General features: G+C 49.3%; 1 protein-coding gene and 1 long non-coding RNA gene across 3 annotated transcripts; one reads left to right on the top strand and one right to left on the bottom strand.

Moving 5' to 3' along the window:
- Positions 1-5,964: 5,964 nt before the first annotated feature.
- Positions 5,965-34,537, bottom strand: FXYD1 (FXYD domain containing ion transport regulator 1). Of its 2 annotated transcripts, none has more exons than XM_077337034.1 (8): positions 33,934-34,537; positions 19,805-19,869; positions 15,747-15,785; positions 13,501-13,575; positions 12,195-12,231; positions 10,892-10,941; positions 10,267-10,302; positions 5,965-8,295 (listed from the first exon to the last, which is right to left on the bottom strand). In XM_077337034.1, the coding sequence occupies exons 2-7, from the start codon at positions 19,860-19,862 to the stop codon at positions 10,280-10,282; spliced, it is 282 nt and encodes a 93-aa protein (XP_077193149.1). In that variant the 5' UTR covers positions 19,863-19,869; positions 33,934-34,537; the 3' UTR covers positions 5,965-8,295; positions 10,267-10,279. The 2 variants fall into 2 exon arrangements, with proteins under 2 accessions (XP_077193149.1, XP_077193148.1); XM_077337033.1 differs by lacking the exon at positions 33,934-34,537 and adding an exon at positions 30,225-30,350.
- On the top strand, positions 30,362-46,019 carry LOC143837343 (uncharacterized). Its single transcript, XR_013230959.1, has 3 exons — positions 30,362-30,582; positions 44,076-44,198; positions 44,763-46,019. It is a non-coding gene; the product is annotated as an uncharacterized LOC143837343 (long non-coding RNA).
- Positions 46,020-55,409: the final 9,390 nt, after the last annotated feature.

The following is a 55,409-nucleotide window of genomic DNA, read 5'->3' as shown; positions in this document are numbered from 1 at the left end:
GCTTACAATCACCTTCCCTTTCCTCTCCCCACAACAGACACCCTGTGAGGTAGGTAGGGCTGAGAGAGCCCTGATATTGCTGAAGAAGAAGAAGAAGAGTTGGTTCTTATATGCTCCTTTTCTCTACCCGAAAGAGACTCAAAGCGGCTTACAGTCGCTGTCCTTTTCCTCTCCCCACAACAGACACCCTGTGAGAGAGCCCTGATATCCCTGCTTGGTCAGAACAGCTTTATCAGTGCCGTGGCGAGCCCAAGGTCACCCAGCTGGCTGCATGTGTGGGGAGTGCAGAATCGAACCCAGCTCCCCAGATTAGCAGTCCACACTCCTAACCACTACACCAAACTGTAGTGGTGGTTTGCCATTTCCTTTCTCTGGGTAGCCATCTTGGGACTTCCCAGGTGTTCTCCCATCCAAGGGCTAACAAGATGGAGTTACGCTGGACCACCCAGGTCAGCATCCCTTTTAGGTCATCCCTTTTAGGGATGCTCCCCCGAAGGACACAAAGCCACAGGCAAGCTTCAGAGCTCTGCAGAACCCCTCACCAAGCAGGTGTCACAGATGTTTGTGTGGACCAAGGTTACAACTGTGAAACAGGGAGGCAGGACTAGATGAGCCACTGGCCTGATCCAGTGTAGTTTCTGGGATTGCCAAGTCCCACCTAGCCACTGGTGGGGATGGGGGGCAGATGCAGGTTGGGGAACTCCTGGGGATTTGGGGAGGGGAATCTGGGGTGTACGGCCATAGACTCCGCCCTCCAAAGCAGCCATGTTCTCCAGGGGCACTGATCTCTGTTGCCCGGAGAGGAACCGCAATTCCAGGGGATCCCTCTGAGCTCCCCTGGGGTCTAGAATGCCACGGTGGGCAGGAGAAGAGCCATGGAGTTGGATGCCCTTCCAGGCTCTGCAGGGGCACGGCGCTTACAGAGTCCGCATTGTCCCCAGAAACGGGCCAGGAAGGATCAGGAGGGAGGCAGCAGAGGTTACCTTGTGCAGTCCAGGAGGCAATTAGAGGCTCATGATGGACGAGATTGGCACCAGGCAGCCCGGCTGGACCCGAGGCTAATTAAATGAGCGCAGAGGACAGAGAACGGCATGACCCTGCAAGAAACGGCCGGTCCTGAGGCAGCCTTTGAGAGGAGTGGAGACAGCAGCTGTCTCCAAGAGAGGGATGAAGAGCTGGAACCCTTTTCGCTCTGGCCTTGCCAAACTTCAGAGCGGGGCTCAGCAGCCTGGTGGTGATGAAAGAGCCAGACGTCCTCAGGGGTCAGAGCAGGAGATCAACAAAGTCTGAGAAAGCACATGGCCCTGACTGAAAGGGATAACTCAGGGGTCGCCAACACGGCGCCCACGGGAACCGCAGCTCCCCATCAGCTCCTTTTCGGGGGCCATTCAAGTTCGTTTAGAAAGAGGGGGGAGCCATGGGGGATTTCTGATTGGCCATTTGAAATATAGCTGGCTGTGCAGATTCAAAGTTTGGTTGTTCAGTGGTTGGTGTCATCTCAGCGCTGGTCTTGTTTTCACTCTCTTTCCTTTTTCCCTGCGTGTTTTTAAAATTCAGCCTCTTTCCCCCTGCAGTTGGGCTTCTATCGTGCGTTTGGCTCCATCTCCTGCAGTGGCTGCTTTGGTTCCGCTTCCACCACCCACAACAGAGTCTGCGGTGGTGGTGGTGATGGTAGGGCTGAGAAAGCTCTGAGAGAACTGCTCTGCGAGAGTAGCTCTAACAGGACTGTGACTAGCCCAAGGCGACCCAGTTGGTTGCATATAGTGCAGGAAATCAAACCTGGGTCTCCAGATTAGAGGCTGCCACTGTGTTCCATGCTGGCTTGACTGACGTCTGAGTCTTTTACTAACTATAGATGTGTGTATCATTTTATTACTAGGGAAAAAGCCCATTGCATTCTGGAATACAATAGGTGCTAGATTTGGGGTGTGTGTGGAAGAGCTCTGTGGATGGCTTCTCCCTCCTCCCCCCAGGACCTGGAAAGGCTGCAGGCAGCTGTTAGGGAACTCACCAGCAGGGGCAGCTCTCACACAGCAGGGATCTGCAGCCTCCAAGCCTCAGAGGGAAGTGGAAGGAGGAGGGGGTGGTCAGGGGTGGAGGACAGAAGGCGATTGGCTGTCCGCTGGGCAGATTGGCAAGCCAATTGGAGGAGGAAGCACTCAGAGGTGGGACAACTGCCCTGAGTGGGTGTTAAGCGCTGAGTGGCAGTTAAGCCATGAGACTAGCCCCTCCTCCTAACCCTTACCAGAAATAAGTGGAACAGAAGATTACTCCATAAGATTTGCAGTCCAAACACCTTTATCGGGAAGCAGAATGCAGAAAGCCTCACAAGATGGAATATATTGCACTTTGTGGCAATAATATGGGCACGGTTTGCACTTGAGTTCTTGGCAGCGGTTCGCCTCTCTCATTCCCCTTTTTGTAAAAGATTTCTAAGGAGTCCTTTCATCCCGTTCAAAAATAAAAGGTGCCCTTTGTTACACTAGCAACCTGATTATTCCAGTATCCTGCACAAATCCTTCTGTATACTTAAACTTGTAGTTTCTTCTTTAAGAAGCCATATGGGATTCCCTGCTGAGGCCCCTTTGGTACCAGAACCGTCTAATTTGCAAACCTCAGGCATGGGGCTCCCCCTGAAAGGTCTCCTATTGTTGACCCGTTATGGACCCACGTCCTAGTCAAGGATGCTGTCCAAGACCCTTCTCCAGAAGGATTTTAAAAATAAATCCAGGAAACGGTGTAGTCCCTGAATCTTCCTGTAAGGCCTAAACTCAGGAAGCAACATATAAAAATGAAAAGAACAAGACCAAATCCGGATAGGCCAGGGAAGTCCGATCTCATCAGATCTCAGAAGCTAAGCAGGATCAGCCCTGGCTAGTATTTGGATGGGAGACCTCCAAGGGAACTGCAGGGTTGTGGCACGAGGGCAGGCTATGGTGAAGCACCTCTGAACGGCTCTCGGCTATGACTTGCCGGCATCTACCCCTCCTGCCAACAAGGAGAGTGGATCCCATTTAATCTCTAAATCACTTGCACTCTGGTAAAGGCCTGCCTTCTCAAATGCACCCGTTTCAAGCTTTCTAAAATCAATTTTTAAAAAAACCTAACAACAAGCTATATGAACCATTGACAGAAGCTTAAAACATCATACATTTCTTCCGGATCACAATCCCAAGACTACTTCAGCCTTGAATGAAACCATTTCTAGTACATGGTTTCTTGTCTGCAGATATTTCTGTCCTGGCACAGCGTCCCTGTGCTTTCTGCTTTTGAGTAGGGGATGCAGGCTGAAACCCCTGTCCGACATGGGGAAACCTGTCCTCCCCATAGCCAGAGTTGCTTTTGCTGATGCATTTCCCCAACCACAAGTCTTTGCTCTGTGTTGCGGGCTGAAGCCTCCAGAAGTGTGAAGATCAGATTCCCTGCTCCAAAAAGAGAAACTCAGAAGGCCCCCTGCCACAGAACATATATACCGGCCCTGTGGAATTCAGCAGGATCACTGGGCATCAGCTAATAGTTAGGATCCACCGGTGGTTGCACTTGGATTGTAAGGTCATGATGTAAGCCAGGGGTAGTCAAACTGCGGCCCTCCAGATGTCCATGGACTACAATTCCCAGGAGCCCCTGCCAGCATTCGCCGATGGCGTGGATGCATGCGATGATACTCTACAAGGGATGGATTCAAGTCCAGGAGCACCTTAGAGCAGGGATTCCCAACCAGGGGGTCTGTGGACCGCTGGGGGGGGGTCCGCGGGACTTTTGAAGGGGGTCCATGGGAGCTCTGAAATGGCATGGTATGGGGGGGGGATCTTGGCTGTCTTCTCAGCCCCTCTTCTTTCCAGCCTACATGAGACAAAGCTGTCATAGTAGTAGTAAAGGCAGGGGTAGGGAGCGAAAGGAGGGCAAAGGGTGCAGTAGTGATGTCACTTCTGGGGGTGTGGCAGGGGGCGTGGCAAGCTGACATCACTTCCGGGGCTCCTCGAAGTCTGAAAAATTATTTCAGGGGTTGATCCACATTCAAAAGGTTGAAAAAGGCTGCCTTAGAGACTAAGAAAACTAAAGTTTTAAAACTCCTTGGCCAGGTACCTTTGTTTGACTCAAGCCCTGGAATTCCTGTTGGGCTCTCTAGTGCGACTAGACTCAAAAGTTTCGTTCTCCTGCGGTCCAAAAGAATCTCCACTTGAAACTATCTTAGCTTTCATGATGTAGCTGTTTGGCAATGCAAGCGTTGCCAGGGCTGGGTTGGAAAGGGGGGAGGGCACCTGGGGAGGGCAGATGGGGCCAGTTGGAATTCCAAGAGCTCTGCAGGCACCATCTGGAGATTAGAAGAGAAAAACCGTGGAACCAACAAATGTAGAACAGAAAAGGAGGGATGGAAAGAAAGACCTTTGGCAAAAGTCTCAAGTTGGAAATGTCTCTTTACATAATCCTGACGTTGGGGCTATCACAGTTTCTGTGATTTGTGTTCTCTTTTGGTATTGTAGAACCTGACTCGTTTTGAAAGAGTGGATATGTCCTTGTTTGAAGCACGAATTAGGTACACGTGACCTTTTAGACGTGTTGGTATGTATATACTATAATATGTACAAATTATAGCTGTAGGAGCTGTCAGTGATGAGAAACAGTGATTGAAAATGAGAGAAAAATGCCGGACGTCGTTCTGACGAAGCCCCAACTTAGAGAGAGAGACATTTTCAACTTGAGACTTTTGCAAAACTCCTTCATTTACACACCCGTGGTCTTTTCTATTCTGCCATCTGGAGACTGGCATCCGGTCTGGCACCCTTGGCATGAGATCTCCACCGGCGACGGGAGGATTGAGACAAAATGTCATTCACATGTTGAGAAAGCCGTGACGAAGGATCGGGGTCTCTTTTTCAAGGGAGGGGGATGCAAAGCAAATGGCGGAGAAATTTCTGCCTCGTGGAAAGAGATGCTGGCATGAAAAAGCGGGGCACTCTCAGGCCACAGCTGCTATGGCTCTAAGCTTGCAGAGCTGTAAGATCAGCCTTTTCTCAACTTTTTTTTACCATTGAGAAACCCCTGAAACATTCTTCAGGTTTCGAGAAACCGAGGAAGTGGCACGAAGGTGCAGAATTGGGTGGGGAAGCACAGCTGTGGACACGCCCACCCAGGGCCCCTCCTCTTCCCAACTCCTCCAGGCCCATCACTGGCCATTTTGGGAGGGGGAGGGGGGCTGGCATGAGCATATATGGTCACATCTCTCAATAAATGTGTCGCAATTTTTAAAAATCTACAAAAAATTAACTCCCCCCCTCCCATTTGGGAAACACTTCCAGGGCCACCAAGAAGCCCCTGTTAGCCTGTGTTAGATCTTTGTTCAAGAAGGCCAGGAAAGACACACTGGCTGGCCTGATGTTCACACATTAGAGCACACTAGAGCACCCAGTTGGGTCTGGGATCCCCACCCTGTGCCGGAGAAAATATAATGACAAGAGTCGCCAGCCTCCCCCTGGAGGGGTCTGGAAATCTTCCACTCTTACAACTGACCTCCAGACAATAGAAATGGAGGGTAGACTCTATAGCATTGCATCCAACTGAGGTTTGTCCCCTCCCCTCCTCAGCCCTGCCCTCCCCCAGCTTCATCCCCCAAATCTACAGGTATCTCCCAATCTAGAGCCGGCAACCTAAAAATCACACATGAGTTCTGAGTCTGTCTCAACTGTTGCCAGGTTAGCATCAGGGACTTTGCACAGGTAGAAACGGGGCAAGTCCCTCTTCTCCCCATACCCTGCCCTCCCCAGGCCCTGCCCCCCAAATCTCCAGGGATTTCCCAACCTGGAGCCGGCAACTTTCGGCCTCAGTTCTGACTGGGTCTGTGGCCCTCCCTGCTGCGCCCCCAGAGAAGGGCAATCAGGCAACACAGAGACGTGACCATAAAACACAATGTGTTTGCTTAATTCACCTCTAATGGTGCAGCTGTGTCCAAAGCCAGCCAGGACGCTTGGAGAAAGCAGTGTTTTTATTGTCATGAAAGGCACTTGCTAGGCTCATGGGGATCAGAAGAAACACACAACAAAAGCCAGCAGAATGAGGCTGGAGGGGAAGGTTTTCTTGCAGGGATCTGCTTTAAGCAGCGACTGCTACTTCCTGGCAGGTGCCTCCGAATCTTACACCTCCCCATCAGAAAAGGACACTTAGCCGGTGCAGGCCACCATCTCCCTCTGCTGGGGAAAAAGAGAATGGCTCTGTGCCGGAGAACACAACTGCACAGCTATCTACTAGACCAGTGGCTCACAAGAGAGCCACACCGGCACGGACTCTATTAACAAAGAGAGTCACATTTATTTACAATGCTGACATGAGGCCTGCAAAGCTCCTGGTCTCCCTCTTCCATCAGCACACCTGCCTACTACAAGCTCCACCAGACAAGCGTCTTAACCGAAACATGGGGCAGATTCCACGCAGGAGAGCAATGCTCAGAAGAGCCACAGGTGACAGGTCAAAGGACCACGGTCTATCGAGACCCCAGAGAGAGGACACTGTTTTTCAGGGGACTGAAGGTGGTATAAAACAGGCACTGCTGGCCGTATTCTACTCCATCTCACAGCCACAAAGGCTCATGCACAAGGGAGCATACAACCCATGGCTGCTTCCGTTGCATCCTCTGGGGGAAAATCTGCCCCTGGCCTCCCCAGCTGGACCAGAGTCCTGGGCTCCAAAGGACCTTTTGCATCCAGACAGAACAGGTGGCAGGACTAGCTGAAAAGCCCAGGGGAATTCTAGCACCATTCCAACTACAGGGTCACGCTGCCCAGGGCTGGGGGCAGAAGGGGCAAGATGGAGATGCTGCCGCTCTCTGCGATGTCACTTAATTTTTATTATCCTGAAGGGCTCCTTACTCCCGGCAGAACTTTCCCCGCAAGCACTGCGGTGAGAAGACCACTAACGGGATCAAGAAAGCAGACCGGGGACCCTCAGAGCTTGGTGCTGCAGAGGCAACTGCTATGCGAGAATGGGGCATTTTGGGATTCAGAGTCCAACGATCTATTCTCCAGCAATCTCTTCTTGTTGGCTGCCCAACCAGGCTTCCTCGGGAGGTAGTGGGTTCTCCATCTTTGGAAATGTTTAAACAGAGGCTAGATCTTACGGAGAGGCTGATTCTGTGAAGGTTCAAGGGGGTGTCCTGCATAGTGCAGGGGGTTGGACTAGATGACCCATGAGGTCCCTTCCAACTCTATTACTCTATGATTCTATGATCCAAGCTCCAAACCCTGCCGTTGCTCATGCATCGGTTTACACCTACTGGTAAAGGAACAGAGACTGACGTTTTTCTCCGAGGGAAGGGTAGGTTTACTTGGCAAGGAACTCCTGCCCTTCTAAGAGTTTGGCCACAAATGGGCCAGGACCGGGCTAAGGGCTTCTCAGGTGGCACCGAATGGGTCACGTGCCACTCGGTGAGAAGGCTAATGAGAATTATCATATGGCTGAATTTGGAGGTTGTGACACAGTTTACTAATTTACCCTAATTCGCTTTTGCCTTATATCTCCACTGTTATGACGGTTGTCCATTTAGTCTGAGGGAGAGTGCTTGCACTCGAAAGCTCACGCCTTGAATAAATCTTTGTTGGTCTTAAAGGGGCTACTGGACTCTGATTTTGTTGTGCTACTTCAGACCAACACGGCTACCCACTTGAATCTGGCTAATGAGAGAACATCTTATTTTTGCACGGCTGGCCTTCCTTCCTAGGCCAGTCCAAGACAGACACCCTTGAGGGAGCCCCAGTCTCTGACCTTCTCCTTGGGATGAGACCAGGCTATCAGCACTATCCCCTGCCTGCAATGGCCCAGGTTAGCCTGGTCTCTTCTGATCCGGGAAGCTAAGCAGGGTCGGCTCTGGTTAGTACTTGGAAGAGAGACCGCCAAGGGAGTCCAGGGTTGGTACACACAGGCAGCAATGGCGAGCCACTTCTGAAGACGGCACTTTCCACACATAAATCAGCACCATCCCCTGAACAGGATCTGTATTTCCTTTGGGAGGTTCTGGATTGCAGTCTAGGGAAGAAGTGCCTACAGGGCACTGCATTCCCCATTGCCTAGCACTAGGCTTAAAGCGTTGATAGCATCTCTATGAGAGCAGCAGGGACCGAGCAGGAAGCTTAAGGGGGCTCTGAGAGTAAACTGGGGCTCGGCAGGGCCCCGAGGGCATCTGGCCTGGGATCCGCTTGACCAGCTGGGTCTTGGGCTGGGGGGGATTGAGAGTGAGGACTGTGGTGCAGGGGGAGGGCAGCAGCACTGTGTGGTTCCAGCGGACTCTAGCATCTCGGAGACAGCCTAGAAGAAGGGAAGGAACAGGGAGTCAATCAAGGCAATGGGAGCAGGTTCAATAAGAACACAAGAAGAACCAGACCCATGGTCCCTCTAGTCCAGCATCCCGTCTCACGCAGTGGCTGATCAGTTCCCCTGGAAGCCACAGAGCAGAGAGGCCAAGGCCTTCCCCTGATGTTGCCTCCTGGCTCCGGGATTCAGAGACTTTGTGCCTCTAAAAGTAGAGGTTCAATAGGTAAAGCTTCTCCTAGTAGAGCAAGTATCTAAGAAGAGCCCTGCTGGATCAGACCTGTGGTCCATTTAGTTCAGCATCCTGTCTCACGCAGTGGCTGACCAATACCCCTGGAGGGCCAACCATAGAGCAGAGAGGCCAAGGCCTTCCCCTGATGTAGCCTCCGGGCTCTGGGATTCAGAGGTTTAGTGCCTCTGAATGTGGAGGTTTCCCTCGGTCCCCATGGTTAGTGGTCATTGATAAACTTCTCCTCCAGGAATCTCATGCCCTTTGGAAGCTGTTTTTTCTTGGGGCCACCATGACGCCCTCTGACAGCGAATCCTACATTTCAATCACTCTCTGTGTCAAGTAGCATTGCCTTCCGTCCATCCTGAACCTACTTCCACCAGCTTCACTAGATGCCCTCAAGTTCTAGTATTTTGGGAGGGGGAGGAAAAGTTCTCTTGGCCAACCCTCTCCGCCCCATCTGTAATCTGATAAACCTCTCTCAAGTCCCCCCTTAGTTGTCTCTTTTCTGCATGAACTCAGAAAATGCCATTGACAAAAGCGTTTCCCCAATCCCAAGCTGGCCTGCCTCTCCCTACCGCCCTTCTCTGTAAGATGTTTTCCTTTGCAATCACAGCCGAGTTCTCCTTGAGGTGGGCAAGACCTGCCCTTGAAGAACTCAGCTAGGAGTGATGCAAGGAATTCCAGGCTCTGAGGTCTCAACAATATATATTTAGAGACAAGCAATGAAGACCATTGCCTGCTGGAAAGCTACGGGCACTAGGGAGCCTTCTCCCTGCTGCCTGACAGAGCTGGGGAGCGAGGTTTAAGGCATGGCAAGCGTCTTTCCCATGGGGAGAGCTGCTTTCCAGTTCTCCCCACCCCTGCTGCCCTGATGGGGTGGAGGGAACCACATTACAGCTGATCATGACAGCCAAGCAGCTGTCATGATCAGCTGTAATGTGTGTACAGGGGTGATCCCTTTAAACACCCTTTAAACAAAGCAAGACCCCATGCATGCGTTACAGCTTATTATGGCAACCCAGTTATAACATGTATGAGAGGACAGCCCCTTTGAATGCCCCTCCCATGCTTCCGCCACATGCAGACTATTGGAAAGCCTCTTGGTGGGCAGGGCTTGTTCTGGAGGCTTTCAAATGTTCAACGCGTCATCATAAGTACATGCATGCAATTATATTGTATAGATTTTTTCCCAGGTGCATGGCCCTTAATGCTATCTACAATGTATCAATTACCAGTTTAGCAGGGATATGTCAATTACTAAAGATAACCTTTGGTGGCCTAAGGGAGAATGGCAATTGCAGGGATGTGGGGCAAAGAAAATGGTGCTGGGGTTGTTGGGAGCCACAAAAACACACATCCCATCCACACAGTGAGAAGATGTAGTTTGCCAAAACACTGGAGCAAACGTGGTTTGGAAAAAGACTGGACAACAAAAGGGAAGGTCTTGGAAAGATGTCAATGAGGGAATGATGTCATGCAGGTGCTTCTTAAAAAATAATGCTCGTTTTGTCAGAAAGCCAAACTGGAACAATGCGCCCATGCTGAAGCACCCAAACCTTTCTATGGCAAATACACTTAACATTTTTCCAGACTTTGATACAGAGATTATATTTAATGGTTCAAAATCTGACTTGGGTTTGGTGGAAATTTCTCTGCTGTCTTGTTAACCAATACAAGTCCCTTTCATGGGGACAAAGGTGGAGTGCAAATATGTTTTTCATAAGCAAGTGACTCACCGATTCTGATCTTCTATCTCATCCTGGTGGACAAGCCTAAAAAGGAAGCCGAAAGACCCTATTTTAATGGGCTGTGGAATAAGTAACCTCATACAACCGCACTGGGGACAGCTGGTCACCTCCAGGGTCTGCCCTACACTGGACAAAAGCATCTTTGGCTGCATATTGTGCTTCCAATTCTGAAACAGAAACATCATGAACTCCGAAGAAGAAGAAGAAGAAGAAGAAGAAGAAGAAGAAGAAGAAGAAGAAGAAGAAGAAGAAGAAGAAGAAGAAGAAGAAGAAGAGTTGGTTCTTGTGGTTAACAGGGGTCATTCTCACAATGGAGGTTTGTGTCATTCTGTTATATCACCCCCTTGTATGAACAGGAGAGTTGTTGCTTGAATCTTATTCTCCTTCCAGTGTGAGGTTGTTCCTTGGGAGGGGGCAGGATAGCCTCTCACCAAACACCTGGGGTCTTAAGAGACGCTAGATCCATGCATATTTTTGAGCCTCCCTCTAGCAATACATTCTGCAGAACCTAGAATCTAAGTGGGCACAGTGGCTGCTTTCGTTAAAATTTCTAGTATTCAAGGTTTGAAGGGAATAATGGGAGTGAGGAAGAATCGAGTCTCCTGGATCTTACGCCGGATTGAGTTGCGCAGGGTCCCTTCCTCCTCGTCAGGTTCCCCTGTCCTGGGAAAAGAATAAAACAGGTCAGGCAGAAATGTCCCAAACATTTGAATAACAGTGCCCCTGCTGCCAGCTCAGCACACAAATATTGATACCCGATTAAGAGGTGGCTGAGTAGAAAGACACCGGCAGAGTTGCTGCAGGGATGCAGACTCTCTCTCTAGAAGCAATGGTATACTCCAGAGTTGGCCCTCTGAAACACCCATTTTTCTCTAGGGAAACTGGTCTCGGTAGTCTTAAGATCAGTTATTGTCCAATGTGTTCCAGATGTTGGCCAGTGTGCTCAGCAGGGCCTTGGCTCAGGCTGGACTGTGGGGCCATGCTGTGCGCACCAGCCAACACCAGGGCCTTTTCTGCACACAATAGATAATGCACTTTCAATGAACTTTAGAAGTAGATTTTCCTCTTCCGCACAGGAAAATCCAGCTGCCAAAGCACACTGAATGTGCATTATCCTATGTGTGCGGAATGGGCCCAGGAGTCTGCCTGCTCTCACTGGGGGATGATGTAGCAGATGGGGTGTGGGTATGTTCTCTGTTTTATTCTCTGCCTATCCTTGTGACTTGTTGATATCTAGGGCTGCCAGGTCTACCTTGGTCACCAGTGGGGGATGGGGGTAGGGTTGCCAGCTCCAGGCTGGGAAACACCTGGAGATTTGGGGGTAGGGCCTGGGGAGGACAGAGACTTCAGCAGCGTACAATGCCATAGAGTCCACCCTCCCAAGCAGTCTTTTTCTCCAGGGTAGCTGATCTCTATTGTCTGGAGATGGGCTGTATTTCCAGGGGATCCCCAGGTCCCTCCTGGAGGCTGGCATCTCACTATTACAGAAATTTCAATAAAGCCCCTTTCATTCACTACTGGTGTGCTTATTGCCCCCAAATCCCTTCAGGGGGAAATAACTTCTTTGCCTCTGGGCAAGACACCTCTTTGCTTGTTTGTTGCTTTCTGCCTCGCCTTCCTGCCCAGGGGCAGCCCACAATGGCTGATGTCCTTCGCATCTCCTCCATCTTATTCTCTCAACATCCCAGTCGAACAGGCTAGGCTGAGAGAGAGCAACTGGCCCAGGGTCACCCACACAGCTTCTGTAGCAAGGCCAGGGATTTGAACCTGGGTCTCCCAGATCCCAGCAGAATACATCTTCCCACCACCACATTTTGGGTTTCCCTTTGCTTGGCTTAGCTTGGCCAGCTACCAACAAAAGATACAGTTCCTGCCCTCTCCTCCCCAAGTCATGCATTTGAAAAGAAATGTTTTACCTTTGTTGCTGATTGAATTTGCACCGGCAGCGTCGACCTTGGAAAAGAGAATGCCCATCACAGTTAGCAGCAAAAGACAACCTGAGCAGGGGAGTCAGGGAGCCAGAGGCCACATCTACCAGCACCATGTTCAAAAGCCGGGAGACTAGAGTTTAGGAAGCCCGGTCTATGTCTGTTGTTCCCAATGGGTGGTAGACCTATCATCCATAAACCAGTTCTGCTAGTGGTTTTTCCAAAGGCCCATAGAAGCCCAGCTTCCCAGGGGTCAGGTTTACCACCGCAGGAGCCGGTGGTCAATAGACATGGCCTCCAGAGAACTGGTCTACTACCATGGTTTCCAAGGGCTGGGCCCAGGAGATCAGTTCTCCCACTGTGGATTCCAGGAGACCAGTTGTTCAGAGGCCAGACTTGCCTCTACTAGTTCCGGGAAGGGTGAGGAGGAGGAGGAGGAGGAGGAGGAGGAGGAGGAGGAGGAGGAGAAGAAGAAGAGTTGGTTCCTATATGCCGCTTTTCTCTACCCGAAGGAGTCTCAAAGCGGCTTACAATAGCCTTCCCTTTCCTCTCCCCACAACAGACACCCTGTGAGGGAGGTGAGGCTGAGAGAGCCCTGATATTACTGCTCAGTCAGAGCAGCTTTCTCAGTGCTGTGGTGAGCCCAAGGTCACCCAGCTGGCTGCATGTGGGGGAGAGGGGAATCAAACCCAGTCCGCGCTCCTAACCACTACACCAAGCTGGCTCTGGGAGGCAGTCAGCTCTACCTGTGCTACTTTCAAGGGGCAGCAGACCATTTCCTTGGAGGTCAAGTCTACCTCCAATGTTTTGGGTGGGTGGGAGACCATTTCTCCAGTGGGATGGTCTACTGCAATGTCCCCAATTTTTCAGAGTCCTTCTGAAACAGCTAGACCAACCCACCACCTGCCATCTTGGGAATCTAGTGCTTGGTCCCATCTGAGGCCTGCACTCTCACGCTCCACTGTGCTTCCTGGAGGAGAGTGCTCACCAATGGTCAGAACCAAAAGCCACCTATATAGGAGAAGCCCCAGAACTCAAAGCAAAGGCTTCCCCAAAGCAAAACCCCAGGTTTGCTTCTTCACACCCCGCTGCTCAGATAGGAAAGGACTGGTCCTTGGAAAGCTGGGGGCAGTCACAATAGGTAATGCCAGGACTGGGTGGCCCGTGGCCAGATGGAGAAACACAATGCTCGTTCCCCAAGGTTCCTCTTACAAAATGCACTCACGGAGGCTGCCCGCTGTGTATACAACTAACACGTGGACCAGAGAGTAGAAGACGGGGATACTCTACTCACTTAGCACAATCAGGATGCCGAGCAGGAACAAGACGACAGCAAAGATCAGCCCTCCGATTCTCAGGGACTTATAATCTGGGGAGGGAGAGGAAAGCAGTCGCCGTCAGAGGCTTGGAGCTCTACTCCAGTTTACATACTTATTTCCTTCCTTTGTACTCTGCCCTTACCACATCGTTTTTTAAAATTCTTCCACCCTGTGAGGCTGAGAGACAACAACTGGCTCACCATGATCCAGCAAGCTCGCTCCCATGGCAGAATGAAGACTTGAACCCAGAGCCCATTCTGCACACATCGGATAATGCACTTTCATTGTGCTTTGGCAGCTGGATTTTCCTGTGCAGAATAGGCAGGGAAATCTACTTCTAAAGTGCATTGAAAGTGCATTATCTATTGTGTGCAGAATAGGCCAAGTCTCCCAAACCCTGCACCACACAGACAGAGAACGCTGCCTGAAGTTAAAGCCAGGCCAAATATTAATCCCATGTGAACAAGTTTTTGCCATTAGAAAGGCTCAGTGGCACGTTCCGGTCAAGCTCCCCCAATAAGCAGACTCAAGGTAGCAGCAATTTCTTTATTAAAGGGTTAACAAACAGGCTGATGGACACTTTTTACCGAAACTGAGGGCTATGCACAAGTTCCCAGATTTAAGATGCTCCCTAGCCCCCCCTCCCTCAGCACCCCTTGGCGCCTTCCCACCCAGCCAAACCAGCAAGCCCACTAACACTCAATGGAGTCATCACTGGTTGCTAGTCAAGAAAGAGGGCCAGAGAGGCCCTGAGGAGACATGCAGAATGTTATTGGTAGCCTCCCTGGCGTTACAGACTTATAACATCATTAACAATACTCAGCTGCCCCCGAAACTCTGGTCATGCTAAACTAGCAAAAGCCCCCCTAAACTGGAAAAGAATTAATCACAGGCAAGGCTAAAGCAATGACGCGGCATAGACAGAATGCAGAGCTAGAACACGCCAACAGATCATGGCATGAACATGTGGCAACATTTGTGACACCCAATGCGAGGGGAATGCAGGCAAAGAACTGTCCCCTGCAGGGATAGACAGGAGTGATGCAAATGCAGAAGCACTCTGGAGAAGAATGACTCCTGGGCACGACAGTGAGGATGGGCCTTCCCCTTAGCAGCCAGCATGCTAAAGGAAGATTTCACTTCTGAAATAATTCCGTCCAAATTCTAAGCAGTTTACGGTGGTGCCTGTGGGCCTCCTCTGTTTTATGCTCACAACCTCCCCATGAAGTAGGACATGCTAAGAGAGACTGACCCACCCAAGGTCACCAGGGGTGGAGCCCTTATATGTCACAAAGGCTTTGGGTCACGAGATCTGGGTTCAATCAGGCATGCATTGAACTTTCCTTCTGGGAACTCCAATCCCCAGGCCTGCAGGGACAGGTTTGGATTGGGAGCGTCCAGCATGGGAGTGCTTCTGCAACCATTTCCTGCCCAGAAACACCCACTGGGGTGATATTTGTTGTGTTGTGTTCACCTTCAAGGCTTTTATTTCTTGATTTTGGTTTGGACCAACACAGTTACTGAGAACTTGTAGTCATAGTAATTTACCAGTACTATAGCCATATAAAACTATAAAAATATAGTTCCAAAAATGCATAGTAAGCACCATAAAAGGAGTAGAATACAGACATATCAATTGGCAGGCAGAAAATATTTCCTTAGCTTGATCGATGATAGCATAAAGGAGTGAATGTAGTGAATGAATTTGTATCTGCCGGCAAAACTGTAAAACTGACATGGTCCTCTGCTGTTCCAAGGGGATGTGGGATGACCTGACACGGCTATAACATATGGACCCATATCGTGAGCAGTGGCAAAGATACTGAGGAAGGTTTGGTTGAGAGCACAAGGGCAGAGGGGCAGATCCGAGGGCATTTTGTGGCACCTGCCCTGAAGATAGGCAGAGGGCATTGTCTGAAGGTGGCCATTTGTGAATGCTCTCCACAGAGGAGCACCAGATATGAAAAGAGTTTGACTGACTTAAATACCACACAAAGAACCTGGAGCTTGGAATTAAATGGAAGTCATGACTTGCCTCTTTTCCAATGACCCATTGGTGGGTTCGATTGAGCTCCCGAGTTTTAACAACCTCTAAGGAAGGCGAAGAATAGAGTAGTAAAACAGGGGTCAAGACTTCACTCCGATTCCAGGGGACATCTACATGAATGCCCACCGTTTGTGATAACCAATGACTCGTTCTGCATAAGCTTGGCTCACTCACCATAATTGAAGGGGTCATGCGTCGGTTCACTCCCTGGTTCTGAAAGAGATGCAAACAGAGAGGTGAGTGATGGAGACAGATAATTCAGAATTCAACCACAAATGCAAACATGAAACGGATGGCTCTAACAGTGCATAGGGTTGCCAGTCTCCAGGTGGGGCCTGGAGATCTCCTGGAATTACAGAGATGAAATTGCTGTTTTGGAGGGGGAACTCGATGGCAATATATCCTGCTGAAGCTCTTTCTATACCCCCCAAATCTCCTGCTATTTTCCAACCTGGTATTGGCAACCCTAAATGCAGATAATTTTTGAGATTTTGCATGACTGCTTTTCTTTGGATAGGAGCCTGGACAAAAAGCACCCTGGACTCCAATCCTGTATGGATATTTCTAGAGAGAAATGGGGGTATTTCTTGGGAAGGGGACACAGTTCAACAGTAGAGCATCTGCTTTGCAGGCACAAGGTCCCACCCTGGTACCTCCAGTGTAAAAAGCTTCAGGCAGTAGGTGCTCTGAAAGATCACTGCTTGAGAACCCAGAGAGCTGCTCTCACCCTGAGTCGATAATACCTTATGAACCCATGGGGTGAATAAATTAGGCAGCGCCATGTATGTAAGAGTCAGTGCCTGTCAGATGAGAGAGTTCAAAGACAGACAGACCCAGAGTCTGATGTGGTATAAAGCAGCTTCTTCAATATTCAGAGAGCAGGAAACAAAACTTTTCTCTAATGCATGCTCCAGCATGGCATAAAGTGTTTTCCCACTTGCTTGCTTCGAATAAATTGCCTTCTGCAGAACAAGAATTTTGGGAAGGAAGACAGCCCTGATCAAGATACCCTGAACCTGTGTGTGTGTGTGTGTGGTGTTTGGCCAAGCATTTTGCTATATTCCATTCTTGAGCTCTAACAGGAGTATATCCTCCTGAGGGCTTTTCGGCATGTCACATTTCTTTGCTCATGTGCTCATCCGGTGCTCTTCCCCTCCCTTATCTGCATGTTAGTTAGTCTTGTTCCCTCTAGCATTTATCATTCAGCTGGCCTTTCAGTGGTCTTGGGAATAAGCCGGAGATGAGATATCAAAGCAACCACTAGGGGGCGCAAGACACGTGCAGAGAAAAAGGAAAAACCAACAACAAAACAATGCAAGTACAGAAGCGATGAAAACAAATGTGCGGAAAAGGCCTAAGAAGCTCGCTCAGTTTACATCCCACTTATGAAGTGTTTTAGTTTTACACTCAGAAAGATCTCACTGTGTCTGAGAAACATGCTATGGACATGCCTGGCAAGGTGACTCAAGGTCAACTGGTGACTGATTTAACTTACAGGGGAAGGCCTCGGGCTGTTTTCCCATCCTCAGACGAACCCAGGGAGTTCTATGGGCTCTGCTGTGAAACCTACAGGAAACCGTATCATTAACATGACTAAATCAGCATCCAGCAGCACTTTTAAGACCAACAAAGATTTATTCAAGGTTAAAAGTTAACTTTTGCTTTATATTCCCACTGTCATGATGGTAGTTCATAGTGTGATGAAGAGTACTTGCACTCGAAAACTCATGCCTTGAATAAATCTTTGTTGGTCTTAAAGTTGCTACTGGACTTTGATTCTGTTGTGCTACTTCAGACCAACGGGGATACCCACTTGAATCTATTAATATGACTGTTAAAGGTAAAGGTAAAGGGTGGTTTGCCAGTGCCTTCCCCAGTCAGTACCATTTACCCCCCAAGCAAGCTGGGTACTCATTTTACCAACCTCGGAAGGATGGAAGGCTGAGTCAACCTTGAGCCGGCTGCTGGGATTGAACTCCCAGCCTCATGGGCAGAGCTTCAGACAGCATGTCTGCTGCTTTATGACTCTGTGCCACAAGAGGCTCTAATATGACTGTTACACAGAGCCAATTATGGCTTCGTGGGGTTCATTGTGGATGCCAAAGCAGTGAGTGGAGAGAGGCAAAAGCCAAGTCAGTTTGCCAGCTCTGTGTGGATAAACACCTGGAGATCTGTGAGGTAGAATCTGGGGGGGGGGGGGTGAGGGCAAGGGTTGGGGAGGGGAGAGACCTTGGCAGGTCCAATGCCATAAACTCCATCCTCCAAAGCAGCCATCTTCCCAGGGGAACTCGTTCTTTGTCACCAAGAGCTTGATTGTGATACCAGAATATTTCCAGGTCCCACCTGGAGGTTGGCAATGGCCACATCCGCCCGTGTGTTGCCGTCACAAACAGAAAATAACCAGTACACTTCTGAGTGGCACATCACGCCTCTGATACACCAGCCTCATGTTGTTCCCCGGGAAACGAGAGGATTTCGGCTCATGGGAGATGGAGCTCTGGATTACACATATAAAAGATGTTCCGGAATAGCCGGAGTGCTTATCAGATGCTGATCTAGCAAGACCTCTGATTGCTTAAGACGCTGGTACAGCATGGCCATCGTTCCTGGCAGCAATTTGAATGAATTTAGTCAGGCAAGATAAAAGGTCTGTCTTGCAGAGTCAGAACTGTTTCCACCCTCTGCAGTGTTCCATCTGCCTGCTGACAGCATCTGGCCAGATGTCCCTAGCAAGTTCACAAGGAGGACAGGAATGGGACTATCTGTCCTCCCTTGACAGCTTCCAGTATGTGATGGTGGGAAACACACCTGCAGGGATGGGAAGGGGCAGCTCTTGACAATTTCTTGGCTTGCTAAGGAAGAGAGAAATAATATCAATAGTAGGTGGAGATAGCTAGCCGACAGGCCGTTCTTCCAGAGCAAAACCATAACCCTTGCCTTCCTTTGAGCATCTCCATAAACAAGCATATAAGAACAGTCTTAAATTGGAGCAGAATGGACTTCTTTGGCTCTATCTGACACATTCATCCGGGAATGGAAGATGTCAATCCATGGGTTGCACTATGAAAGTACAACCTCCTCGGGGCATTTCTGGGGCCACTTGTGGGGAGCACTTGTGGTTCAGCAACACATTGTCCCATGAGCAGAAAATCTTGGATCCAATCCTGGCAATTCCCAGTTCAGAGAGAGAGAGAGAGAGAGAGAGAGAGAGAGAGAGCATCTCAGCAGCATGCACAAGGTCTCAGGTTCAATACCCAGAATCTCCAGTGAAAAGAGTCAGATGGTGGCTGATACAAAAGATCTCTACCTGAGTCCTGAGTGAGACCCCAGAGAGCTGCCACCAGACTGAGAAGACATCCTGACCTTGAGGGACCAACAGTCTGAATCAGTTTGAGGCAGCTTCTTGGGGTTCTCTATAAGACCCCTGGCAGAAACACTGGAAATGAACACCAAAAAACTTCTACTTCTTAGAAATGACCACACAAGGCCAAATGGTCTAATGATCAGCCTCTGGGCAGGGCAGCTGACCCCGTGCACATGTTGGGAAGGCCCATTAAAGTACCCCAAAGACCACTGCTGGTATTATACACCCCATGCACATTTTGGTATTTGGCACAGGAATGGACAGCTTGAGGTTGTCAGTCTTCAGGATGGAGGTTGATTGACATTAAGTTTCAAGGCCCTGTGATAGATGAGCTTGGAAAACGGTTGAAGACCTGGGGATGGAGCCTGGGGAGGACTGTGTCCATCCATCGAAGCAGCCACTTTCTCCTGGGAAACTGATCTCTGTAGTCTGGAGATTAACTGTAATTCTGGGGGGTCCCCAGGCACCAACTGGACGCTGACATCCCTATTGCATACCTCCTAGACTCCTTCTAGGTTAGCAAAATAAATGCAGGGCAATTACTGGATATACTTGAGTATAAGCCTACTTTTTTAGCACATTTTTTAATGCTGAAAAAGCCCCCCTAGGTTTATACTCAAGTGAAGGTCCCCCACTTACCTGTTATTGTTGATACCATATTTTTTGTGGTAAAATTAGAGGCCTCGGCTAAAATTCAGGTTGGTTTAGGCTCGAATATATACGGGTATGTTGAAAGTTACTTTAATGGCGTCAAGCTGCAGAATCTGAATACACACAACTACCATTGGCAAATTTTGAAAAATGTCCAACCCTGGCATCCATGCTGAATGCTTTCTCCTATGGTGGACTTCCTAGTGTGCAAACTTACCTGCAGCCAAAGGTGCCAGCAGGGCCCCACAGATAGACAGAAAGAGCCACAAGTCCATGTTCGCCCTGGAGAGATATAAAGGAATGAGAATTGAGTGCCTGCTTAGAGCAATATGGATAGGGTTGCCAGGTCTGGGTTTAAAAAAACCTGGATATTTTGGGGGCGGAGACTGAGGAGGCTGAAATGTGAGGAGGGGAGGGGCATCAGTGCGGTATAATGCCAGAGTCCACCTTCCAAAGCAGTTATTGTCTCTAGAACTGATTTCTGTCATCTGGGGATCAATTGAAATCCCAGGAGATCTCCAGTTGCCACCACTTGGAGGTTGGCAAAGCTAAACATGGAAGACCAAGGTTACAGTGGATGACTGATGGGTTGTGAGTGTCCTGCACAGTACAGGGGGTTGGACTGGATGACCCAGGAGGTGCCTTTCAACTCTATGATTCTTTGATTCTGAGCCTTGAAAAGCCCTGGTCTTCAAGTTCCATCTATTGACAATGGCTGCTGGATAAGTAGAGTCAAACAGAGATCAAAGATGGCCTTCTCCAGAGATAGTCCATGTCAAATTCCGTTTTAAGATTGTACTTTTGCCTAGATAATTTTAAAAGTTCATGCAATCCCCCCACCCTGCCGAAATCCCTTCATCCCTCTCCAAGATACACGGGTGGTGGGGCTAGGAATAAGAGCCATTCTCCAACACTGGTGCTATGCAATGCCAAGGCCATCAACCATAAGATTGCTGCCCTACAGAATTTTTTTGTGGAGCAGAAAATAGACCAGGCATGGGTGACAGAGACCTGGGTGCAAGAGGGTGAAACAGTCGCCCTGAAAGACCTGACCCCACCTGGTTTCTCTGTCCTCCACCAATCTTGAACAAAAGGTCAGCATGGGGAGAGTCCTGGTCCAAGAATTTTTCTCCTGTATGTCAGTCCCCACCACAACAATCCCAGGGATTGAATGTGTGGGCCGAGTGTGGGATGCTAAGGAGAGTTTGGCCATCTGTCTGGTGTACTGACCACCTAACAAAACCAGCAGAGGCCCTGCCAAATTTCCTGGAACTAGAGGCTGGTTGCATTTTGCAGTTCCCCAGATTATTAATCCTGGGGGACCAACATCCATGCAAAGATAACCGGTTCCTTGGAGAATTCAGACCTAGTGTCTGCCATGCTAACACTGGGACTCTCCCAGTTTAGGACTCTCCCCCCACACTGAGCAGGCCACACCCTGGTTTTGATCTTTGGGATTGAGATAAACATTGGCCCAGTACAATCCCTTAGAGTGCTACAGTTCGATCATTTTGCCTGTAAGGTTCAGATTGATACCCTGCTCCCTCGCCCTAGGAGACTTATGGATCCAAATGGTTTATGGAATGCTCAGTGGGATCCAGTGCCCTATAGCAACTCAGTTGGAAGACTGGAATGACTGAGATTTGGGGGCAGAGCTTTGGGGAGCGGAGAAAGCACAGCAGGGATTTGACACAGCAGAATCCACCCTTGGAAGCTGCCGTTTCTCCAGGAGAACTGAGTTCCAGTAATCATTTATAGTTCCAGGATAACGTCAGGCCCTCATGGAGATTGGCAAGTTGGCAAACTTAGGTATAAGTAAACCCAATTGGATCGGGATCCTAGCACACAGGGAAAGGAAGCTGCAGTCTTCCCCCAGCATCCTGAATGCAGAGTTGGCAATGCTCATGCAAAAAGCGTCCATTGACATGCAAGAAGAATCAGAATGGGGGGGGGGGGAGGGAAACAGGACCCAAATATAGAAAAAAACTCCAAAATTGAAAGGGCTCTCTTCATAAAATAAAGAATGACTCTGGCAATTCTGTGGGAAAATGGAAAAAAACAAAAAAGAGGGGTGGATAAGGGAAAAGCTGAAGGAAGAACGAAGAAAAGACCTGGTTTTCTGGACCTCACTTTCCACTACCTGGACACCCAAAGCAGTTTAGAAACGCCTTTCCCTTCCTCTCCCCACCACGCAATGAGAAGTCATGTCCAGAACATCCAGGTGGAAAGCAAAACTAGAGGGAAGAAATGGCTCCTGGAACAGCTGCTGCTGGGCCTTGTATTCCACATCCTGTAATGGCCTAGCTGGCCACTGGGTCTCTCCTGTAGAGATGTTGCCCTCAGACCGCCCCGCACATGATGCTGCACAAGACAGCCACTGGTGAGAGGAAAAGTAGATCAATTTTCTCTCTGTCCTTTCCACAGCCATCTGTATTAAGGTGACCAGATTGTCTCACTTTTGGAGGGACATCTGGGGGCACCTGGCAAATTGTACTTATGTTGCAAGGAAAAAAATATATATTACAATACTATTTTTGCATTCTATGGAAATTTTTGTCGCTCCATATAGACCAAATTTTTGATCAAGAATCCCCCTGGTCAATCGTAACCAATATTAAAATCTGGTCACCTTATTCTGTATGTGAACTGGATCTACTTGAATACATGGAATTTTACCGGGGTTTTTTGCAAGATACTTCTTGGGAGGTTTCTTTGCTGCACTAAGCATCGTGCTTCCATAACAGGGCAAACTCTGCTATATGAACCAAATACCAGGTGGAAAGGGAAATTGAGGGAGGGGGGAGGAAATGGTTCCTGGAACAGCTGGCTTCTGAGCTTTTATTTCACATCCTGTCATGGCCTAGCTGGCCCTGAGAGAGGGAGGGCAAAGACCCGTTGCTACGACAACGGCCCTTTGCCAGGCTGAAAAACGGGCCCTACAATGTTTACACACGATAACCTGTCTCTAGGCTCAGGGACATTTCAGGGATCCCTTCTCCTCCTCTCCTCTCCTCTCCCGACCCGTCCCCCACCCCCCAGTGATAAAACCAAAGGGAAAGGCCCTGCAACACCCTGCCCCCGACACTGTGGGTCAAAGTGTGATCTGAAAATCCACACATCTGCAAGCTGTGTTTGCGAGGGCCCTCTGGCCTCCGATTGTCAACAGCCGCCGTTGCCACAGGCGAAGTCAGAGTTCAGACCGTGCATTTTTCTCTGACGCATGACGGACATATGTGCAGAGATGAGTATTTCGGCACCAAGAACACAAAAGCTAGCATCGTTTGAGGGCCGGTGGGACTCTACAGAGCTTGAGGCCGGAGGCTAGTCAAGATGTTCTGAGTGCGGGTTCTGACTCCAGCGTCCTCACACGGTTTTGGTCAAGTTCACTGTCTCTCTGCTGCCTCAGAAGGGAATGATAGGAGCTCACTACTGTTTATTTTATTTATTTGTTTATTTTCCGATTTATATACCGTTTGGACTTGTGGTAGTTTACCATAAAACAATAAAAACCAGTCCAGTCCCCTAAAACCCCTTAAAAGTATACAATAAACATTTACATTAGTATTAATCACACACACACACACACACACAAAATACCTTTATTAGCATAAAGCAGGTTTTTAAAAAGGTAAAGGTATCCCCTGTGCAAGCACCGAGTCATGTCTGACCCTTGGGGTGACGAACTCTAGCGTTTTCATGGCAGACTCCAGTCATTACCGTTTACCCCCCAGCAAGCTGGGTACTCATTTTACCGACCTTGGAAGGATGGAAGGCTGAGTCGACCTTGAGCTGGCTGCTGGGATTGAGCTCCCAGCCTCATGGGCAGAGCTTCAGACGGCATGTCTGCTGCCTTAGCACCCTGCGCTCAAGCTCAAGCAGGTTAGGAGCAAGATAAACAGAAATAACCATAATACACCAGTCAATTTGGAATTAAAAACTGAGGACAAAAACTCAGCCATAATAAAAGTGACATCAGCTTCCTTATCACTCAATAAAAATTGGCAGATCGGGTCTTTTGAGTGAGTTCTCCATTTGTGTATAAGACTGTTATTGTTATTGTTATTTAGATTTCTAGCCCGCCGCTCTCAAAGACCGGCTCGTGGTGAGTTACAAAAAATCCAAACAATATAACATCCCTTCACTGTGCAATAAACAAGGGACAATCTAGTAAAATATGCGGAATACTGTCAGGAACATTTGATTCACAGGGGCATAGTCTATTTTCGAAAGGAATCTTGGCAAATCTCCCTTGTAATACTTTGTAATACTTCTGATAACTTTTATCAGAAAAGCAAAAAAATCTAGGCCAAGTTACAGTGAACATACATGTAATCCATGCTCAGTAGATACTTGGGTTTTTTTTTGTTTGTTTGTTTTGTTATATGAGTATTGAGTAATTCTCACATTTCAGCCAATCCAGGGTCTAGTCCCTGGTTGCATTTGTAAAGTTAAAGCACCTAGGCCCTTTCTTACAAATGGATGCAGCATGTATATGCATTTCTTTTGCAATGTGTGAACAGGGCTGAAGAGAGGAATGGATGCCAACCACCAGGAGGTGCCAACTCATCTCCAGACAACAGAGATTCATCCCCCTTGGAGAATATGGCTGCTTTTGTGACACGACTTCCTACTGTGGCCTCTCTCTACAGTCACCAGCTCTGGGTTAGGAAATACTTTGAGATTTTGTTTGTTTTTGTTTTGGGGGGGGTGGGCTGGACCCAGGAAACAGTAGGGTTTGGGGAGGGAAGAGATGTCAGCAAGGTGCAATGCCATAGGGTTAGGGTTGAAAGCAGCCATTTTCTCCAGGGAAACTGATTGCTGTAGTCTGGAGAGCAATTGCAAAAGTAGGAGCTCTCCAGATCCAGCCTGGAGGTCGGCAACCCTATAACTCCCCTCCTCAAAGCTCACCTTCCCCAGGCTCCAGCCACAGATCTCTAGGCATATCCCAGGCTGGAGAGCAAACAAAACAAGCTTTTTAAGAGCCGGGAAGTGTATTTTATTTATTCACATTTATATACCCCCAAAGGCTCATGCTTTTTTTGAAAAGACTGTAGGTCCTGACAAACATATTCCACATTGATAAGAGGAGCACACAAAGAGGCTGGGGGTGCCTTGTCTTTCTGTGAACACCTTAAAAGGGTAAATTAACCCTCAGAATCGAACCCTTAGCGGTCTACATCAGAAAACAAAACAAAAAAAAACAGCCAGTCTGAAGATGCTCTCTTCCTTAAAATTACAGAGCCTGAAGGATGGCAGGCCCAGGTATGCAGGCCCAGGTATCTCTGGCCCCCTTAGTCATAGACCAGGGGTGGCCAAAGATCAGGGGAGAGCCACCGTTTGGCCACCCCTGTCACAGACCATCCCAGAATGCTGGGACCAGAAGGCAGGCCCATTTGCTAAACATCCCTCTGGCTTGAAGATCTGGCTGCTAAGGCTGCCTGGCAGAAGAGAGGGGACAGGTACAGTCTGGTCCATCCCTCTGCTACCCGCCCTCCGTGCTCACAAAGTCCCCCCTTCAATTAACCCTTTCCACTGCAAATTCCACACTAGAGGTTTCCTTTGTGCAAAATACACAATCTTGGGATGGTAGTTGGTGATACCCTGGAATTATAGTCCATCTCCAGGCAACAAAGGTCACTTCTGCTGGAGAAAATGGATGCTTTGCAGGGCAGATTCTATGGCGTTGTATCCTCCTAAGGTCCCCAAGCTCCATCCGAAACATCTCCTGAGGTTCCCATCCCAGTGCTGATAACCCTATGCTTACAGCCCTATATTTCCCACAGCTCGAATCCTAGATCTCTCTGGTCTAAGCAGGAGGGAGAACCACCTTTCCAAATCCCAGCCTGGGAAACAGCAGCCAGCCCACCTGCATTCCAAACTCTGGGAACGATGCCCCTAGTGGCCTTTCCCCTCCATTCCGCACACATTGGATAATGCACTTTCAATGCACTTTAGAAGTGGATTATCCTGTTCTGCTGGAAAATCCAGCTCCAAAAGCACATTGAAAGTACATTATCCATTGTGTGCGAACTTCACCCTGGATAGCAATATGAAAAATGCAAATCTTTCCCATCGTGGAATTGCTGTCAGCTGAACATAAGAACAAAATAGAGACGTCAGCCATATTTTTTCCTAAGAAGCACACTGTGGGGTATTTGGGGGGGGGGGGTTTCAAGGAAAATGATATAGGGGGAGCGCTATCCCCACCCCACCCAGACTTCATTTGATGCAAGTCCTCCATGACTTCTTTGAAGTAAAAGAAAGAAAAGCCAACCCAGGACTCCCCACCTAGGCTTCCCAACCTCTTAGTGGTAGCCAGAGAACTCCTGAGGTGAAAACAGATCTCCAGGTGACAGAAATCAGGCCACGGGGAGACTGTGGTAGCTTTGGAGGGTGCATTCTTATAGCGTTATGTCCCATTGAAGTCCCTCCCCTCCCCAGGCCCCACCCTCCTAAGGCTCTGCTCCCCAGATCTCCAGGTATTTCCCCACCCAGAGCTGGTAACCCTAAATCACCCATGTTAACTGGGAGGCCAATGCTGGGCAGAAGTAGGCACATCCTGTCAACAGAGCTTGGATGAAGTCACGGAGAACCGTCTTGGGTGCGGTGTCAAGCCTTCGCTGGCCTGATCAGAGCTCTCTGGCGTTTTTAACATCTGTTCCATAGGTATTTTTTGAAATCTGCCGTGGAAGATACTGCACACTACATTCTGCATTGTTCTTTTGCTCCTTCTAGGAGTCCTTGCCCCAGCCATTCACTGGGTTTAGCCTGTACTTATCCTGGATGCTTTAGGCTGATCCTGCATTGAGCTGTGGGCTAGACTGGATGGCCTCTACAGCAGTGGTCCCCAACTGTTTTATCACCGGGGACCGGTCAACGCTTGAGAATTTTACTGAGGCCCGGAGGGGGGGGGGGTAGTCATTTGCCGAGGGACGTTGCCTCCGCCACCTGAGCCCCTGCTCCACTTGCTTTCCCGCCCTGACTTCCTGCCGCCCACTGGGGGGCGCTGCCAGCAGCAGCTGTGCAGTGCCACACCGAGGAGGAGCCCCAGCCATGGTAGCCGCCGGAGAGCACCAAAGGTGAGCTGGTGGCAGAGTGGCAGGGTAGACAAGGAGGATCCACAGCCTGGTATCAACTGGTCTACGGACCGTTCCCGGTCCCCGGACCGAGGGTTTGGGACCACTGCTCTACAGCCCTTTCCCACTCTAGGATTCTATGAGTCTAGTTCAGCAGTGAGATGTGCTGTCTAAGGAGATGGTGAACTCCCCCTCAGTGACAGCCTTCAAGCAGCAGCTGGACAGATCCTTATCCTGGATGTTTTATGCTGATCCTGCATTGAGCAGGGGGCTGGACTAGATGGCCTCTACGGCCCCTTCCCACTCTACGATTCTACCTCACCAGATCTGAGAAAACAGAGAAGGGGAGAAGGCTGTTGCAAGCTGCTTTCGGTCTCTCCTCCACTGGGGACAAAAGCACAAACTAAATAAACAAGCCGTATCCAACACCCACTTCATCAAGAGAAAGGGATTTGCCCGGGCGATGCATGGCCAGAGCCTGCTGGATTTATACCCGCCCTTTGTCATTGGGAACATTCTCTGCAGCTCCTTAATCTCGGCCGTTTTGTCCCCGTAGCTAGGAGCAAAGCCTGGCTTTCCTCCGCAGCTCAGCAACGGCACCCCAAGCCCCAGCAGGGAGCACATTCCTGGGGGGAGAAAAATCTTGGTTGCCTGAGCTCATTCCAGCAAGGCTGGTTCTGCCATTGCGGGGTGGTGCTCTCAGAACACAGGGTGGGTACATGGGGAGCAGGGCGTTTCGGCCTCAAGCCCTGGATTTTGAGGTCCATCAGAACATAAGCAGAGCCCTGCTGGATCAGAGCAGTGGTCCATCTAGTTCAACATCTGCCCAACCGGTTCCTCTGGATGGCCAATGAGAGGGCACAGAGGCTGAGGCATTTCCCTCTCTGGGACTCAGAGGAGAAGGGACTCTGAATGGGGAGGTGCCCCTGAGCCACTGATACAATTCTCCGCCATGAATCATCCCCTTTTCAAGCTCTTGGCTCCTGTGGCCATCACTACACGCTCCGGCAGCGAATCCCACATCTTCGTCGCTCTCTGTGTAAAGTAGTATTTCCTTTAGTGGGCACTCCTTAATCACTGCAACAGAACTGCCAACTGTCCTCCCAGACAGCCTTCCACAAATGGGACAAAAGGTCCACAGAACCAGTAGAAGGTGGTACGCAGGTGCCAAAAAGCCAGTGCAGAGTTCATTTCTCAGCTTCGTTTATCCCCTGCCTGTCTCCCCAACTGGTACCTCAAGAACTTACATCAGGGGTAGTCAAACTGCAGCCTTCCAGATGTCCATGGACTACAATTCCCATGAGCCCCTGCCAGCGGATGCTGGCAGGGGCTCCTGGGAATTGTAGTCCATGGACATCTGGAGGGCCGCAGTTTGACTACCCCTGACGTATATCATTCCCCTCACCCTCCATTTTATCCTCGTAACAATTGTGTTAGGTGGGTCTGCCTGAGACAGAGTTGCCAGCCTCAGGTGGGACCTCCCACTACCACAACTGCTCTTCAGATGACAGAGATCATCTGGGAGGGGGGGAAGGGCTGCTTTGGAAGGGGGGATTGTGCCATACAAAGGTGCCATGCAAACTCTGACACTCCAACCAACACCTCATACTGAATTCTGAGAATTTGTACACTTTGACTGCCCTGGTGGGAAGAGCCAGTGGGCCTTTCTGTCTCTTAAAAATTTTCTTAGAATTAGATTGTTGCAGATCATGTGGAAACACATAATCTGCAATAAACTGATTCCGGAAGGAGTGCGGGGCCGGACACGGAAGACGGCCAACAGAGCCAGCAGCTGGGCAGGGCCAGTGCTGAGCCCTCCTGATGGTGGGACGGGCCGTGGAAGACGGGCAGCGGAAGTGCAATGAGCGTGGCTGAGCACAGGGCCTGGCCAGCCACCAGTCATCTACTGGTGTGTTCCCTGGGCCGGGACAAACGGACGCCACATCCATACTCATCTCCATTCTAGGGGGCATGGCAGTAGATATGTTTCCACATCAATAATTCTTAATCCTCTCTGCATCCTGTCGTGGGGGTCCAGACAGAGGCTGGCTAGCTCATGCACGACCTCTACCCAGATGATGACGACCAAGTCCATCCGAATGGCCCCACCGCCATCAAGGAGCTTCAGGTAATGAAGGGTCGAACTCAGCCACGGAAGCACATTTAGATGGGGCTCCAGTTTTTACAGGAAAAGGGTGTACAAACAAAAGGCCCTGGTGCATCACACCTCCCTGGAAACATTCAGAAGTTGGTTTGCTGTTGCCTGTCATGGCATAGCAAACCCAGACTTTCTTAGTGGTCTCCCAGCCAAGTATTGGATCGCCAGGGGTTGGGACCGGGGGTGCAGCTGTTTGGGTCTGGCTGCTTCCTTGTCCCTCCCCAGAGCTGGTGAAATCTGATTACATGAGCCAGAGAAAAATCAGTCACACTTCATTTACTCAGGCGATGGTATTCGGCAATTGGTGAAGAACATGACCTGGCCCAAAATCTTACAACGCAGCCCCTTGTAAGATTGCCAAGTCCCCCTGGCCATTGGCGTAGGGAGTGGCGGTGGGGTTGGGGTAGCCAGATCCAGGTTGGGAAACATGCAAGTAGTAATTTTGGTGTGTGCTCAGATTCCTCAGCTTGAATCCATTCAAGTAACTTGCAATATACCTTCCCTTCATTTATTCTGCTAACTTAGAAGTCATCTAGGAGGCGTGCAGTAGATATACCAGAATTACAGCTCATCTCCAGACTACAGAGATCAGCTCCCCTGGAGCTCTCTTGGCATTGTAGTCCATGGAGTTCCCTGTCTTCCCCAAGCTCCAATCCAACATCTACAGGAGTTTCCCAACCTGGATTGGGCAGCCCTGCCACCCATGCCCTGCTGGTGGCCAGGAAGGACCTGGTGACCCCGTCAGGGAAGTTTTGTCCCCTGTTTCTTCCACACTTCAGCCCATACTCTGCAAACTACAATCTCTTTCTGAGGTTTTTAATTGTGCATCTCAGGACCTGTTTTGGAAGATGTGGCAGTCATCATAAACAACATATCATTGTTTCTCCCTAATTCCCCCTTTCATTCCTTGTTTTTTCCCTCCTTTCCTCCAAAAAATCCTGCCCCCTTTCAAACATCCTACAAAAGTTCCTCCCTACACTTCTCCGGTGACAGCTCCAAATTCCAATACTGACTCTTGTGCGCCTGCAGCCACGCCTTATTCCCAGCTGACCTGCCCATCCCACAACATTCTGACACAAGGCCTTGTTAGCGTCTGCTTTCTGCTCAGAGTGGAAGCCCCTGCAGGCAGCCAGGCCAGCCCCCAAAGGCCCACGGGACTGCCAACCTCCAAGCGTGACCTGGAGAACTCTCAGAATTACAGCTGATCTCCAGAAGAGAGAGATCAGTCCCCCTGGAGAAAAGGCTTCTTTTGGAAGGTCGAACTCTATGGCGTTATATCCTTCTGAGGCCCCTCTCCTCCCTAAACCCCACTTTCCCAAGGCTCTACCCCCAAATCTACAGGAATTTCCCAACACAGAGTCGGCAGCTGTAAAGCCCTGCTCTGTGTCACCCCTGGTGCCTACCTCCAGAGCCTGTTCTCCAGAACGTGCCTGCTGTCCATAGAGAGATAAAAATGCAAGGGGGAAGGAGTCCAGATAGGGAAACACCCCTTCATAAAGGCGAGGCCACTGGCTTGAGGTGGAGAGAGATTAAAGCGAGCTAAATCAGTCTCCTTTGGCTCCCGGACAGGCGTGGGAGGGGGAGAGGAGCCTGTGCTGCAGATCAGAAGGTGCTGCAAAAAAACCAGAGGGTAGACAGAACAGAAGAAGGGGAAGGACAGGAAGGCGACTGTCCTGGCTCCCCCTTGATGTTTATGCCTGTGGCCATCACTACACCCTCTGGCAGTCGATTCCATATTATAATCACCCTCGGTGTAAGAAGGTAAGATCTTCATGCCGCACCTGGAGGTTGGCAACCCTAGAGCAGACACTCCACCCTGTGCGTTGTTTTGACTGGAGCCAAGAGGACTCCGGAAGTAAAACGAATGTTGTCATTGAATACCTGCAGTAATGGGTTTAAACTATGTGGAGAATGATACTGGCTACATATGGGGGGGGGGGGATGTCAGAGTAGTTCAGCAGTGGGATGGGCTGCCTAAGGACATGGTGAGCTCCCCCCCAATGGCTGTCTTCAAGCAGAGGCTGGACAGATCCTTATCCTGGATGCTTTAGACCAGGGGTAGTCAAACTGCGGCCCTCCAGATGTCCATGGACTACAATTCCCATGAGCCCCTGCCAGCAAGCTGGCAGGGGCTTGTGGGAATTGTAGTCCATGGACATCTGGAGGGCCTCCGTTTGACTATCCCTGCTTTAGACTGATCCTGCATTGAGCAGAGGGTTGGAGCAGGCCTATATGGCCCTTTCCAACTCTAGGATTCTGTGAGTCTAATATTTCTTTTTATTTGTTCTGTTCAGAGGTTGATACCCTACTCTTCTCCCCAACGGGGACTCAAAGCGACTTGCAACAGCGTTCTCCCCTGCCCCCATTTTATCCTCACAACAACCCTGCAGAGTAGGTTCACCCGAAGATAGGGACTGGCTCAAGGACAAGGTCCCAAGGCAGATGAGGGATCTGCACCCAGCTCTCCCCACTGTTCTTAGTTGCAAGAAGAGGCAATATCACATAGGTGTTCCCAGAAATCATTCCAGGGTCCAGGAGCAAGAGGGGGAGGGAGCCATCTTAAGAATGTAGGTGACCTTCAGAGTGAAGGTCACGTGCAGGGGCAGGCTAGGGCCGAAAGAGGCTCTCATCATGACGCGCTTCCCTTGGACAGCTAGTCCATTCCAGCTTGTTTTGGGAAGATCTGGGGAGACTTCCAGGGCACCAAACAGAGATGGTAAATATTCTGTTTTCAGATGAGCCCCCTCCCCGGTCTCTCTGTTTGGCAGCCCTTGTCTAAATATATCAAGAGTGGCAGAATGCTGGCGTTATAAATATCTCTTGTACTCAGCCCCGCTGGCATCTCGCCCCACAGAGCGTCAATCCCGAGTCCTTCCTAAGAAGGAACAGGAGGGAACAAACAGCTGATGGGTGGCATTTGGATTCCACCCTGTCCCTCAGTTCCCGAACACTGGAGAAAACTTTCCGGGAATTGCCTAAAAAGAAAGGTCCTGTTGTTTGTGCTTAACGGGATCTTGTCTTTCTAATGCTCTTTTGCGAGTTCAGCCTAAGCACTGAAAATATTTATTGGTTAATTAGTGCATTCATCTGCCTATCTCCCCAACGAGACCCAAAGCAGCTCTTCGCGTTCTCTCCTCACAACAGCCCTGCCAGGTATGCCAGGCTGAGACTGGCTGGCTGGCTGGCCAAAGCAGAGTAGGGATTTGAACCTGGGTCTCTTAGGTCCGAGTTGAGCACGTTAACCACTGCCTGTTTGCATTGCTCGCTGCCAAATGTCCTGGGGCTATGAACCCTTTTACGTGCATATACATTGGTACTTAGCACAATAAAAACCCCATGCAAAGCTAGCTGGAAAATCCTGCACTACCCATGATGCAGCTGGCCACGACCCAGCGATACGGCCTTCTGATTTGCTAGCCTTAAACTGTGGAACTCTCTGCCACAGGAGGCATGACTGGCATCATCTCCGCTGGCCTTCTGCATAGCCTCAAAACCCATTTGTTCTAAAAAGACAAAATGGACTATTACGACCTTGAGGTTTTCATGCACATTTCCTTTTTGGTGTTTCTTTAACAGGACTGTAGCTTGCTGTCCCTTTCCTAATCATTACACGCACCCTGGACGTGTTTACATAGAAAGGCAGAATACATGATTGAGGGGGGAAATAAAACACACAGCCCTTGCGTGTTTACGGACATACCCGGGTTTTCTTACAGCCGATCCCACTGTAACCGGAGCAAGAGTCACAACAAAGGTCCCCAAACGCTTGAACTTGTGAGAAACACTGGATGTGTAACACAGCTTGTTGGGCACAACTATAGAATGCCTGTCAAAAAATGGCTGTAGGAAAACCCAGGTAGTGACAAAATGGCCGCCTCCAGCTTGCCTTCTATCACACGGTGAAGATCTTCATACTGGGGTGGCAGCTGCTGCCAATCAAATCTCCAATGGTTTTTGCAGGGCAGAAGTCCTACCTGGTCAAAAACATTTGCTGGGTGCCAGAAAAGATGTTGGGAGGGGTGCCATGGTGCCCCCAGGCTCAGAGGCGCACTGCACATGCTTGACAGCCAGGTTATGGCAGTGACAAGAGCTTCCAGATTGAGCTCAGATGAAGAAAAGGAGGAGCCAGTTTCTTGGAGAAGAAAACCGAAGTTGGTTCCCACAGATTCTCCCGTCATCAGTTCGATACTTGAAGTCCGCATGCCCTAGGCTGGCCAGAGAGCAGCTGGTTGCCTAATGATGAGGCTACTAACTTTTGCATCTAAGTGTATTTATTTATATCTCCTCCTCATGCCCCAGTGAGGACTCAAAACGGCTCCTCTCCTTTGTTTTACCCTCACAACAACCCTGTGAGGTAGGCTAGGCCTAAGGTGACCTGGCGAGCTTCCCTGGAAGAAGGTGCATTCGAAGCTGGGTTTCTCTGATCCTCGTGGGGTTTTCTTTCTGCTGTTCCCCATCACTACAAGTGATGTGCTAATTGGGGAAAGCAGCACGTCCGGTCTCAGAGGGCCACCTGTTGAACATGCTGCTCAAATCCAAGATGACCCCTCCTCAAAAAAAACTTTTTCCTGGGGAAAAGGCTCTCTTCCCAGTGCCAAGGAGTCAGGAGCCCCCAGAGTACCGCCCCTACCGGAGAGCCCGATGTCTGCCTCCTGCTTCCCTCGCCCTTCTGCTTGCTTTCTTGGCCCCATTCCGCACACATAGGAAAATGCACTTTCAATGTGCTTTTGGCAGCTGGATTTTCCTGTGCGGAATAGGAAAATCTACTTCTAAAGGGCATTGAAAGTGCATCATCTATTGTGTGCAGAATAGGCCCTTGATAAGAAAGAAGCTCGCCCTTGAACTCAGTGGTGGGATTGGCATCTAGGCCAGCTTCGCTCTGCAAGCTACTTTCTTGCCTCCTTTGGGGACTTTCCCCATAAGTCTCCCCAGCTTCCAACGGAGGGGCCAAGAAGCCGCAAGGGGCAACTTTGCTTTGGGGATTCTCTCTCCACCGCCCGCCCCGTCCTGGCAAATGGGGCGAGGGAAGCAGACTCCCGAAAGGACTTTCCCGACGTCGGACCAAACACCTCCCCTCGCCCCCGCCCCCGCCACGCGTGTCCGGGAGCTCACCTCGCCGCGTGCGCCCCCGCGTGGCGGAGGCGGTCCGTGGCCGTCGAAGCCCCGCGCGGCTCGGCCGTCTGGCGATCCCGGCCGCGGCTGCCGCTGCCCAACCCGTGCGGACCCGACCCGAGGGGGCGGAGGGGGCGGGAGAGGCACAGCTGGCTCCGACAGGGCGGGCCCGGGAGCGGAGGGGAGAGGAAGGGGCGGAGGGGGCAGCCTCCGGGGGCCGATCTGGAGAGGGTGAACGGCGGGCACGAGTTGGGGACCTAGGCGCCCGCCGGTCCCGGAGGCGTGGAGTCCTGAGCTCGCTGCCACGCAGCAGGTGGGTGTCCGGGATCGCCCGTCTGCAAGCTGCGGAGTCGAGCCGAAGCCCCCCGTTGTTGATCGGGCGCTTCTGGAAAACGTGGCTCGGAGAGGAGCTGTTTTGACGCTCGCTTGCGGTCGGGCGCCGCCTCTTCAGCCCGCCCTTCTAGAGGGCCTGGCCGGCGCCCTCCCTCCCTCGCCCGGGATCTGTCCGCCTGGGTTCGCCTGGCTTCAGTGTCTGCAGTCTCCACCCCGTTATCGCGACCGCCAGCGCGACCAGCCCTTTGTGGACGGCCTCAGCGCAGCGTTCTTGGCTTGAACTTGGCGTGTTTCGGGCGCAACTGGCCGCTTCGCCCCATCCACACGTTCGCGGGTCAGCTTGCACCCTGCCTCCCCTAAGGAGCTCGGCCTGATATTTATCTGGGAGCAAAAGGGTTAAACGCACACCCACGCACACACACACACAAGATGGGTCCCCAGTGCTCTTTGCAAGCCATTGGATAACACACACACACACACACCCTCCCCAGCAGATGTGATAATGGGAGAGGAGTCATGTTTGGAGTGCCTGCTGCTTCTGCAGTTGCTGAATGCACAGGTGCCCAGGCAGGGTGGAAAGGTGGCGACCCTTCTGCCTTGGGCAAAACCCCCACTCATATTCAGCATCTGTACAGTGCAGTCTGAGGGGGGCGGGCTGCTAAGTAAGATGTGGAGCCATTGTGTTAAGGCAGTGGTTCTCCACCTTCCTAATGCCGCGACCCTTTAATCCAGTTCCTCATATTGTGGTGACCCCCAACCATAAGATTATGCACCGAAATTAGACCGAAACTGACCAATGGCGTGAAGATCCATTGTTCACGATTGTATATAAATTGGTTTTCTCCCGGGGTTTCTCAGTTCAGTTCTGCCTCTTGTCCAACCATGCCGATCTTGCTCTTTTCCGCTGCTCCAGACAGATGAACGGTTTATCTCAATCTACCCTGCAAGGCTGTGGTGTGGATGGTGTGTCCCCCCCCCCCCGGCCAAGCTGCTTGCCCTGCCGCGTCCCCTGTAAAAGGGTCATTCGACCACCACAGAGGTCCTGACCCCCAGGTTGAGAACCCCTGAGTTAAGGAAATTTGGGGCTGAGGGAGCATGTGCAGAGCGTTTTATTTCTGCAGGTCTAGGGCAGGCCCCACAAGGATGTCTCCTGGCCGTGGGGCACAGAGGGAGAGCGTCTGCTGGCCTTTCCTCCAGGGCTCTGAGCAAAGGGGTCAGTTGGATGAATGGCCTCTAGGTAGGAAGCAATTAGATGCCGAAACCAGCATGGGAGCCAGCCTGGTGTAGGAGTCAGAATGTCAGGCCTCGATATGGGTAATCCAGGTTCGAATCCCCACTTGAGCCAGTCACACACTTTCCATTTAACCTACTTTGGAAGGTTCTTGCAAGGCTGTAAACCACTGGTTCTCAACCTTCCTCATGCCACAACCCTTTAATGCATTTCCTCCTGTTGTGGTGACCCCCAACCATAAAATGATGCAAGGGTTCTTTCACAGAAATTAAACCAAAACTGACCAGTGGCATGAAGATCCATTGCTCATGATTGTATATAAATTGGTTTTCCCCCCAGGGTTTTTCAGTTCAGTTCTGCCTCTTATCCCACTGTAACTATCTCATTCTTTTCTGCTGCTCCCGACAGACGAATGCTCTATCTCGATCTACCCCGCAAGGCTGTTGTGTGGATGGTGCCCCCCCAGCCAAGCTGCTTGCCCTGCTACGACCCCTGTGAAAGGGTCATTCAACCCCCAGAGGCAGGGGAAGTCAAACTGCGGCCTTCCAGATGTCCATGGACTACAATTCCCAAGAGCCCCCTGCCAGCATTCGCTGGCAGGGGGCTCTTGGGAATTGTAGCCCATGGACATCTGGAGGCCGCAGTTTGACTTCCCCTGCCCAAAGAGGTCCCAGCCCCAGGTTGAGAACCAGTGCTATAAACAGAGGAGAGGAGAATGTTGTAAGCCACTTTGGGACTGGCGTGAAAAGCAGTAAACAAATAAATAGACAAGTGCTTCCCCCTGTTATTAGATTATGTCTGGCTGCATCTCAAGCTAGAACTAATATGTTTTAAAATTAATTTTATATGCATCCCGTTCAGTTGTATGTGTTTTATCTTTGCTGTATACCAATAAAGGTAGTAGTATTATTAATAGATCGTCTTGCACAACTTCAGTCCGTAAGTGGGAGATCCCTTTGGGTGCCTCAATCTCCCCGTGTTGTTGTTTTTTTTGTTATATAATCAGCACAAAGACAGGGGCCTTAGCCTTCTTCCCTTGGCTGTGCTAGTTTTCTGTTTGCACAGAGATCTTCACTTAATGGAACATCCAAAATCGGAACCTGCCGTTGGCCATCCGAAACTATGAATGTGTGAATGAGGCCTTCGTTTCAGGAGTCTGCTGTCATTTGCCTCTGGCCTGTTTTTGGGTCTGTACGCTCTGAGTTAATCTGAATTTAATTTAATCCGTTTAATTCACTTATATCCCACCTTTCTCTCCAATGCGTGCCTGAGGTGGCTCCCATTGTTCTCCTCTCCTCCATTTTGGCCTCACAACAACCCTATTAGGTTGTTGTTGTTGTTAGGTGCGAAGTCATGTCCGACCCATTGCGACCCCATGGACAATGATCCTCCAGGCCTTCCTGTCCTCTACCATTCCCTGGAGTCCATTTAAGTTTGCACCGACTGCTTCAGTGACTCCGTCCAGCCACCTCATTCTCTGTCGTCCCCTTCTTCTTTTGCCTTCAGTCGCTCCCAGCATTAGGCTCCTCCAGGAAGTCCTTCCTTCTCATGAGGTGGCCAAAGTATTTGAGTGTCATCTTCAGGATCTGGCCTTCTAAGGAGCAGGCAGGGCTGATCTCCTCTAGGACTGACCGGTTTGTTCGCCTTGCAGTCCAAGGGACTCGCAAGAGTCTTCTCCAGCACCAGAGTTCAAAAGCCTCAGTTCTTTGACGCTCGGCCTTCCTTATGGTCCAACTTTCACAGCCATATGTTTCAACTGGGAAGACCACAGCCTTGACTAGACGCACTTTTGTTGGCAGGGTGATGTCTCTGCTTTTTAGGATGCTGTCTAGATTTGCCATAGCTTTCCTTCCCAGGAGCGTCTTTTAAATGTTTTAAGCGTTTGCTCATGGGAACTGTAGTCCATGGACATCTGGAGGGCCGCAGTTTGACTACTAAAGCTAACAGTGGTCAATAAGCTAACTAATAAGCTAATTTTTGTATGGAGCATGTTTTCAGATCCTGGCTTGACCAGGCCTAAGTAACTACAGTTAGTGGAGTGGACTGTGTTCAAACAATCCTTCTACCTGTAGTTAGTTTGCATAAACATTACTTATGTAAGCATCTTCTTACTTCTGAACCGAGCTGGGGATAATCAGTAGATTCAGCATCCCCACCACAGATTCTCTCTTATGCATTTCAGTCGACCTTAGAAATATTAAAGGCCTTCAATTCATACAATACACCCCCTGTGTCCATGGGGTAATTTAATACATGACCAGCAGAGGGAAACCCATTTCCAGCTATGGGACCGAACACGAACTTCCAGGAATCATTGTAAGGATGAGATACAGGATGATTTTGCCAGTTCTGCGGGATAAGTCCATTTCCAGGGCTTCTGATTTTGGCTGCTTGCTCCATCCCTGCAGTTTTGCTGGCAGCCTGGTGCATGGATGAAGGTTGTCCTGCCTAGGTAAAAGGTAAAGGTATCCCCTGTGCAAGCACTAGGTCCTGTCTGACCCTCGGGGTGACGCCCTCCAGCGTTTTCATGGCAGACTCAATACGGGGTGGTTTGCCAGTGCCTTCCCCAGTCATTACCGTTTACCCCCCAGCAAGCTGGGTCCTCATTTCACTGACCTCAGAAGGATGGAAGGCTGAGTCAACCTTGAGCTGGCTGCTGGGATTGAACTCCCATCCTCATGGGCAGAGCTTCAGACTGCATGTCTGCTGCCTTTCCACTCTGCATCACAAGAGGCTCTAGAGATAAATAAATCCTGTGGACCAGAATTGTCCTGCCTGGAGATAAATAAATCCTGTAGACCAGAATTCTGGCTCTTCTGGCAAGACGGAAACATGGGTAGAGGATCAAATTTCAAAACTTGATCACAGTCGTTCAGACCAAGTTATATGAAGTTAATACATAAAAGACCAAAAGAATATGGTCATTTAATATAATACAATTTAAAACAGATCATAAAATAGAACTTAAAACTATGCTAATTTCAAGCATCGGATATTTATGGCGGCAGCACAAAACTTAGCCAGCTGAGTTGTCACCTGGGGGGACTCATCACTTAGCAGCCTCTTGTTCTGGCAACTTTTGAAGGAGTGGCTCAATCAAGTTGCTACGAATGTCTACATAAGCAGGGCAGTGGAACAATATATGCTCTCTTTTATCAATTTCGCCACTCCCACAAAAACATTGCCCCAGTGTAAGGGGAATGTTCTTACAGCGACCCTCTACAAGAGCTGAAGGCAAGATGGAGCATCTTACAAGGGTAAATACCCTTCTTTGTTTACTTATTACCAGCTGAGACAGATAAGTGGCAGGGGCCAGGGTAGAGGATCCAAGAAGCCTATTTGGATAAATAGAGAACTTCAGGAGGAGCTTAGGAAGAAAAAAGTTGAATTTAAAAGGTCGTCACTTGGAGGAGGGCGGGGAGGAGTTCCTGTTGGCAGCAGGGAATAGGATCCACAGTAGTTTAAGTCCACAGTTTAAACTACATGTAGAATGGTACTGAGTAGATATCATCAGGAAAAATATTTTCACAGTCAGAGTAGTTCAGCAGAGGAATAGGCTGCCTCAGGAGGTGGTGACCTCCCCCTCACTGGCAGCCTTCAAGCAGCAGCTGGGCAGATCCTTATCCTGGATGCTTTAGACTGATTCTGCATTGAGCAGGAGGTTGGACTAGATGGCCTGTATGGTCCCTTCCAACTCTAGGATTCTAGGATTCCAAAACTTAGGCCTTTATAACTATTGTTCGTCTCAAGGGCACCACAAACCTCTCACTTGGTTCTTGAGAAGGAACATTAGGAAATGTTCCTAAGAAACTGAGCAAACATTCCAGTTCATCTGGTGAATGTTAAATTTGAAGATTCGGTGATTCCCATTTTTTGAGACTTTTCCCAGGAACAGCGATACCATTTTGGAATCTGTCCAGTAATTAAGCCAAGAAGAGCCTTTTCCCATTCTTTACAGAGAATTGTTAAAATGTGGAATGTGCTGCCAGAGGAGGTAGTGATGGCCACAGGAATGGATAGCTTTAAAAGGAGACAAAACCAATTCATAGAGGTCACGCCTATCAGTGGCCACTGGCCATGGTGCCTAAAGGCAGTCAACCTCTGAATACCAGGGCAAGGGGCAGGCCATAGCTTCAGTGCCTTTTTTTTTTGGCTCTCCAAGGCTGATTGGCTGCTGTGTGAGACAGGTTGCTGGACTAGATGGACCACCAGCCTGATCCAGCAGGGCTCTTCATTTAAACCAGTGGTTCTCAACCTTCGTAATGCCGCGACCCTTTTATACAGTTGTGGTGACCCCCAGCCATAAAGTTATGCAAGGGTTCTTTCACAGAAATTAAAACGAAACTGACCAATGGCGTGAAGATCCATCATTCATGATTGTAGATAAATTCATTTTTTTCCAGGGTTTCTCAGTTCAGTTCTGCCTCTTGTCCCACCATGCCGATCTCGCTCTTTTCCACTGCTCCAGACAGACAAACGCTCTATCTTGATCTACCCTGCAAGGCTGTTGTGTAGATGGCGCCCCCCCCCCAGGCAAGCTGCTCGCCCTGCTGCGACCCCTGTGAAAGGGTCATTCAACCCCTAAAGGGGCCCTGACTCCCAGGTTGAGAACCACTAGATTAGATCAATTCGATCAGCTTTGCGGGGCTCATGATTTTGTAACAAAGGTGGTCCAGGAAATGGAAATTAATTTCGCTGCACAAGCTGAGTCCCACCCCCTAGCTGCAGGAAGGAACTTCCCTGCTGGGCAGCAGATGCTCTTAGACAGGGCCATTCTGTACAAATCTCTCCATTTCCCTGCCCAAATCACATCATTTTGTGCAAATCTCTCCGTTTCCTGTCCAAATTGTATCAAGGCAAAAGACAGATGTGCCCATGTTGCTTCTGATGACGTGGGGCAAGATCTGCAATAGTTTGTGCTGGGATAAGAAAAGAAATATGCTCATCTTGAAGGTGCCGCCAGACTCCCGTTTGTTCTTGCCGCAGAACAGGGCAGCTGCCTCTCTGGGGCTTGGAATTGCATTGTTTTCTTTATGTGTGGGATAGTGGACAGAATGTGGGCATGTTTGGTAGGCCAGGGACCTCCAACATGATGCTCCTGGTGTCAACCCAGTGTTTTTAGAAAGTGAAGTGAGCGGGTCCAGTGGGGTGTTGGTCCCTGGAGACTTGATTGGCTGCGTAGACTTTCTTTTTAAAGTGGCTTTGGCAGCAGGTGCCATACGACACCACATGGTAGCCATTTTGTAGCCAACTCCACCTCCTGGGGCAGCCATTTTGTGGCTGTGCTCACCACAGTATGTCAGAATCACAAAGGTGCTTACAGGCTTAAAAAAGCTGGGGGATCTTTGTAGTCGATGAATCATCCGTTTGTTTGTCTATCTGTTTGTTTATTTGATTATTTGATTTCTATCCCGCCCCTCCCAACAAGTCAGCTCTGGGCGGCTCACAGAAATTATTTAAAAAGATAAAACCCCATAAAATCCCTTAACAGTACAGTACAGTACAGATGGCGACCCCTTATTCAGTACAACTGATCCCATCCCTCCCTTATCTCCTGCCCCCGTTCAACCGAAGGGTCAGTTGTCTTCCATTGGGAGCGAGGCATCCATAAAGAGGGGGGATCCTCTGATGGAAACGCCAGGGCTTCCACCCTGTCCTGAACCATATGCTTGGCGGAAGAGCTCCGTCTTGTAGGACCCATTCCACCAGGTTGGGGCCAGGACTGAAAAGGTCCTGGACCGGGTTGAGCCCAGGAGGACATCCCGTGGGCATCCCAGGACAACCAGCAAATTCATACCCGCAGAGCGGAGAGCCCTGCGGGGGGCATAAGCAAGCAGGCAGTCTCGCAGGTAAGTAGGAAGTCTCCACCCTTGCCAACCCACTTGAGATGACCCTGGAGGTCTCTTCCAACTCTATTGTTCTATGACTTCAGCTTACCCCATCCACTGGGTCAAATGATCAGTTATGTATCCCATGGTTGTGTTTTGACAACCAAAAGGGGGAAAGGGGATTGGGTTTTCTGTTTGGCATTGAAATGTCTAGTCCCGCATCTGGCTGGAAAACTGGAGGTATTCTTCAACGCTCTTTGTCCCATGTGCTGGTGCATGGGCCCCTGTGTGTATGTGTTTTCCTAGGTCAGCAGTCTTGGAAGGTCATAAACAATCTTTCTTTTTCTCTCCACCACCCCCGTAGACATAGCAGTCCTAGAGCACAATTCTTGTCCTGGCCATGGCTGAGTTATTCTGGGGGATGAAACGGGAGGTTATATCTACCCACAAAGACAGGCATGTCAAACAGGCATGGGAAAAACAAGGAAGCATCATCTGGGTTGGCAGGTCATTTCCACTGGAGAAGGGGGTGGGGAGAGGCAGACTTGAGATCCCAGGCCCCACTTAAGTGTTATGTCCCAAAAGGTTGGCCGTAAAGTCCTATTGTCAGAGATGGAAGTGATGAATATCCCCCTCTCCCTGTAGGGTTGGCAGTTGTGGAAGAAAGATTTGATCCAAGGGCTGACCCCAAGTCTATCTTATATAGGGTCATCTGGTAGAGGATGAAGGGGGTTGCAGATCCAGGTTGGAAACTCCTGGAGATTTGGGGATGTAGCCTGGGGAGGCCAGGGACCTTAAAGGCCACAGAGTTGCCCCTCCAAAGCATCCATTTTCCCCAGGGAGATTGATCTCTATAGTCTGGCAATAAGCCGTAGTTCTGGGGAATTCCCAGGGTATTTCCACACATCGGTAAAAATAGCGTTACGCCAGCTGAATGGTGTAGCGCTAAATATTATTGCGCCTCCGAGCCCCTCCTCACCTTTTTGCTGTCTCGCTTTCATCTGCAGCCTTTTCGTGCTCCTCACCCTCCACATCAGCTGCTGGAAATGTCGGAAGAGAGCAACATGCTTTACAAACGATTCTCTTCCACCTGTCAATTAAGCCAGGCAGCCAATCCCCTTTCTCTGTGCTTTAAATGCCCTGCAATGATCGCTAATTCTGTATAATTCATACTTTTCCGTTTAAATGCCTATGCATATAATCATAGATGCATAGCATTTTTGAACACAACCCCTTATGGAATCATGAGTCTTTTGATACTTTTAAAAATTAATCTAATTCCTGAATTTGGAGGGGGTGGAACTTTCGAGAAGCATGCTTTGTTTTACAACTTTTGGGAAGAATTCTTTTATTTCTGGCATCGACTGCATGCTTGTCCAGCTATTCGTTGCTCCAGGATATTAGACATTTAAAAAAAGACATTCCCATCCCTGGGAACAAGGGAGGGGGAGGTGTGTGCGAGGGCAGAATAAGGCAGGTGCCTTTAGCATGTTTGAGCCTCCATAACTTCCCTCTGCTGCTTGCCTGCTGGTTGTTCTCTTGTAGCTCATGCTAAATAGGTTGGGGAATCCACTCTATGAGATTCCGCCACTTGCGCTTTAAAATGGAGGATGTAACCAGCTGGTAACAGCCCAGATGCTGGATGTTGGCGACATCATATGGAGGGGCAGGAATATAACGACTACATTAGGTAAGCATTTCTCTACATTTAACAGGTGCGGAAATCCATAATTCTCATATGATAATATACAGACAGACTTTTAGTCCTTGAACACATGCATCTGCCTTATTCCTAAGTCATACCTTTGGTCAGTCCAAGTCCGTTCTGACCACTCTATCTGGGAGCAGCTCTATTTGGAAGGAAAGGGATTGCGATTGAAGCCGCTTTGAGACTCTTTCAGGGAGAGAACGGCATATAAGAACCAACTCTTCTTCTTCAGTATTATCAGGGCTCTCTCAGCCTCCCCTCCCTCACAGGGTGTCTGTTGTGGGGAGAGGAACGGGAAGTCGACTATAAACCAATTTGAGACTTCTTCTGGTAGAGAAAAGTGGCATATAAGAACCAACTCTTCTTCTTCAGTATTATCAGGGCTCTCTCAGCCTCACCTCACCTCTGTTGTGGGGAGAGGAAAGGGAAGGTGACTGTAAGCTGCTTTGAGGCTCTTCTTCTTCTGAAGAACCAACTCTGCTTCTGCTGCTGCTGGCTGCTCTGACGGTTCTTCTCCGTCCCCTCCCAAAGCCTTCTTCCGAACAAAGCCCGGCTGTGTGAAGGGAAATGCCAAGGCTGAGGCGGGGATCCCCACTCTCAGGGCCCTTGGCCAAACAGCTGGGCCCATTGTCCTCCCCGGGGGCTGGAGCTTCCCTCTGCCCTGAGCTTCAGAGCGTGGCATTTTGAGCTGCCAGGGCCAGCTAGCCGGGGCGTCACATGGAGGGGAAAGCTTTTGAGCATGTTTGTAGTGAAGAGAGGGCATCAACCCCACTGGAGCTGCCAGGTTTTCAAAGAACAGTTCCTGTGTTCCGAAGAGGCTATTGAGAAATCCTGGCCCATTCTAGATGCTGGACAACACAGCCAGAGAGTCAAGTTATGCGCCAATATTTTCTATAGGAATGACATTTGTCTCTGTGTACCAGACACCTTGCCTCCAGAGTCCTCTTGTAGTAAGGTCAGGGGACCAGAAGGAGCGTGGAAAAATGTTTCGTTTTAATTTATTTACACCCTTCCTTCTTTCCCCCCAATGCTTTTTTCACAGCAATGCTCTTTCCTCTCCTCCTCTGGAGAGGAGATGACTGAGAGGGGATCTGATCACCACCTTAAAGTATTTAAAAGGCTACCATATAGAGGATGGAGCAGCATCCGGAAGAAGTTCCTGACAGTAAGAGCGGTTTCTCAGTGGAACAGGCTTCCTCAGGAGGTGGTGGGCTCTCCATCTTTGGAGATTTTTAAACAGAGGCTGGAGAGCCATCTGACGGAGAGGCTGATTCTGTGAAGGGTCAAGGGGGTGGCAGGTTACAGTGGATGAGCGATAGGGTTGTGAGCGTCCTGCATAGTGCAGGGGGTTGGACTGGATGACCCAGGAGGTCCCTTCCAACTCTATGATTCTATGACTCTATGATTCTTCCCTTTGACCCTCACTGCAGCAACCCTGTTAGGCTGAGAGTAAGTGACTGGCCCAAGGCCACCCACTGAGCTTCCACGATATAGTCAGGATTGCAACTGGGGCTTCTCAGGCCCTAGTCCAACATGCTAATTGCTGATCCTAGGGCTGCCAACCTCCAGGGAGTGGCTGGAGGAATCCTAGGATCTTCAGTCCACAGAGATCAGTTTACCTAGAGAAAATGGTTTTGGGGGGAGGTTGGTTGTATGGCATTGTACTCCATTGTAGTCCCTCCTTTCCCTAAACAACATGTTCCTCTGGCTCTGCCCCCAATATCTCCAGGTATTTCCCAACCCAGAGATGGTGACTCCAGCTACACTATGTGTGCAGAGAGAAAGCAGGGCAGAGAAGTCCAGTGTGGTCTTTGGACGAGAGATGTTTTGTGACTCTCCTCTAAAGAGCCCTCCTGGCAGCCACTTCTGGACTCTTGATCCTGAGCTGGTTGGTGGTTCAATAAATCAATTGGATCACAAAAGGATCAACAGAGATGGAGGTCCGTGGCTGAAGATGGCCTGGTAGGACTGAACGTCTCCTGCAAAAAGGTTGCAGAAGAGCACCACGTCTTCAAACGCCTGTGAAATTAAGTAGGGGGATCCCATAGGATATCCCAGAGTCCATCCCATAGGATATATTGGAGGGATGGGGTGCCCTCTTTGTGAGCACCTAGGCATGGATCCCTTGGACCAATATTTCTGAAATTAGGTGGGGAGTCAGGGAAGAGCCTCCTGGAGCTACCCTGACATTTTGGAGGCTGTATCTCAAACCCCCACCCTCCCATGCACCAGGAAAGGCGGAGAATCCAAAAGAGCACTCCTCTTTATATCTAGAATTATCAACCTCCAGTAGGGGCTTGAGATTCTTCAGGAATTACACCTCATCCCAGACAACTGAGGTCAGTTCTCTTGGAGAAAATGGCTGATTTGGAGGGGGACTCCAAGGTTTATAACCTTTTGAGGTTTCCCTCCTCCCCAAACTCACCATCCTCAGTGTCTTCGAATCTCCAAGAATTTCCAAAACCAGAGCTTGTGTATTTATTTTATGTTCAAGGGAAGAGAATATTTGTACAGGTCCTGTAGAATTGCAAAAGAGACCACAGGCCCTGAACTGCCAACAGGAGGGCATTCCAGAGGGTTGGGGTCAGGACTTAAAATGCCCTAGTCTTTGTTTGTGATAACTAGCTATGTTTTTGGCTGGTGCCACCAGCAGATTGGATGCCTAGGAATGTAGCACTCTCCTTGGGGTACATGGGAGGATGCAGTCTCCCAGGTCCGATGGTTCCAGATCGTGGGGTCTAAACCTTGAACGTACTCTGGTATGCGACTGGTAGCCAGTGCAAGTGGCAGAACACTGTGTGGATGTGTGCGCAGCAAGGGGCTTTCATTAGAACATGCACAACTGCATTCTGGATCCAGAGTAGGTTCAAGGGCAGCTCCATGTAGAGTGCCTGGTGGTCATCCACTCTAGAGGGGAGCATTGCATGGATCACTGTGGCTAGGCCTCAAGGTGACAGATACGGCACCAATTGCTTAGCTTTGCACAGCTGGAAAAAAGACCATCTGTGTAACCCAAGCTACCTGGGTTTTCCATAGATTACAAAGCATTCAGGAGCACTCCCAAGCTCTTCATGGATGGGGTAGAAGCCAATTGTACCAGGCCCAGCACTGGGAGCTGGCAACCTCAGCTGCCTTCCCCTCCACACACACACACAGCCCAGCCATAGGACATCCAACGTTGCTGGATTCAATTTCAGTCTACTCTGTTGGTCACCAGACCAATTTTACGTGTGGAGGATTCTGGTCAGCCTTCCATGAGGAGATAGAGCTGAGTGTCATCAGCATACTGGGGACAACCCAGCCCAAAACTCTGAACAAACTATACAAGGGCGCACATAAAGATATAAACAAGATGGGGGAGAGGATAGACCTCTGTGGGACACCGCACACCAATGTGTGTAATCTGATGTCTTCTCCCCCAGTTCCCACTCACAGAGAAATGAGGTCAATAGGGACAAGGCTGCTCCCTGGATACCCGCAATGGCAAGGTATTGGGTAAAAAGGTCATGGCCAACTGTGTCAAACACTACTGAGAGATCTAAAAGAACCAGCAGTGCTGATCCACCTTGGTCCAGCTGTCTCTGGAGATCATCCACCAAAGCAACCAAAACTATCTCCATCATGTGGCCCAGTCTGAATCTGTTGGCATCCCTATCTAAATCCCTTGTGTATAGGTCTGTGAATCATATTCCAATAGTCAAACGTGGCCCATCAGCAGATCTCTAAATCTATACATTGGGGCCATGCTGATTATAAACAGATAGTTCTGCAAACTTGAGGGAACCCCCACATTGCAGAACAATCTCAAAACTTATACATTGTAAGGGTTAAATCTACTCCAAGTCTGTACACATTCAGAGGAGTTACTTCTGGATCTTTGCTGTGGTTGTAACTGGTTCCCTGTTGTGGTTCCTTGCTGCCAACATGGGGGAAGAGAGAGGGGGAAGATTGACAGAAAAAGGGTCATGGGAAAAAGAGAGGGAGTGAGGGATTGACAAAGGGTAGGGAGATTAAACAATGGGACTATTGATATAAAAGTGGGGAGAGGAAAGGATGCAAAGGGGTAGGAGAGCCAGCTTAGTGTACTGGTTACTTATCTGTTATCAGATGTCGACCCCTATATCTCATATAGGGTGGCACTTTTCGCTTTGGCTGCCAGGAAGATCTGAGCTAATGGATTTTTACAGGAGCCTCCACCTCGATACACCATTTCATCCCTCTTATTGTAACTCAGTAGTCCATGTTTACAATATTATGTATGCAATATTGGAGAAATATTGTTTTATTCCTATTTGTACCATATTGTTTTAATTTTGTTTTGTAATGGCCTTTGGCTATATACAATAAATGTTATTATATCATATCGTATTGTATCATGTAGAATTTAGGAGTGTGGACTTCTAATCTGTGAATCCAGGTTTGAATCTGCGCTCTCCCACATGCAACCTGCTAGGTCACCTTGGGCTTGTCACAGCACTGATAAAGCTGTTCTGACCAAGCAGTAATATCTGGGCTCTCTCAGCCTCACCTCCCTCACAGGGTGTCTGTTGTGGGGAGAGGAAAGGGAAGGTGAATGTAAGCTGCTTTGAGACTCCTTCAGGTAGAGAAAAGTGGCATATAAGAACCAACTCTTCTTCTTCTTTGTTACACTTTATAAATAAGCCCTCCCTGCAGGAGCTAGCACTGTTCAGGGTGAGGCCGGTGGACCTTACAGGTGGGCTTTTCAGTCAACGTCCCCCAGCTATGGAACTCCCCGTCCCATGAGATCTATGGAAATGTTTCCATGCCTTCTGTAAAATATATATAACTTCCAGAAAGGCCTTTGAATGATGGATTGGGCTGACATTGGTTTACCATTCCCTATATTATTTAAGGCTGCTTTTCATGTTATTAATGTTTTATGGTCACCGTATGATGCTTTTAATGGTTTTGTGGACGGAGAGCTGTCTCCAGTGCCTTGTCAAAGAAGGAAGGCCTGGTATAAATCAGAGCAGCAAAATTTATGGACACAGAAGCTTTCGTTCCAATCACGGTGGCTCAGTTGATCAAAGAATGGTCAAAGAATTAAAAAAAAACCTTTGTAGATGTTTCCCCTGCAGGCCTTGGGTCAGCAGGTGGCTCTGGCCAAGTCCCTTTTGGGGAACAAAAAAGCTGAACCTCATTCCTAGCCAAAGGCAGGGCTCCCAGTTCAAGGTTACAAAATTCCTGAAGATGGAGGTGGTGGAGCCTGGAGAGGCTTGGGTTTGGGGAGGGGAGGAGTATAATGCTAACAAGGCCACTTCTCAAAGTGTCCAGTGTCTCTAGGGAAACGTAACTCTGTCACCTGCAGTGGTAATTCCAGGACAGCTCCAGTCACCGCCTGGAGTTTGGCAACCCTAGCTGAAAGGGTGGCTGGTTGGTCGCCGTGTGCCAAGAACATACGGCTTCAGATGCCAGGCCAGAAGGGAAGGAAGAGAAGTAAACAGAATTCCAGCTCATTTCCAGGCAAGAGAGGTCAGTTCCTCTGGGGAACACGACCACTTAGAAGGGGGACTTTATGGTATTATAGCCCATTGAAGTCCCTCCCCTCTGCAAGCCCCACCCTCTGCAGGGGCCACCCCCAAAGCCTACAGGTTTTTCCCAGCCTAGAGCTGGTAACCCGACACTGCTGTGAGTGAGTGGGTGCATATTGAAGGTTCAGGATTCTCTCCCCCCACCCCCATTCTCTCTCTCTCTGCAGATCTGATACGGGGTGAACTCAGCTGAGGTTGTGACTCAGTACATCAGCAGCATGACACAAACCAGGTTGTGAGGAATGCACATAAAGCAATGACTAAGGCAAGAAACGAACAGTACGCTTCATGGCACCCCGGGGGTTTGCACTGGCCACTTGGAGATCCTCCTAACCGTTACCCCATGCAAACTCGGCACCAGAAAATTAAAATTATTGTAACTTTGGGGGGTTAATAATTTTCACCATCCTATGCGGGGGGCGGCGGCAAGAGCATTCCTCCCAACTGCAAGCCCCCTGAACATTAGCAAATGGTTCTAGGATAGACTATTTAACAGTAAATTTGGCAAATGACCCAGGGGCCAACATTCCCATGCAGCTTTCTAAGATCGGTGGGAACCCTCTTGAAATCGGCTGCACCACGAGGTCTTGGCCCTTTAATTCCTCAATAACCCTCCATGTTGGCTTGGGGAACTTCAAATCAGTTTGCACCCGCAAAGTCAGTGCTAGAAAACCCGTTTTAAGTTTTGCCAGCCTACGTGGATTTTTATCCAGCAGAGGGCCTCCCTGCATCAACAAAAGAATTGCTTAGCTGGTTGGCAAGTTTGTGTACTAAAGAGGCAGAGAATCAACATGAGCTAAAGGCAGAGGAGGAGACACCGTACATTGTGTTCTACTATCTAAACAAGGCCTGTGAGTATGGTGTCATCTGGTATTTGTAGCCGGTAACGAGAAGCTCACACTCTGTTGCCAAAGTCTAAGCAACTTCCTAGTCCTCAGGACAGGAAAACTGCCTTGACAGCTGTGAGAGTTGCTGGTGAGTTTGCATCTCTGCATCATCTCAGACACAATGTTGACAAGGAGGTGTCCACCTGGGACAGCCCAGGATGCAGGAGTTTGTTTTTTCCCTTGTGAGATCTGGGCCCCCATTCCGCACACATAGGATAATGCACTCTCAATGTGCTTTGGCAGATGGATTTTCCTGTGCGGAACAGGAAAAATCTACTTCTAAAGTGCATTGAAAATGCATTATCTTTTGTGTGCAGAACAGGCAGGATAATCTACTTCTAAAATGCATTGAAAGTGCATTAACTATTGTGTGCAGACTAGGCCCTGTTCAGGTGCTTAGGTGTTCTAGGAGCACCTTTTTCAGGTCTCGGAGTGGGCTCAAAGAGAGGCCATGGAGAGAGCCAAGAAGCATTAGGATAGCTATTACAGTGTTACTGTTTCAGTGTCCAACTAGGATCTGAGAGAACCATGTTCAAATCCCCATTTGTGTCCGCAGGCTTGCTGAGTGAGTTTGTGCCAGTCACCTACCTCATAGGGTTGTTGTCGGGAAGAGAGGAGAATGATGTTTTGGGTCCCCTTTTGAGTGAAAGGCAGAATATAAACAAATGAATTAAATTAAAATAGGGGAGTTTGTCAACTCCCTGGACTACAGCCCTGTATGCAGCAGAACAGGTGTCTCACACAGAACTGCTTCCCCCAAATTACTTCTATCAGTATGTTCTGAATCTGAGAAATTTAAGGGAATTTGCCTCCTTGGTGGGTAATGCCAGGGTTGGAGTTGCCCCTGCCTTCTCCAAAAGATGCTAACCAATTTCCAAAGAGCAGCTGGGAACGGTAATCATCTTCAGCATTACCAGACCTGGGACCCATCCTTAATGGTCCGGCGAAGAGTACCGTGGTCCCTGCAGAGCAAATAACAGCCGGATCATTGGAGGAAGTGAGTCCAATCACATGCGAGAGCGAGAGAGAGTGAGAGAGAGTCCTTTCTGGGTCCCTGGATATCTTTGATGCGCACAAACACCCACAGGCTTTTAAAACAGTGAAAACATTTCCTGGATCAGTGAGTCGATGAATGACAGGAAAGGGAGGCTTAGCAGAAACAATCACCGTTCACAATGGAGAGAAGTAAACAGCAGGGGATTCCGAGGAAATGCCTGGTCAGGTTTTCAACGTATTTGCTTAATAGCTTGGGGTGGGGGGGGTGGGGGCGGGCACGGGAGGCGTGTCCCAGTTTGCAAAGTATTAAAAATGGGACCTGAGATAGAGATAGGGCTGCAAGCTCTGGGATGGGAAATTACTGGAGATTTGGAGAGGGCAGGGCTGAGGGAGGGGAAGGGCCGTAATGCCATAGACTACCTCTCCCAAAGTGGTCATTTTCTTCGGGAGAATTGATCTTGGTCACCTGGAGATCAGTCCAGGAGACACTGCCTGGCAACCCTGAATATGGACCAGGGGGAGGGGGGTGTTCCAGAATACGTATAGCATTCTAGAAAAGCACAGCCAATGGCGCGAAAGGTGAAGTTTATTGCTTTTTTTTTTGTTTAATGGTCACAGCCCATAAAGATTGAAAAGTTGATCTTCATAAAGCAGAGTGGAAGGATAGTGGTATACTGAAGTGTGAGTCCAGGTCCAAAAGGGTATCTTGGTTAAGAGACCCTTCTGTATAGATGCCTCTCTCAAACCACAAGTCATAGCCGGGTCATCAAGGAAAGCCTTCAGAGTAACAACAGAAGCCCAGGACTCCAGAGCTGCTTTCCCGCATCCTAAGTAACCCACTTCCAAGCCACTTTGGATGCACTTTGCAACCGGAATCTACTGTGTGAAATGGGTGAATCCACCTCCAAACAATTGCTAAAGGGCATTAAAAGCACATTATTCAGCAGGTTTGAAAGGGAGCTGTTTGAGCAAGAGCCGTGCTTTTTTAAAAATTAAGGATCATGATTAAATACAAGGTTTGGAAAGTTCTGGGAGTTCTGTGCTAGGAACTGAACTCCCAGCTATTCTAGATCAAGATCTGCAGGGAAGGAGATAGAAGCTTTATCTGCTGTATTTTTTCCTCACCCTGAAATGACTCTGAGAATCTGTTCTTTGTCTTGCTGGGAGAAAACATGTGTGGACCATCAAAATCCATTCAAACTCCTGAACGGGCATAAGATAGCAGCTCTCTGGGCCTATTTCAGCAGTCCCGATGGGCCTTGCTAGCCCAATCTCAGCACAGCTTGAAAGCTAAGCAGAGTCTACCGTGGTCTGTACCTGCATGGAAGACCACCAAGGAAAATCAGAGCCTGTGGGATGCATCCCACCACTCTGTTCAGCCATGCTGGAAGCCTTCCTCCCATCTAATGAGATGTCCTCTGCCTTAACTGGCTCATCCACAGGCTGCAGACCAAGAGAGGTAGAGAGACCATCTCTGCACCAAAACTACTGAAGGGAGGAACAGGCCAAGAATCAGACAACCATCAATCTAGCACCTTCCACTTCTCTCAGGGCATGCACAAAGAGAAGAAGGAGGCATGGCTTGCTCCCTATGTAGGCACATTACTAGCATATCCTTCCAAAAGGCAGCTAGCAAAAGAAAACCACAGCCCCCCACAAAGGTTCTTTAGGGCTCACAACAGAGCAGGTGGCCTTCCATGGCTCGCCTGGTAGTCCTGAAGACCATTGCTCTTTAGACAATGTCATCAAAAAATGCACAATCACCTTGTTCCTTCTGATACGTGCTTTGGGGAGGAGTAGTTGCAGGGCTTCTTCCTTACATGCAAGCAGCCTCAAGTCCAATCTCTACTTAAAAGGATCAGAGAGCAGGTGATGGGAAGATGCTACCTGAGACTCTGTAGGGCCACTTTGAGTCAAGAATTGGTAAGACCCATTGGGCCATGGCTCAGCAGTCATATATCTGCTTGGTATGCAGAAGGCTTCAGGTTAAATCCCTGACGTCTCCAATTAAAAGAATCAAAGAGTAGGTGATGTGAAAGACTTCTGCCCAGGACCTTGGAGTGCTGCTGCCAGATTGAGATGACCAGCCTTTCTCAATATTTTTATCATTGAGAAACCCCTGAAACATTCTTCAGGTTTTGAGAACCCCCAGAACTGGTGCGATCATGCAGAATATAGTTCTGAAGCATAGCTGTGTACATGCCAGCCTCGGGCCTTTCTCTTCCCACCCCCTCCAGGCCCATCATTGGCCTTTTTGGAAGGGGGGAAATGGGTCAACATGACCATCTATGGTCAATAAATGTTTAACAAATTTAAATATATATATAAAAGATTAATTACCTCCCATGCATTCGGGAAAACCCTTCCAGGGCCATCAAGAAATCCCAGGGTTTCATGAAACCCTGGTTGAGAAAGCCGGGAGCAGACAGTACTTACCTTGATGAACCAAGGATGTGTTCATACTGTCAGAATCCCCAGGTTTTCTGCCATGATTTTAATCCCTCCTATGGCACCCACCATAATTCCACCCAGCCCACTGGGCTATCAATATGCGTTAATGTAATGGTTCCCACATTTTTCTATTGCTCCATGTTGCTTGTTGTTTCACTTCATTCGTTATTGTTAATCTAAGTTACCTGTATTGTTTCCATCTTATGTGAACTGCCCTGAGCCTTGGGGGGGGGGGGGCAGTATATGAATGAATGAATGAATGAATGAATGAATGAATGAATGAATGAAATAAAATAATTCTGTTTCAATGAATTGATTCTGTTGCCTGCTTGACCTATCTTGCCCTGATGTAACACAGATGCTTTGATTTGACACCTCAAGGTTGTTTTCTGCCACTATGTTTTACAACTCCCTATCCTCCCCACACATTCCTTCCTGTCTCTTTGTTTAGTATCCCCCAGTTCCTAGACCTGTAGTTATAACAGCCAAATGATTTGTTTTGACTTATTTGAACTATGTTTGGTTCAAATTACCATGGGAGACAAACACCAATGCTGCTTGTTTTATGCTTGATGCTTCAGTCCTGACTTTGTCTTCGTTGTAGATGCTTTCATTTTCTTTAAATAAAGAGAACTTTCATTTGATGAGGTTAACAATGAAGTTCTCATACATACAAGGACTCCAGGCATTTTCACGTGTCTCAGGTGCTTTCAGTACAATATAACTAAAGGAAATCTTGGACCAGAGATGGTGGGGTTACTCAGCCGTGCAAATCTGAGACAGGAGAGGAGGAAGTAGCAGCAGAATGGATCTATTTGTAGGCCTAAGTTGGTCCATGACACCCTCCCCCAACTGAGTCAGAAATGTTTCAAATTATTTTCTTTTTTCTATCTGCCTCATATTTTGGCTACAACTCCCTTTAGTCATCTCTTTCCAGACAAAGACCCTGTCATGAAACAGATGTATTGGCTCTCCATTCCTTTGTTCCAATCACCAGAGATCCAAAAAAGACCCCACATTTTTATTGCTGTTTGATCTCCATAACTTTGACTTACAAGCTGTGAAGGCTCATCGCATTTTGCACATAGCTCTCAGTTTCGAGCTTTTTTTTGGGGGGGGGGGTCCTAGGCCGTGGATTTCCAGTAAATATCCCCCTTTCTACCAAAGAAACGTTCTCACACCAATATTTGAATGACAGGTGTCATTTCAACTTGGGGGTCGGGACCCCTTTGGGGGTTGAACAACCCTTTCACAGAGGTCGCAGCAGGGCAAGTAGCTTGGCCAGGGGGGGGCACCATCTACACAACGGCCTTGTGGGGTAGACAGAGATAGAGCGTTCGTCTGTCTGGCGCAGCAGAAAAGAACGAGATCGGCCTGGTGGGACAAGAGGTAGAACTCAACTGAGAAACCCCCGGGAAAAAAAACAATTTATATACAATCATGAACGATGGATCTTCACACCATTGGTCAGTTTCGGTTTAATTTCTGTGAAAGAACCCTTGCATAACTTTATGGTTGGGGGTCACGGCAACATGAGGAACTATATTAAAGGGTCGCGACATTAGGAAGGTTGAGAATCACTGCATTAGGAGACCATTAACGGATCATGGCCAAATGTCTCCCTCCGTTGGGAGGGGAGGGGGATCCTGATTTGTTTATTTAATAACCTAAGTAGAACCTTGCTGGATGAGACCAAGGGTCTCATGCATACTGTTTATATCACAGAGAGGTCAACTAGCTGCCCTGGAAGGCCAACAACCAGGGTTCAAAGGTCAAGGCCTTCCCTTGTGCAGTGGTTTACTGACTCCCTATATGGAGATTCCCGTTCGTTACCATGGCTACTAAGCACTGATAGGCCTCTCCCCCATGATCTGTCTAATGCGCAATGGGGGTTTGTTTGTCTTTCTACCCTGCTTTCCAGACCAGTGCCTTCCAAAGATGCTCATGCCAACTGAGACATTTCTGCTCATATATTTACAGGCATAAAAAGACACACAGCCAAAGGGGAACAGAACAGATATGCAAGTCCAAATTCATGTCCCGGTTGGATCAGGCTGGGCTTCCTGCCAAAGGCAAACTGAGAGGTCAAACACAGCCCCAGAGGTAGAGTTGTCAACCTCCAGTTGCTGGCTGGAGATCTCCTGGGATGTCAACTCATCCCCAGGAATTAGAGATTTTTGAAGGTAGATTGTATGGTGTCACACACTGCGGAGCTCTCTCCCTCTCCCACCCCTTCTCTCCACAGACCCCAGACCCCAAATGTCCAGGAATTTCCTGACCAGACCTGGTAACCTTACCCTGAAGTAGCTAAGCCAAGCTGAAACATTGGCAAGGGTGCAGGGGCTGCATGACTCAGACCTGGAATGTTAGCAACCACATAAGCAGTCTCACCTATCAGGTGTAGGCACTTCCAGGGCTAGGTGTTTTTTTTGGGGGGGGGGGCGGGGCTCAACTTGATCCTGGACCCCTTCAGCCCTCCACTGTAGAAGC

This window comes from Paroedura picta, chromosome 5 (genome assembly GCF_049243985.1).
Source record: "Paroedura picta isolate Pp20150507F chromosome 5, Ppicta_v3.0, whole genome shotgun sequence".
Classification (NCBI taxonomy): domain Eukaryota; kingdom Metazoa; phylum Chordata; class Lepidosauria; order Squamata; family Gekkonidae; genus Paroedura; species Paroedura picta.
Note: the sequence above shows the minus strand (reverse complement) of the source record. Positions and strands in the feature narration are given on the sequence as shown.

Coding starts and splice junctions, on each gene's coding strand:
- FXYD1 (XM_077337033.1), bottom strand. CDS start 30,316: ATGAAGGGGTGTTTCCCTATCTGGACTCCTTCCCCCTTGCATTTTTAT. Junction 19,870..30,224: donor CTGGAGAACAGGCTCTGGAG/GTAGGCACCAGG, acceptor ATATCTCTCCAG/GGCGAACATGGACTTGTGGC. Junction 15,786..19,804: donor GCTGGCACCTTTGGCTGCAG/GTAAGTTTGCAC, acceptor CATCTCTTTCAG/AACCAGGGAGTGAACCGACG.